Source organism: Myotis daubentonii, chromosome 4 (assembly GCF_963259705.1).
Source record: "Myotis daubentonii chromosome 4, mMyoDau2.1, whole genome shotgun sequence".
In the NCBI taxonomy this organism is placed as follows: Eukaryota; Metazoa; Chordata; class Mammalia; order Chiroptera; family Vespertilionidae; genus Myotis; species Myotis daubentonii.
Genome location: NC_081843.1, coordinates 68,258,590 through 68,330,678, shown reverse-complemented (window position 1 = coordinate 68,330,678; position 72,089 = coordinate 68,258,590). Strand labels below are relative to the sequence as shown.

The following is a 72,089-nucleotide window of genomic DNA, read 5'->3' as shown; positions in this document are numbered from 1 at the left end:
GTGTACATGCAATTCATTCTTTTCAATAGCTGCATAATATTTAAGAACATACTTTTATCATCATTAATTATATTAAACAATGGCCCTATCTGTGGAAAATCCTGTCATTTCCAGACAATTTATTTTGTGTTGTCCGCTGTTTCCATGACACCTATCTCAGGAGCAGACACCCCTGTTTGTGAATATCTCTATGCTGACATGCCCCAGCTAAGACTAAGATCCCAATGGACATGAAGAATCACAGGATATTTGCAATTTAAATTTAAAAGATGAAAACAAAAAGGCTAGTAGAAAAATGGACAACTAATGTAAATGGAGAATCCCTAGATCTGGGAAGAGAGAGATATATTAAAATAATTATCAATGCATGGCCAATTTCCTTCTACTCCTTGCCCCACCCCATTACTTTTAAATAACAATTTCTCTGCCACTTGATGGAGATGTTTCAAACAAACAACAAACACAAAACAAACAATTAATTTATACTTCCCAGAAGGTAATAGAAAAACTTAAAACTTGGAACCAAAGATATTACTGCGCAGCTTGTGTGGTTCAGTGGTTGAGCATCAACTTGTGAACCAGAAGGTCAAGGTTCGATTCTGGGTTTGCAGGCTCAGTCCCCAGTGGAGGGCATGCAGGAGGCAGCCAATTAATGATTCTCTCTCATCACTGATGTTTCTATCTCTCTCTCTCCTCTCCTTTTCTCTCTGATATTGAAAGGAGTTTTAGGGATAAAATAGGCAGGTTTAGGGAGTTTTAGGAATAAAGAGGATTCGTGGGGGAGGAATGCTTAGGTGAGGGCTTGAAGCAACCAGAAGGCATACAGTCACAGAGAATAAAAAAAGACACCACATGCCCCAGCCGGTTTGGCTCAGTGAATAGAGCGTCGGCCTGCTGACTGAAGAGTCCCAGGTTCAATTCCCATCAAGGGCACATGCCTGAGTTGTGGCCTCAATCCCCTGAAGGGGGAATGCAGGAGGCAGCCAATCAACAGTTCTATTTCATCACTGATGTTTCTCTCTCTCTCTCTCTTCCTTTTCCCATCCTCTCTGAAATCAATAAAAGTATTTTTTTTTTTAAAAAAAAAAAAAAGGTGCCACAGGATAAAGGGAGAGGAAGACATCTATTCATAGTAGGTAAGGAAAAGCCACAGAGTATGGGAAAAAAGGAAACAAACTTTCACAGAGGATAAATAAATGCCGACAAATGGCAAAAAGAGGAAAACAGATTTTTTCACAGGAGATAGAGAAATGTTACAAGATAAGGGGGAGCGAGGGAGGGGCCCCACATGGGGTTTATGCTTTGAAGCTGATATTCTGCAGAAAGAGTGACCAGTTAGAAGAGCATCGGGTCATAAAGTGGGGAAGGGTCCAATTAGAAGGGAGCATAAAGAAACCGAGAACTACAGCCTTTATAAACCCTAGAAAAGGGGGCCTTGTGGCTTACCCCCGAGGAGCCCCCTCCCTACGTGAGAGTTTGTATTTGCACCCTTTTCATCTACCACCTTTTGTCTGTGGCTTCATTCTTCGAATCCATCTGGACAAGAACCCAGGACAGAAATCACCCTTGCATCCTGCTCAAGAAAACAACCTGAATCAAAATCAATAAAAATATATTTTTTAAAAGTTATTACTAATTCATTAGGCACTATCCAGAAGTGAATGTTAACAGGAAAGATCACAGTGACTTACTTAAGTAAACACAATCTCATTTATTGTGCCACCTTTGTTAAACTGTGTGTAGTAGGTACTTTTAGATAAACTAAGTATTTTGCCTGCAGGCATTACCTCAAGGCCAAGGGTTGCCAGTCAGGGCTCAAGTGATGTAGAGCAGTTCTCATCTGTTGGTCACTGAAGAAAGGCTCTAGACTAGTGATGGCGAACCTATGACATGCGTGTCAGAGGTGACACGCGAACTCATTTTTTGGTTGATTTTTCTTTGTTAAATGGCATTTAAATATATAAAATAAATATCAAAAATATAAGTCTTCGTTTTACTATGGTTGCAAATATCAAAAAATTTCTATATGTGACACGGCACCAGAGTTAAGTTAGGGTTTTTCAAAATGCTGACACGCCGAGCTCAAAAGGTTCGCCATCACTGCTCTAGACTTACCCATGTGCTATGCCAAAGTTTCCCCTCTCTCTTGCTTTAGGATAACCTTCCCTCTTCAGGCTCTGCCCTAGTATCTTAATATTTTAGGGTAATAAAGATCAGAGGCCTTGATTTTAGGATTAAAGGAAGAGAAGGGAATAAGAAGGCTGACAGAGGGAATCAATAAATATGTGCGCAATTGGAATAATTTTGCACTCTAATAAGTGGTCTGATTTATAGTCCTTATTTCCCAAACACATTAGTATATTCCTAGTTTCTGATTTTAGTGCCACAAGAGAAAAGAAGGTGGTGGTGGTGGGCAGAATAAAACCATTATCTATGCTCACAAAACACACAATGTCTCTCCTGCTTTAAAATCTGACACAAAACTGTAACCCTTCAGTTTCTTTTCTTTTCTTTTTTAAAAAATTTATTAAGTTATTACATATGTGTCCTTATCCCCACATTACCACCCCCCCCCACTCATGCCTTTACCCCCCTGGTGTCTGTGTCCATTGGTTAGGCCTAATGCTTGCATATAAGTCCTTTGGTTGATCTCTCCCCCTTACCCCCACCCTCCCCTACCTTCCCAGCTTCTGACATGGGTTTCTGACATTCTAAATATACACCGAGTGGCCAGATTATTATGACCATCCCATCAGTAATTCGTTGGGCCACTTTTTGCCTTCAATACTGCGGCGATTCTTCTTGGCATTGACTCCACCAGATGTTGAAAGGTGATGCAAGGAATCTGACACCATGCCTGATGAATAGCACTGTCCAGTTCTGTGAGATTTGATGGTTGTGGAACCAGCTGCCTGATGGCTCTTTTAACTTCGTCCCACAAATTCTCAATTGGATTGAGATCTGGTGATTATGGGGGCCACCTAAGCAAGGTAAAGTCTCCCTCATGTTCTTGAAAGCACTCCTGCACAATATGAGCACCGTGGCATGGCGCATTGTCTTGTTGGAAGAAGCCATCTCCATTGGGATACGCCATCAACATGATAGGATGAACTTGATCAGCAATGATACTTAGGTATGTTGTGCTATTCAGACGTTGTTCCACATGAATTAAAGGGCCCAAATCATGCCAGGAAAACATGCCCCAAACCATAACACTGTCCCCACCAGTTGAAGGGTTGTGCTCATGCATGTGGGGTGCATGCTTTCATGCTATTTCTGCCGAATTCTCACTCTGCCATCTGTATGATGCAACTGGAAATGTGATTCATCAGACCACATGACCTTTATCCAATGCTCGACTGTCCAATCCTTGTGTTGCTATGCAAATTGGAGACATTTTTTAAAAATATATTTTATTTATTTTTTACAGAGAGGAAGGGAGAGAGATAGAGAGCTAGAAACATCGATGAGAGAGAAACATCGATCAGCTGCCCCCTACACATCCCCCACCGGGGACATGCCCGCAACCAAGGCACACGCCCCCGACCGGAACCGAACCCAGGACCCCTCAGCCCACAGGCCGACGCTCTATCCACTGAGCCAAACCGGTTTCGGCTGGAGACGTTTTATCTTGGTAACTGCAGACAGCAAAGGTGTTTGAACAGGCATTCAGCTGTTTTGCTGATACTGGCTCCATGGCTCCAAGCGCCAACAATCATCCCACGTTCAAAGGCTGTTAAATCGCATTGTTTACCCATATCTTCAGAAAAAAATCACTTCTACTATCGTGGTAAACAACCTGCTTCCTATTTATAATGCTCTGGCCCTGTAGCAACTTCAACATGAAATTATAGCTAATTTGCCTATAAACGTCAGGTGGTCATAATAATCTGGCCACTCAGTGTAGCTTTACAATGATGTTCAAAAACAATTAAGCCATTTGCAATTCTATTTGATATATATAATTAGCATTGGCTCTAAAATTCTTTTCTAGTTTTTATTTTCCCACTTGTCAAGTTGGACTAAGAGAAGAGGAATTGCCTATGGCAAATACCTGGTTGGATTATCCAAAACAGAGTGCTTCTAAAAGAATAGAAAAGAAATAAACATAACAAACAGCATTTTAAAATACCTGTGATCTAAATGTAACCTCCCTAAATTGAAACACTTTTTCTTTTGTTTTAGGACTACCTAAAATTAAGGTGTAAAGAGGCTTGACAATATATTGAGGAGAGAATTCTCTAAATTCATATCCATTTCTGCATATCTTACTAAATCACTGCTATACTCAAGTCCTGATACTAATTGTTAGGTAGCGGTGATGATGGTAATAGTGACATAAAAATGGCTCTTTTACAGTTCCTACTTCAGGGTCCTTAAAGTGTAATGGAACAATTATGCACAAACACAGCCCTCTGTCAATGACAGCAACCTTGGATAGGGCCCTATAGGGAGCAAGCTAATAAGTTTTCTTATCCCTGAATGCCAGTATCTGATACTAATGTAGATAAAACACCTATGTGGTTTAAATCCAATGGAAGACACAGAGCCTAGTTCCTTCATCCCCAACCAGTCACAGTTCAGTTAAAATGTTAGTGTCTCTTTCTGCTAGCCAGGGATAGGTGGTCCACTTGAAGGTCATGCCATGCATTTTTTTAAAATTACTGTTAATAACAATCCTATATAATAAAAAGCTAATATGCAAATCGACCAAACAGCGGAATGACGGGTCACCATGTCGTGCACTGACCACCAGGATGCAGAAGCTCAATGCAGGAGCTGCACCCTGGTGGTCAGTGTGCTCCCACCGGGGGGAGCGCTGCTCAGCCAGAAGCCAGGCTCAGTGCAGCAGCGGTGGCAGGAGCTTCTCCTGTCTCTGCTGCAGGCAGGTGGTAAGGAGCGAGGGGTCCCATACTGTGAGAGCCCCAGACTTCGAGAGGGATGTCTGGCTGCTGGCTTAGGCCCCAAGGGATCCTGGACTGCAAGAAGGCGCAGGCCGGGCTGAGGAACCCCCCGCTCCCCCAATGCACGAATCTCGTGCACCAGCCTCTAGTAATAATAATAATAATTAAAAAAACACCAAAGTTGTCCTTAGCGTTAGTACTATTACAATCATGATTGGGAGTGCTCTGTTACCACCTTTTCCTTTATTTTTTTTTAAATACCAATTAATCAAAAGTGAGTCATTTCCAACACAGTTCTGTAACAATTAACAGGGTGGAAATATTTTATTTGTGGCTCAGTAGATCTCATGTTTCAGAACTCAGGATCTAAAATCAGAATCCCACCTTGACTACTTGCTACTGAGTATTATTGGGAAAGCCACTTCAATCTATTTCCTCCCCAGTTTTATCCTTTGAACAATGAAGAACATAGTTATAGCTATCTCATAAAGTGGTTGTGAGGATTAAATTAGTCAATGCATGTGAAGATATATCAGAGTGAATGGCTTCTACAAATTGTTTAATAAATATCAGTTATTACTTAATGTACATATATAGAATAGGCTAATTGAGGATATAATATTTATGTCAGTGGTTCTCAACCTTCCTAATGCCGCGACCCTTTAATATAGTTCCTCATGTTGTGGTGACCCCCAACCATAAAATTATTTTTGTTGCTACTTCATAACTGTAATTTTGCTACTGTTATGAATCGTAATGTAAATATCTGATATATAGGATGTATTTTCATTGTTACAAATTGAACATAATTAAAGCATAGTGATTAATCACAAAAACAATATGTGATTATATATGTGTTTTCCGATGGTCTTAGGCGACCCCTGTGAAAGGGTCATTCGACCCCCTAAGGGGTCGCGACCCACAGGTTGAGAACCGCTGATTTATGTGAATTTGAATTGTTATTGATATTGAGGGAAGGAGCACTTTAGGTGGATGGGATATGCTTGGGCAAAGTAAATGGGCACAAAGTACAAGGTGCAAATCTAGAGGCCAGGAAAGAGCATAGCTTGGTTGGTTGGAGGACAAAGTGAATTAACAAAGAACTAGTAAGAAGATTAACAGTGGGTCTTGAATGTCAAGCTGAGTAATTTGTATGTAATAGAGTAAAATTTTTCGAGTTGAGAGTAAAATTATCAGCGTTGCATTACTTTAATTTGGAAAGTATTTGTGATTGTTTAGATAATGAGGACTTTATAAACTCCACATTAAAATAGAACAAGGAAGTCAATTCTCATGGTGAGGGCCCAATGTCTTCTCTTGGGAGTAACTACATCAAACTCAGGATTATGAAGGTGAATTCCCCACCATGCTCCCAGATAGGGAGGTAGGCAGTATATCATGTATATCATATAGCAGGTGCTATATGAGATGTAATACATTTACATAGTACCTTTTGGATATAATTCCAGAGCAGGGCCTGGGAATCTGTGTTTATAAAAATCTTAGGTTTTTCTGATGATTAGCATTAGGTTTGGAAGTTTTTGCAAATGTAAAATTTGTAGGACTTGGCAAAGTCCTATAGGTTGGATGAGGTGGTAGGATGAAAGAGAAGTAGCAACTCTAAAGTAATGGCTTTCAAATATGAATAAGCAGAACAGTTATCCATGAGCTTGTTAAAGTGCAAACCAGAGGTTTCCATTCAATAGGTCTGGAGTGGAGCCCTAGGAATCTGGATTCTGAAACAAGAGTTATCTTGAGTTCTGCGGTTTTCAAACATTAGTGTTCAACATTCCCACGTAAAGAGCTTGTAAAAACAAATATTACTGGGATGCAGGTCCAAGAATATGGATTTCTAACTGGTTCTGGATGATGCTGGGAACATGGATCACACTTTGAGAACTGCTATTTCAGTTGTGTCAATGCAGTTGAATTTTAAACCCAGATGATGGGGAAAATGACAATGCCCTTATCACAGTTGGTCTGGTATGTTAGGTGGATTACTGGAAGCTACACTTTTATTTCAAGTTACCTTTGTGAGATAAAATAATGAAAGTTGTTTAATCATTTGTTGGCCTTATGTTTCTACACACACAAATGAGCATGGTGAAATTCAATATCCATTTGAAAAAAGTTACTAATAACCACATTCTCACTGGCTGAAAAAGATGAAGAAAAAATTTATTCTTCCACAATTGGATTAAAATATCCTTTGGTAATAGAGTCATAAAAAATGCCAACCTCTTTCATTATTATACCTCTGTTGTTGTAGAGTCTAAAATTTAGATGCTAAAATTATCTGAAGGGCTAACTTGTTTTCAGGAAGTCTGTGCTCTGCTCAGTGTTCTAAGACAGACGTCAGCAAACTCTGGCCCACAGACCAAATCCAGCCCATGTCTGTCTCTGTATGGCCTACAAGCTAAGAATGGTTTTTAAATATTTTAAATGGTTGAGAAAAGAATAATATGTAACAACACATGAAAATTATATGAAATTCACATTTTGGCACCCAAAACTACATATCATATTTTATACATTAGGAGATTTTGTGTGTGTGTGTGTGTGTGTGTGTGTGTGTGTGTGTGTGTGTGATTTACTACAAGGAATTGGCTCATGCAGTTATGGAGGCTGAGAAGTCTCTTGATCGGCTTTCTGCAAACTGGAGATGTAGGGGAATTGCTGGTGTAAGTTCTAGTCTGAGCAGAGAAGAGCAATGTCCCAACTGGAAAGCAGGCAGAGTGTGAATTCACCTTTACGCCCTCCTTTCGTTCCATTCGGGTCTCCAGCAGACTGGATGAGGCCCGCTGACCTTGGGGAGGGCATTCTGCTTCACTTAGTCTACCAGGCAAATGCTGTCCAGGAACATGCTCACCCCAAACCATGTCCAACCAAATACCTGGGCACCCCTGTTTTAGTCAAGTTGACACATAAAATTAACCATCGCTATAATAAAGTGTTATTGCAACCCAGCCATGCTCGTTCATTTACATGGTGTCATTTATGGCTGCTTTCATGCTGAACAGCAGAACTGAATAGTTGAGACAGAGACCAAAAATATTTATAATCTGACTCGCTAAGAAAAAAGTTTGCAAACTGCCATTCTAAGAGAGTGCTTTAAAAATTTTAATATAAGTACACATCACCTAGGGTTCTTGTTAAAATGCAGACTTTGATTCAGTGGGTGGAGACCAAGAGTCTCCATTTCTGGCATGATCCCAGGTGAGACCAATACTGCTGGTCTGTAAACTGCATTCTATTTCTCGGTTTTTGTGCTTGTTACTGTTCCTGACGGCAGTGCTGGAAACTCCTATTTATACAAATTTCGTTTAGTTCCATCCAGTTTAAATCCTGTTACTTCTGTTACTTTTTCTAACTGTTCTAGCTTACTGTGATCTCTTCTTCATTGTACTTTACTTCACTTTTATGGCCTTTGAAAGTAATCTACATTGCCTTGTTGTTTGATTTTTTATTGTGTGACTATTTTAACTCCACCCTTCAAAGATTTAAATTCCCTCAAAATAGGGATCCTGTTATTTAGACACCTATCACCTATGATGCTCACATAATACCTTATATCTGGCAAATATTCTAAAATATATTTATTAAATTAATTACTGTTCCACACTTAGAAAAGACGATTATTGTCAACAGTGCCGTTACAATGATTGGGGTAATATTTTTATCCATTCACATATTTAGAATGAATTTATTTTTCTTTAATTGACTTTGATATATTTTAGTCGTGAAGATTATGTTTCTTCCAGAACAAAGACAGTTTTGAAGTAAAAATATAAATCTTTGTCATAATATATTAAATTAGATTATAGAGTTGAAATTTAAACTTGGTTTAAACCTTGAGATGAAAAGTGCCACTTAATTATGAACTGGCAAAGTGCTTATTGAGCAAGTTGTCTGGAGGCTGGAGAATTAGAAATGCAATGTTAATTTCACTAGTTTAATAATCTCATTTTCAGAATTTGCTTGAAGAGATATTGAGAAATTACAATAGCCAATCATGTATGAAAGTTTACAGACTATGAAGATGTCTTATTTTGCCACTAAGAATCACACCTTCTAAGCTTTTAAAGAGAATTAGGTGAATAGTTAAATAAGATGAGAAACTTCTGCAGTCATAAAACTAATCAGTTTATTTTGCTCTTCTAATCAATTTTAAATTTCTACCCGAATTATTTAAGTATATGCCAAGAATAATAATGGTATGAATATGAAGTGACTTTCAAAAATCCTGTTGAGATAAAAAATAATTATGTTTGGCATTTTAAGTCCTCAAAGCCACACTCTTTTTATATTTTACTTAAAAACAACTGTGATAATTTCACTATTTAATAGATTTTTAAGGTTAATAAATGCAAATAAACACCTTTTTAAAAATGTTGTGCCCAAGGAACAACTATAAAGAAATTTCATATGTAAAAAATTATATATCAGATTTGCATAAAATATCTGAGTTCTAAAACTCTTCAGGTGTCAATACATATTTTTCTTCTAAAAACACATTAATTTTGGCTTTAAAAATATATCTCTACTAATATTCTCATGTTAACGAGCAAACAGGATCAGAAGGAAAAAAGCCATCAAATGACTTGATGCATCACAATTTATCCACATGGTGGAGCCATGCGGCTAGATCCTGGAGACGCTGGCTTTATTATACTAACCATTTTAAAATAATTTATGGTAAATACAACCAACCAAATTTCCTGTTCTACATCCAGGTTTCTCCGGTACTATTAGCTTAGTGCCTTATTATCTCTCACTTAGCATTAGTGCAGCTTATTTCATTCCAAAGCTCCGGTTCGCCAACCTTGGCTGCACTTTAGAATCACCTGGGCAGTTTTAAGAAACCCTTTTGCTTGGGCCCTACCTGAGGCTAACTGAACAAGAATCTTTGCAGGGTGGGCTCTGAGTATCGGCAGGTTTCGAGGCTCCCCTTTAAAATCCAATCACTATATTTCTAGTGTCATCACCACCATCTCCCATCAAGTTCAACACACACAGAGACTCAGCATACACAATTACTTACAGGCTCCTAAACTCACCAGGTTTCTTCACACCACCAGGCGTGGGCTCATATCCCTATGAACACTAATTAATATTTATTGAATGGTTAAATGAATAATATAAAATGGCTCTTGACTTAACCACAAATGTTAGAGTTGAAAATTTTAGATAGAAAAGAAGTACAATATAGAAAAAGCTTTCAAATGTTTCTTTTGAATGGAATAAGTTGGCAGAACACAGTGTCTGCTTTAGAATATATTTAACATTTGTTGGTTAATCCTATGCCACATTCTGCACTCCAAGCCACCAAAAGGTAAGCAAACACTGGGAGTTGTTCCTTGCACAAGCTTTTTAGTTTGATATAGTCCCATTTATTCATTTTCCTTGCTTGGAAAATAAATGCAAAAATGAATGAATGGGACTATATCAAACTAACGGTCAAATTCATAGAATTTTCTCACTTTTCACTCATGTTAAATTTACCATTTAGAATTTTATAGCATGAACATAGAACAACATGTCTTCTAACCATGTCTTCTCTTGAACTCTTTATGCTACAACCATTGCATTCCTAGCATGTGATCTCATCCAGTGTTGACTGCCTGTCTTCCTTCCACACACTGCCATCAGCAGAGAGAATAGGTGAGGGGCTTGGGGAAGGGAAGGGCAAAAAACACTTCAATTTGTGTAGGAAATCATCTCAGGAGAGCATGGCATTACCACATTGATCAAAGGCAAGAGTAGTTTTAATCCAACCCCTGGATAAAAAGTACATCCACATTCAGAGGGCTGCAGTCACGTGGCATGGAACCTGTAGAAGGGAGGGGCAGTGGCACCAGGGGCCAGTAGTCAGGGGCACACAACGTAAAAAACACCCTTAGATACTAGACCAGAGGTGACACTGTGGTCAGAACAGATGTGAAGGAGAGCTCACTCACAAACCTAGACACATAGTTCAAGCCCAAGATTCAGCAATGGATTCTTGGTAACCCAGTCCTGAATTTGTCTTATATTTGATGATAATGTCAACCAACATCTGCTGCCTGTAAGTGCCATTGTGGCAGCCCAATCTCACTTGATCCCTTGAAAAGAAATGCTGTGTTGACATTGGGAGTTATCTACTCATCAGCTTGCCCTCCTGGAATAGGGACCAACTGTGGCATCCAGGACAACTCCATCAGCGCGAGTCCCAGAGTTCCTGGGAGTATTTGATTGACTTCAAACCCTGGGAAGAGAGTTGGAGTGTTCCCCAAAGTGAAGAAATGGGTACTGAAGCTCTTGTGGTTCATGATTTGAGCTCAGAGAACACTGTCTAGAGCAGTGGTTTTCAACCTTCCCAATGCCGCGACCCTTTAATACAGTTCCTCATGTTGTGTTGACCCCCGATTTCATTGTTACAAATTAAACATAATTAAAGCATACTGATTAATCACAAAACAATATGTAATTATATATGTGTTTTCCGATAGCCTTAGGCGACCCCTGTGAAAGGGTTGTTCGACCCCCAAAGGGGTCGCGACCCACAGGTTGAGAACCGCAGGTCTAGCGACACCACCAGCCATGGACCAGAGGATGCTTTAGGAAATTTATAGAAAGGCACTCCAAAGTGTGGAGCTCTTCTGGAGCTAGAAATATGCTGATTTTCGCATATGCTATAGTCTATTATTTTACTGTTTCAATTCTAACTTTATACAGTTTTAAGATTTTAGACTTGAAAATTAATTTATATTTGTTTATTGTTTAAACTAGTTCCCCTTTAAAATCCATGTACCACTTAGGACATAATGTTAATTGAAAACATTACTTTTAAAGTATCAATAATTTTTCAAGAGTTTGGTGTACTTTATCTGGAAAACAACAGATATGCCATGTCATTGGGATGAGAATTGATTCAGCTCCTGAAGCTACTCTCAATAAATAATGGTTCAATGTTTCTCTTACTCCTGTTTAAATACTCATATTTAATATTTGTATTTTCTAATTTTACATGAATGGCTCAGCTTATCTATAGTTTCTAATTAAAATAATATGTGGTTAATGAGTGTATTATCTCATTAAACTATTAGATTAACTTATATTTTGTAATAGTTTGCTATAATCATTCCCAATATTTTATTTGCTCCTAACAATAAATACAGGCCATATAATTAGCTGCCTTTGACAGATGACAAAATTAAGGTGAGTGACTTAAGGCTGTTCAAGGTTGTATAATTGGTGTTGCAGCCATGAATAGAAGTGGGCTTGCCGGACTCCTCATCTGATGCTCTCATGCTTGTAATAACTACCACGTGCTGTCCCCAGACACACCTGTCATGACTAAGTTCGTATTTATTCCAAGTCTTTTTCAATGTTCACTATGTCAAAAAAGATAACATGTCATTTTTCTTTTTTCTTGATGCCTCTATTGCTTCAAGGGAATATAGATTTAATATTCAATAGTGAATATTAAATACATCTATTAAACATGATATATGACAAGAAATCCTTCTCCTGCATTCAGGATTTTACTGTTACCCAACATTCTGAGTATGTGTCAAGGCAGTGGACACAGTGGATTCTCCTGCCAGTCACCTTTAACTACGTAAATATCTCAGCTTCTCAGGACTATAGACAAGAGAATCTTGCTCTATGTTTTCTTAATTCTGAATAAAGAACGGAAAGTATTGGTACCCTTACATGCTTAGTAACTGGTAAGTGAACTGGGCTTTATATTTTCAAATGATGTAGGCACAAGCTGCCCTCAGGGTTCTACCAGGGCTTCTTTTCACTCACTCCCTAAGTCCCAGAGAACTGATAGGCTCATTATGATCTCTTAGTTGTGCAGGCTGACTTCACACAGTTATGGGGTGGTATAGCATAATGGGGAACACAAGACTCTTGCTTCATTATTTACTAATTGCGGGTTTTGGTCAATCCACCTGTTTTATGCCCATGTGTACTCACATCAACATGTAGGTTTTTAAATACAGAATGTTTCAAATGAAATAAGTTCACACTCTTGTTTAGTGACTCGAAGACTTTGCTTCTTTGGTATTTTATTACCAAAATATCCAAGGTCCTTAACAATGGCTTTATGATAGTCCATGTTCATCTGTAGAAGGTTGAGGAAGAAGCAAATTCAGTGAGAACTGGGAACAGAAGTTCAATATTCTATACTATTGCTTTCTAGTCCTTTCTTCCTTCCCATTTTTTTATTATAAAAGTTCAGTTTTAAAAATATTGTCTCCCACAATATCCAATGTGTAAAGGAAGAAGAGACATGGAAGGTAATGGCATACATTAGAAAAATAGATGAAAGCTTTTACTATGACTTTTTTTATTTGTTCATGCACTTCAGATTCCCTCAGGAACATGGTGCTACTGGCTAAACCCTCTGCAGAACATGTGTGCAGTTAAAGTAGTGCAGCCCACTCTGTCTTTATGGCCCTGTTCCTCACGTCCACCTCACAACCACTACAATTATTAATTCATATCTGAATTTATTAAAGGTTTGAAGAATACTAAGAGCAATGGAGAAAGAATCATCAGTGAGTATGTTAGATATGGCTTTCCCAGAACCCAAAGGGAAAGCACCCAAGGATTTTCACCTTTCCTGAGGGGCCTCCTGGGAAGGTGTCTCCATTCTCAACCTCATTCTATCTCCAGATTTCTAAGAGTTTCTCCTTCGCAACCTCTCAAACTACTGTGAGAAACTTTCTACCTCATCCACAAGGATTAATTTTATTCCAGAATCTATTTTCTCTTCTCCTAAAATTCTGTTCTTTCAACGGGGACTCATGAAGGACAATTCAGATTAAACATTCACACTGCAAATCTCATAGAAAGATCTAGAATGGGAGTGGCCTTTCCAAACTTAGTCTCTAAAAGTCTCCCAAATGGTGTGAGTTGCAGATGGGTATCTTTACTCTTACTGTTCAGTGAGTACCTATTGAATCATACACACATGCACACACACACACACATACACACACATGCACACACACGCGCATACACACACACACACTCATATACACCCCCCTCTACCAGGGCAAATATTAAGGAGAGACTAAGCCCATAAAGAAAAGAATTTTCTTTCTTGTAATTTTCAAGGCCGCCATTATACAAAATTTTTCCTAGTATTGTCTTTTCATGTAACCCCCATCTCCAACTTGTGTTTCCTAAAGCTACTAGTGCAACCAAAGAACTTGCATGCATATATGCATAACTCATTGACACAGACAATGGAGTGGTGCAGGCCTGGGCAGGGGTTTGGAGTAGAGGGTGGGAATGGGAAGGGGACATAAGTAATACTTTCAAAAATAAAGATTTAAAAAAATAGGTATAACTAATTCATGTTTCTTATGGCTGCTTTCTTAGCTGTATATGACCAAACCAAAATATGAATATCATCACTTTTAATTAATGCAACATTATTCTTTTCTCAGGTTTTGAGGGTCAAATGGCAGTGGAGGCGAGAAATAAAAGAAAAGGCTTCATTTTTGATAGTTAACAACTGTAGGATGGAATTGTTTTGGTTAATGTACTTATGGAGATACTATTTGAAGTAATAGCCAAATAAAATTAGTGTTTTAAAACTATTGGAAGCTTGAAACTCTTTGTGTGCTTGACAGTGTAAGGTAAGCACTAAACTTGATATTAAATTATAGGTATGCAACTAAAACTTAACACAAATGTGGTAAAGGGGAAGGAGCAATTATTTGCATTTTGTTAAAGGATAAACTTGTTTAATGATAACTTTAATTGTTGAAATAACAGTAAAGAAGCAATATGTTGTTTGAAATAAAGTTAGATATTGCAAACCTGCTATATTGAAGAATATTTTCTATGAACTTCCTTTTTGTAAAAATGTTATAATTTTTTTTTTTTGTTAATCCTCACCTGAAGATATTTTCCACTGATTTTTAGAGAGAGTGGAAGGAAAGGGGAGAGACAGAGAGAGACACATCAATTGGTTGCCTCTTGCACCAGGCTAGGGATCAAACCTGCAACCAAGGTACGTGCCCTTGACCAGAATCAAACCTGGGACTCTTCAGTCCTTGGGCCAACACTCTATCCACTGAGCCAAACCAGCTAGGGCAAAATATTACTTTTACAGAATTTACCAGATGACCAAAAAAAATATGCAGGAGTACCGAGGGCACAGGAAAAACCCATTTATTTCCAGACATTTCACACGTACCGGTACAGTGACTCAGGGGAGTCTGTTTCTCTCCAAATCCTGAGCCTCCCAATACGGAGGAAGCTTTCCCTTTATACCCCTTTGGTTTCTTTGTCCCCCAAATATGGATCATACTTCTGGACCTTTCGCAGGCTTTGCAAAAAGCCCCATGTGCTGGGATGGGGGCAGTGGGACCACATCTCAAGGCCTGGCCTGACGCCAGCACTGATAACTCTGCCTGGGGATGGTTTATGGCCTCTCTAAAATGGGAGTAGTATTTTGGGTAAACAGGTCTTGCAGGACCAGAGAATTAAAGGGGCAGTGACTAGATTCAGATTGCTAGGTCCCCCTCCCCAAGTCTCATTTTTTCCATCATTACTATTTATTTAATTCTGACATATAAAAACATAAAAGGAGAAAGAATATTGACCAGGAAAATGCAAAAGAATTATGTAATTATAATGCCAGGTTATATCTAATTTTCCCATAGCAAGTAAGACAAATCCTTGAAATTTGGGCAAAATGAAACCTAAATTTTATACTTGGCCAGAGAGATATAAAGATCCTTTGATATCATATCATCTGTTAAACTTTTTTTTAAAGAAATGTAACATAAAATTATTGAACTTGAAATTTTCACCTTAAGTTTGTATTCTGGGTCAAGTTTAGCTATAGTTTGATTATTTACTAAGCTATTGACTTCATAAATTTATATTTGTCTCTCAGTGTTTGCAATAACTGTGTACATAAGCTATCTTCTCTTCTCTTGCATTAATACATTTTTGTGTGAAAATCTCTTGTCCTTTTATGGATATATATTAATTATGACTGAATCTAATTTAAGTGTTTTGCAGACAAAATTTTCAAATTTTAACTTTCTGGCCTGTAGTTTACATAGTCTAAGCAGATGCTCTTTTAAATGGTTTGGACTTATTCATAAGATGGAATAGCATGACTTTTGGTGCAAAGTAAAGCACCCAAAGATATATACATCTTGTAAAAATAAGTAACAGACTAAAATCCAATACCCTTTCAAGCCTATATCCTGCGCTATTTATTAATGTAGTTAATTAATACATGTTAAGCCGAAACCGGTTTGGCTCAGTGGATAGAGCGTCGGCCTGCGGACTGAAAGGTCCCAGGTTCGATTCCGGTCAAGGGCATGTACCTGGGTTAAGGGCACCTCCCCAGTAGGGGGTGTGCAGGAGGCAGCTGATCGATGTTTCTCTCTCATCGATGTTTCTGGCTCTCTGTCTCTCTCCCTTCCTCTCTGTAAAAAAATCAATAAAATATATTAAAAAAAATTAATACATGTTAAGCACTTATAAAAGTGTCTGGCATATAATCCAAACACAAGAACTGCAAGGCTCAAGGATTTGTGATTCCCCTTGGCCCATAGTCATAAAACGATAATTTTGAATGATTGCAGTGGTTTTCTATTTAAGCATTATTTGGAGAGCTTTAAAAAGTCTCTAAGTTTAGGCTTCACCCTCAGTGGTATACATAAAATTCTTTTGGAAGATTTCTCTGCTGGCAAGCTTAGGAAATTTTTTTTTTAATATATATTTTTATTGATTTCAGAGAGGAAGGGAGAGGGAGAGAGAGATAGAAACATCAATGATGATAGAGAATCACTGATTGGCTGCCTCCTGCACACACCCTACTGGGGATTGAGCCTGCAACCTGGGCATGTGCCCTTGGCCAGAATCGAACCCAGGACCCTTCAGTCAGCAGGCCAATGCTCTATCTATTGAGCTAACCCGGCTAGGGCAAGCTTAGACAATTCTTAAAAGCATACAGCCACTGCACATTTTGTAGCTATAAAGTAGATTTTATGACATTTGAGTTCAGAAAACCAACAAAAATTTATAGGTCAAATAAGTCGCCTATTCTTGATACTTAAAGTTAGATTCAAGAAATATATTACCTAACCAATATATTTAGTGGACCATCACATTTTTACTAGCCTCATCCACTCTTTCTAATATCACCACAGTTTCTCTAGTGCAGTGATTTTCAACCTTTTTCATCTCATGGCACACACAAACTAATTACTAAAATTCTGCAGCACACCAAAAAATATTATTGCCAATCTGACAAAAAATGTAGGTATAATTTTGATTCATTCACACCAGACAGCGGGTTCACTGACCAACCAGAGAAAATTTCTCTGATATTTTACATCTCTAACTGGAAAAATATTCAAAATGTATTGTTATATTATTTTCAAAGTTATTTATAAAGTTACAGAAATACATGTGGAAGGTATGAGTTGTAAGAGCAAGAATTTGTTGGAGGGAAAAATACAAACCCTGAATTTGCTAAATGACAATTGATCCAGAGTGACAAGAAAAATATTTTTGGCTATGCAGAACCGTACCATGTTTTCTAATTGCATTTAGTGTTTTTTTTTTTTTTTTTTTATCACATCCTTCTTTAACTTAGGAGAATGAGAATACAAATCTCTGCCTTGTTTGGATGTTACCCACTGAAGAACGAACATTAATTAATAGTTAATGGATTAACAATTCAAGTATCCTGTCTGGTTCCAAAAATACTCTTAAAGGTGGGAAAGCCATATTAACTGCAGTCAGCTGTAATAGCTAGCTGGTTCTGCTGATCCCATATCATAGGATTTTTGCTTTGCAAGGGGCTCTGTAAGTCATCTGGCCTGAACCTCCAATTGAGGCTACTTAAGGGAAGTTTCTGGAGACTTCAAAGGCTTCATACGACCGCATATTTGCCCGGACTACTTATTACAGCTAAACCCTCCAAGGCTTTTGAATGTACCCATGCACTGAAGAAATTATTCAGCTTGCTGAAGGTCACTTATTAAAATGTGGCTCTCGGCTACTAGGAGAGAAAGGAAAGTGCAGAAGGTGAGGAGAGGCTGGAGGAAGCTCGGGTGTTAAGGAAACGCAGCTCTGCCCAGGCTGTCGGCTTGGGTGTGCAGGGACGATTTTATACGCAATTGGCAGGCAGCCAATCTACCAAGAGATAAGGTACACATGGTTGTCACACATAAACATGATGTTACTATATTCTTCCAAGTTATGGAATTGTTTTGTGATTTTCTTTAGCCTTTTTTTTCCCCAGGAAATCTTTGGGTTTGAAGAATTTTGCCTTAAAAAAGAAAGTATAGCATGGCTGGTGTGGCTCAGTGGTTGAGCACTGACCTATGAATTAGGAGGTCACAGTCCAATTCCTTGTCAGGGCACATGCCCCGTTTGGGCTCTATCCTCAGTAGTGGGCATGCAGGAGGCAGCCAATCAATGATTTTCTCTCATCATTGATGTTTCTATCTCTCTCCCCCTTCCTCCTCTCTGAAATCAATAAAAATATTTTAAAAAATTTATGAACGGAATATCATAGCTATTTACTATTATGTGTGATGCTTATAAAACCGAGACCCAAAGGTTCTAGTTTTGCATTGGTGTAGCATTTCAAGAACACCCCAAAAGGGATTCCAATCTTCTCACATATCCTGTCTCTCCTGGAGCCCCTTAAGTTTCCTTGAATCCATGCTCCATCCTCCTGCGCTTCCCCACGTGGAGCATAGCAGACACTTCACCACCTCCTACCACATTCAGCCTCCTGCGAAAGGTAGTTAGTCTTTCATTGTTTTTATGGAGTGGATTTTGAACTCTCTGTCGGAGAGCAGGAGCAGCAGAAGCTAAATGGTACATATCCAAATGCACTTCCCCTGGGGGATTGGTGTGGGCCACGAGACAGTGAGGGAAAGGGTGCCCATTTCACTCATAAAGTCTTGTCCCACTGGAGGTTATGTAAATTGGCAAACATTACTTCCCTAGATATGCAGTCTCCTCAAATAGCTCTGTGGTTTTCATGCACCAATGACTAACATTTGAACCAAACAGACCATAAGTTAATTCAACAATTTTCAACTCATAAATGCTCTGATTGGTCAAGCACAGAGTTGATGCCTCATGATGTCTATTAGCACTGCTACTAACTTGCATTGTGATTTGTGTCCAACAATGAAGTAAGGCTATATTCATATGAGGAACATTATGGGTAGAAAGGAGACATCACAAAGGGCTGCACCCGTACATCAGATTATGGAGTAAATAAAAACAGACAACATTGGGGGAATGTGAGTTGTCTTGTGTGTGACTCTTCCTCTAGTACTCTGATGTGCTTTTTGGGGAGCAGAAACAGGACCCATTTAGACAGACAGTTTGGATGTTACCTGCCCCGTTCTCTCTACATTCTCTCCTCCTACGTTACATGGGGATTGGGTATTCATCACATTTACAGCTAAATTATCAAATTTTTAAAAAGTGATTCCTGTATTTATTTTGGGGTCACAGGAAAGATAGTCTTTATCTAGGAAAAAGGGGAATTAAAATTAGTATGGTTAATAGCAATTTACTATTTTCCTCTTTATAATCCTTTAAAAACAAGTTTGGATTTCTCTCTAGACCTTAGATATATCTGACATTGTCAAAGCTTATGGTATACACATATGAAAGGAGAGTTCCAGAGACAATTTGAATATGTCTACCGAAGGAAAATTTGAAGGCATCTGTTTGTTTTTGAGACTGCCTACAAAAGCTATTAAGAAACCAGTGGATGAATTTTGGTTCTGATTAGGCTAATAGAGATTTTGAGACAACTTGCTTCTATTTTTGTATATTTGATAGATTACTATTAAATTGGGGGGGGGTGGTGTTTTGGTATTGCAAAGAATGTCACATTATTATTATTATTATTTTATTTTATTTTTTAAAAAAATCCTAACCCAAGGATTTTTAGAGAGTGAAACAGAGGGCGGAGGGAAGGAGAGAAACATTGATGTGAGAGAGACACATCGATTGGTTGCCTCCCACATGCACCCGATGGAAACTGCAAACCAGGTATATGCCCCAGACCAGGAATCAAACCCAAGACCCTCGAGTGTTCAGGCTAATGCTCTAACCAGTTAGCTACACTGGCTAGGGCCAGAATGTCACTCTTTTTTTTTTTTTTAAATGTATTTTATTGATTTTTCACAGAGAGGAAGGGAGAGAGATAGAAAGTTAGAAACATCAATGAGAGAGAAACATCGATCAGCTGCCTCCTGCACATCTCCCGCTGGGGATGTGCCCGCAACCCAGGTACATGCCCTTGACCGGAATCGAACCTGGGACCTTTCAGTCCGCAGGCCGACGCTCTATCCACTGAGCCAAACCGGTTTCGGCGGAATGTCACTCTTGAGAGCCCAGGGAAACAACCTTTTAAATTAATATGGTTATCCGAGGAGGTCTTCCTAAGTGTTCTGTATAGTAGCTATGCTCAGGGACCATTCTTTATTATCACTCAAGAGGACACAGCCTATGTGTGTTATGGGGCAGTGAAGGCAGTATAAAAGAAAGTCGCAGTTTTATAAAAGAATAAAGGAAGCCGACTGACTGAATGGAATTTTAGAACAAGTTGTACCCATTGATACATCTGGTTCATAATTAGCAACTTTTGATCTATGGTTCTTTCAGATCAGTTTAATTTTTTTCTGGCAGTACTGTAGCTGAGTTAGTTGCATAATTATTTACTATGGCTATAGCTTTTTTATATCACCAACTGTCTTCAGAATTTGGTAGATATTGTTTACCCTTTGCCCTGTGTATTCAATTCAATTTAACACATGTTTACAGAACACACATGCAATAAATACTAGAAAACCAGAGTGAAACAAAAAATAGTAGAGGAACTGATTACTTGATGTCCTTTAAATGCATAAAAGATAGTAATTAGAACTGTACCTTTCCCTGTATTCATTCAAAGTAGTTAGTGTGTATTGTCAATTTTCAGAGTTTTTGTTTTTATAGAGTCAGTTTGGGTTTGTGAGTGGGCTGCTAAGATGTCCAGGAGGAAGCCCATATTGGATTTATAAGAAGAGTCGCATTGGTGGCTTATCGCTGTTTTACCGGCATGTCAGCTTTCTTTTTACTCAGAATGCTCTTATTTGGCTAGCAGGTCTGTTTGTGTACCTCAGCCTGGCCCCAGGACCTCAGGGGTCTCCGTCCTCTTGTGCTGGTTCTTAGAATTTGCTCCCACAGAGTCACTTGGATCGTGCTGCCTGCCAGTGACTCTGCCTCTCAGAAAGATCTCAAGGCTCCATACTGACCCAGGAAGCCCTGGGACTCTGAGCTGCCAAGCCTTGTCCTGTCCAGGCCTGACAAGTTATATTCTCTTCTGCAATCACAAGTGTGACTTGGAAATTGGTGTTTTTGCATACTTGTATGTGTGAATGCAGTGCCTTCTAGCCACTAGCACATGAGCATATAGCAGTTTTAGGGGGCTGGTTCTCTGCTTCATTTCCCAGAATGTAGTACCATATAGATTTTCTGAGAAATGTGTGTGTAGCAGGATAATATACCAATTTTTGTCCTTTTTGTTTTCTGTTCTTATGCTATGCTGTGATGTTGCCCTTCTTGAGAGACAATGATGCCAGATAGTGGGATGGGCAGGCTGAATACAAGGGATTAGCAGCAATAACCCTGCCAGGGAAGCCACCCTCTTTATCCACTACTCAGGTCTCTTTTGCTGAGCTTTAAGTAACACAGGGGATCTGAATGCTAAGTACCCGATTCTAAATTATTTCGGTAGCAAACCAGCACTGTCCAAAAAGAATTTGGAAATTTGATAAATGTGAAATACACTTTTATAAGTTAAGAGACACCTCCAAAAGTATCTCTTTCCTGTTAGTGTGCCATTGCTTTTGCACTTTTTGTGACTTGAACCTAAAAATAGTTTTCTCTTGCAAAGACAAAACAAGAAGTTGCAAAGCCAAATTTTTAAAAAATATTAGAAAACTGTCATTCTATCCTTAACATTTAAAAATGTTCCTTTCTAAACTGGTGGCCAAAAAGTAATCTCTAGATTAGTTGGTATAAGAAAGTCAAGAAAGTCACTCTAATAACTTCATTCTAATTCTTTCTAGGGCTTTTATTTTAAAGTCTTTAAATTATTCTTTTCTGAATTCTGCACTTATTTTATTGATGTTTTGACATTAGAGTATTAACATTTTGATGTGATTATTAGTTGTTTATTAAATATTTATTAAATGTGGAGTGATATGCTGAATATGGTTTTCCATATTTGCTGATAAGCATTTTACATATATCTATATTTATACATCTCATATTACACAAGCAGGCATAATTTTGGTATCTGAGATCGCACACAGCCTAAGTTAAAAAGCTGTTATGATATCTGAAAACAACTATTGATGAAAAGTCTTCACTTGTCTACCTATTACCTCTCAAACACTGACCTATTTTGAAAAATTAGTTGTTTTCTATTATTTTCTTAAATTTTCTAATAATTGATAAAATCTAGAGTAATGAATAGGTTGGTGTATAATCCTGAAAAAATATTTCTAATTTGAGTAAAACTGGTTAAATGCACAGAACAATGCTGTCTAATCTCTCTATATAAAAGCCTAAGCGACCGAATGACTGGTTGACCTGTTGCTATGATGTTCACTGACCACCAGGGGGCAGATGCTCAATGCAGGAGCCTCCCTTGGTGGTCAGTGTACTGCCACAGCCGGCCAACCTCCCGTGATCCCTCCTGCGCCCCCCGCCCCCCCCCCCCCCCCAGCCAGGCCTCTAGTCTATTATAAAATAGATGAAATTAATATAAGAACCAGATTTCTGCATATGTAGGAATGAAAGTGACTTGTAAGATGTTGAAGCAAGCAGCAACAAATAATTTATGGTACATTACATCATGTTTAACTTATTAAAGCAATAAATATTTTTAGAACTCCCATTGTATACAAATTGCTTGTCTTAGGTGCAGTAGGAACCAAAGACGAATCAGATGTAAATTCTACACTTAAGGATTTATAATTTAGTGGGGAAGAAAAGACCATAAGTAGCTATAATGGAGGCTCAAAAATCTTGAGATCTGAAGAGAGACTGATTTTCAGGGTAGCTGAAAGGAGACAGAGCAACTCTCCAGAGGAAGTCGATTTTAGCTGGTCCTTAATGAATGAGAAAGATTTTAGTCTCACAAAAAAGGATAGGGTATGTAGGTAGAAAAAATAATAGCAAGGACAAGGTTCTTGAGGGAACACAGGACAAATCTGATTTAGAAGTGGTACTAGATATATAAGCATTTCTCAAAGATTTTTTTCTGCATGGAAAGTTTTACCACATTAATAATGGTGATTCTATGTTGCTTTTCAGGATCAATTCAGACTTGATTCTTTAACTAAGGCATCTCTTTTGATTATAGCTCCCAGTGAAATTAATTCTATTTGCAATCACAAGCACATGCCAGTTTCTCAAGTATGGTGCTATGTCAGGGAGTCATTAATTCATTTATTCTTTTTGTCAATATTGATATTAGTGGCATTAAGCTTTAGGCAGCAAAAATAAAAATAACTTATTTATATCAAATGGGAGAGATTAGTTAAAACAATATGAGTTAATATTTTATGTTATCAATAAAATATATGAGCAATTATTTATTCAATATATTTTGGCTTTATGTTTTATATCTGGGATCCTACTTATACGCTGTCTATATCAGATCTATAGGCATTTTTTTAGTGATTTCTTATATTACTTATATATTTAGCTTGAATTCCCTCTACCTGTCTCCCCAAATTTGATAAGTATTCAATTTGTTTTATTCTAATTATTCTATGGCTTGATTATTCATAACATGTAACATTCTTGCACCTTTACTGCATCAAGGCTAAATAGCAGGCAGTTCAGTATTGATTTCTTGTTTATTCATCTTCCTTGCTGATATCATGGTGCTAATATTTGGGACTCCTTTTTTCTCCTCCAATGCTGTAATTCCCCCACAGTAGGGTAAGACACTTTCTGCCACTGTGAGCAGTGCAGACACTGGTTTTAGATCGGCGAACTATATATTGGTAGCAGGTGCCTTATGTGCCCCATGTCACATGCCCTCAGCCTGCCTCAGGCTTGAGCAAAAATCTACGTGGACAGTTTCTATGCACAGCTCTACTTCTAGTGCCTCTCAGCTTTTCTACTTTAAGCCTTTTGCAAGCATAGAACTATTGAGCCAGGAACAGGGCGGTATGGAACTGCCAGGGAGTTAATGCCTGGAGCAACCTTCAACTAGTGGAGGACAGGAGTTGCTGGATCAGCCTCATCCTCCTGTCTGTCAAGGGACAACTCTAAAGTCAGGTTTATCAGGGCTCCAGGTTTATGGAGCCCCCGTTGTCCATGATGTTAACCAGCCCCCTAGCATAACCTTTACTGACTATCTCCCCCCCCCCCAACCCAACCCGTCTCACCTTCCACTCCCTCATTCCTGTTTCAGGGGACTCACCTCCCAAATAAACCACCTGCATCCAAGCCAAGGTCTCAGGCTTTGCTTTGTGAAGGAACAACAACAACAAAAAAATCACCATTCCTAAAAAGAATTGGGTACTTTAAAATATCAAGGTTAGGTAATGAGGTGACTAGAGAACTTACATCTGGGCCCCTCGATAGAAAGCTGAGATGGGAAAACCTGAGCCCTGAGTATGTGAATGGACTGTCATCAAAATGCTAATTTGTAAATCAGTTGTTTTAAATGTGGAATGTATTTCCTCATGGAAAAACACAATGGCGGCTATGTTTCCAAATAACAGAAATGAATTAAGTGCACAAATAACTAAAAAAAAGTAATAAATGTAATTTATCTTGTTTTATGGAATCGCATTGTATTAGTTTGCATGAGCTGCCATAATGAAATACCACAGACTGGTGGCTCAAACAACAGAAATGTATTTTCTCACACTCTTGGGGGCTAGAAGTCTGAAACCAAGGTCTTAGCATGGTTGGTGTCTTCTGAGGTCTCTCTCCTTGGCTTGTACCTAATGGCTGTCTCCTCTCTATGTGGTCACCTGTTCTTCCCTCTATACATGTCTGTGTCCAAATCTCCTCTTCTTATAAGAACAGTCATATTGGAATATGTCCCTCCCTAACGACCTCATTTTGGCTTAATTGCCTCATTAAAGACCCTGTCTCCAAATACTAGTAAATTTACATTGTGAATTACTTGGAGCTAGGAATTCAAATACAAATTTGGGGGTAAAGACACAGCTCACCCTATAACAAAAAGTATATAGTTACAAAGTATTTGAGACATGTAAATAAATAATGAAATCCCAATGAAATCCCAATTCAACATAAGAATTAGGACATTGTAAAGATCTTTGCAACCACTGTGTGCTCCTTCCTCTCTCATCCCCCTTCTTCCCTCTAAGGAGTAAAGACCACCCTGAATTTTGTTTACCAATTACTTGCCTTTTAATAGATAAACCACATATGCATATGTACTTAATACACTGAGGTTCTGGGGGTTTTATAAAAATAACATCATTTTGTATATAGTTTTATGTGATTTTATTTTCCCTCTCAATCTTGTGTCTAAGATTCATCCATAGTGAATATGAAGATATGGTTCGTTCATTTCACTCTTGTATAATATTCTATTAGGTGACTATATACGTATGTAGCTATTCATTCTTTGTTTGATAGGATTTAGCTTGTTCTCAGGTGTTACAGTTACTAACCATGCTACTCTTGTATATATTTCTTTCACACATGTAAGACAGATGCTCTATACCCAGGAGTGGAATTACTGGGTTGTAGGAGATGATTATTCACCTTAACAGGACAAAATCGTTTGACAAAGTGATAGTGCCAGTGTATCTTCTCACCAACAGTGTCTAAGATTTCTCAATGATTTGTACTGTGACTAATACATAATATTAACAGGTTTGTAAATTTTGCCAAAGTAGTAGATGTCAAATAATACAAAGTTCTGTTTTTAATTTATGTTTTCCTGACAATTAATAATTGTTATGAGTCTTTTTTTCTTTTCTTTAAAAAATATATTTATTGATTTCAGAGAGGAAGGGAGAGGGAGAGAGAGATAGAAACATCAATGATGAGAGAGAATCATTGATCAGCTGCCTCCTGCATGCCCCACACTGGGGATCTAGCCCTCAACCCAGGCATGTGCCCGGACAGGGAATAGAACCGTGACTTCCAGGTTCTAGGTTGATGCTCAACTACTGAGGCACCCCTGTTGGGGGCTGAGTCTGTTTTTTTTATGTTTATGAGCTATTGATGTTTTCTAAAAATATGCTTTCATTTCTTTTTATATTTTGGATAATTTTTTCTAGTGCATCTTCTTGTTATTTATGAGTTTTCCTCTGTACCTGGATGCTAACTTTTTTTGCCCATATTGTTAAAAATATCTTCTTGTAGTTTGTAGTCTACTTTTATTTTCTTTATGTGTATTTTGATGATCAGAAAAACAAATTTAATCCTCACCCAAGGAAATGTTTTCATTAATTTTAAATGGTTTTTCAAAAATTGATTTCAGAGAGAGAGAGGAATGGAGAGAGAGAAAGAGATAGAAACATCAATGAGAAACATCAAACGTCTTCCTCCTGCACGCCCCCTACTTGGAATCGAGCTTGCATCCTGGGCCTGTGGCCTGACCAGGAATAGAATCTGCAATTGTAGGTCTATGGGAATGCAGGATGATGCTCCCACCTGACCAGGGCATAATTTATTTAGTTTAATGTAGTTAAATTTAACAATCTCTTCCTTTATAATTATTTTTGTGTATTGCTCAAAAATTCTTCCCTATTATGAAGTTATAATTTTCTCCTAAACCTTTCTGGTATGGATACTGCTTTTAATGTCTTGTTTAAGAAATCCTTTCCTGTCCTGATGTCATAAATATATTTTATCTAAAATTTTTATGGTTTACCCTTCACATTTATATTTTTATTCCTTCGGTAATGGATTTTGGGGTATGGTATGAAGTAGAAACCTAATTCATTTTCCTTCTACATGGATAAATAAATTATTCTATCAATGTTAGAATAAAGCTACTCACTGTGCTTTTGTGTCTACTGATAAGTATTCCAATTGGAACTAAAACTTTAGAAAAAGGAGGAAGTCTATAAGCAGTTATAAGAATATTAGTATATAAATGCTCTGTAGCCTGCTGGCTATGACGAAGAAGGAAGTGATAAGTCTTTTTCAATGTTATAGTGAAAGGAAGATGATAGAAGAAATAAAACAAACAAAAACTAAATGCATGTCCAGTTAGGGCAAAGACATATAGGACATTCACAAGCATGAATGTGGGGCCAGGAACCAGCAGACCTTAACTTAAAATCTGTGTGCTTTTATGAAGTCCTTCATGTATTGTCCAGTCTAATACTTTCATTTTGTCAGACATACATGTAAGACAGAGAATGAGTGACTCCCCAAAGATACATGGTGAGTTTGGGGCAAAGCTATAATTATAGTCAGGTTAGACTTGCGAGGGTAGTAGACCTTTTACTAAGTAAAAATGACAGGGACATACATGTTTTTTGTTTTTATCCATCAACACAGTTGAAGACTTTTTTTGACTATTTTTTTTCTAAATGTATATAAATGTAAATTGCTAGCCTGATGCAAAATAATGCATTTTGAAGATTGTATTTGTTATGCCTATGCCAAAAGGTAAGTTTAAGCCTAAAAATAATTTCTTTTATCATATTCCTAGCATGAGCAGATTTCCTCTTTAAAGCATATCAGTTTGCTTCACTGTGGAAGACATAAGCAATAAAATACTTCTCTCTTGATAAACAAGTTGAACTTTCTCACCTCCAGTTAGCATTAAGAGTTTTGTTTGACTACTGACAGATAATAGTTTGAGGATAGCATACAAGAGTAACCAAAATGCACATGTTTAGCTTCACTAGATTTCTTTAATAGTGATAAAATGTTACAAAACTCACAAGCTATGATCCATATATTTATGACTTGAGCTTCTATAACTTTATTTTCCCTTGTGGGAAAAGAGACAATAGCTTTAGTAATATGTTTTATAGATAGAATTTTCATTCTTTTACAAAGATGTTCTGTCTAGCTTGTGGCTTACAGCACTTGGCTGCCTGGAAATTATTTCTCAGACTATTTGCAAAAGTGACTTTTCCTTTATTGATATACATCAGAAGTTAAGAAATCTGGAGAGAAGTTCTTCCTTTCTTCTTAAAAACAAAATTATTTTGCAAATGGCTAGTGAGCCATCCACTTCTTAGGTTTATAAATTGTATATAAATTGTTTCTTAATTTTTTTGCATCCCTAAAACTGGGCCATATCTTTTTTTTTTTTAATCCTCACCCAAACATCCATTTTTAGAGAGAGTGGAAGAGAGAGGGAAAGACAGAGAGAAATATTGATGTGAGAGAAACACATCAATTGGTTCCCTCCTGCACGAGCCCTGGAGCCTGTAACCAAGATACATTCCCTTGACTAGAATCGAACTCGGGACCCTTTGGTCCACAAGACGATACTCTATCCACTGAACCATACCAGGAAGTGACTATATCTTAACATTGTTGCTGTATTGGAAGGCATACCAAAACCATAAAATGAGAACAGATATTTTATGGGGAAGTAAAGAACAGGGTGAAGTAAAAAAAAAAAAAAAAAAAAAAAAAGGAATGTTACTGGTAAGAATTTACCTTTAAAGACTTTAAAAAATATATATATTTTATTGATTTTTTACAGAGAGGAAGGGAGAGGGATAGAGGGTTAGAAACATTGATCAGCTGCCTCCTGCACACTCCCTACTGGGGATGTGCCCGCAACCAAGTTACATGGCCTTGACCGGAATCGAACCTGGGACCCTTGAGTCCACAGGCCGACGCTCTATCCACTGAGCCAAATCAGCCAGGGCTACCTTTAAAGATTTAAAATAGTCTTGTATCCCACTTAAAAATTTCTTTTGTTCTCACCAATTAAAAATGTCCCCAACTGTATTGAAGTGCAATTTACATAAAAATAAATGCATTCATTTTAAGTGAATATTTTGATGAGTTTTGACAAATATACACCCTGATATAACCATTGCAATCAAGATGTAGAAAATTTCCAACACCCCAAAAGATTCCCTTCTGTTTTTCCCTCACTAGTCCTGCCCCTGCTCTCTGGTCCAGGCAACCTTGACCTATCACTATTGATTAAATTTGCCTTTTTTAGAGCTTCACATATCAAAAGGTATATATATACTCTTGCATCTAAAGTCTTTCACTCAGCACAATGTTTTTGATATTTACTCAGGTTGTTGACGGTATCAGAAATTCATTCCTGCCTTTACTGCACAAAATGGAACAAAAAGAAAGAAATTCACTCCTTTTTATTGCTATTACATTTTGTTGAATAGATATTATAATTTGTTTATATATTTACCTGTTGATGGACAGTCGGTTGTTCTGATTTAAGGCTATTATGAAATAATCTATAAAGTTTCATAAACAAATCTTTGTGTGGACCTGCTTTCCTTGCTCTTGGGTGAATTCCAAAGGGTCAACTTGCTGGATTGGATGGTAAGGAGATATTTGACTTTATAAGAAACTATGCAACTGTTTCCCACAGTAGTTGTCCCATTGTATATCCCTACCAACAATGTATGACAATTCTCACTCCATATTCTTGCTTATACTTAGGATTATCAATTTTTAAATATTTTACCTATTCTAATAAGTTTGTGGTTGTATCTCATTGTGGCTTTAATTTGCATTTCACTAATGATTAAGAGCATCTTTTTCATCTTTTTATTTCCTTATCTACCATTCCTTATAATATCATCCCCTTGGGTTCAACATATAAATTTGGAGGGAACACAAAAATTCAGACCATAGTACAATCCAAGCCAAAAATATGAGGCACATACATTAAGTTTTTCTGGTAGCTTTACTAAAAAATAAAAATATATCACCTGTGAAATTAATTTAACATTTTATTTAACTCATAAACATTTTAACATGTAATCAACATAAAAGTCTTGATGTGACATTTTAACATATTTTTTTGGGTGCTACATCCTTGAAATCTGGTGTTTTTATACTTATAGAACATCTTAATTCAGGCTAGCCATATATCAACTGTTCAATAGTTTCATGTGGCTAATGGCTATCATACTAGGCAATGTAACTACAGACCAATTTGGGGAGAATTGATACACTAACAGATGTTAACATTTATCATAACATATTTTAATATATTAAGTTTTAATTTTAATTAAGTTCAAACATTTTATTTCTAATAATTTATATTTCTATTCATTTCTTCTTTAGTGTATGAGTTATATCAAAGTGTGTTAACTTCCAAATATTTGGGGATTTTTCAGATATCTTTCTGTTATTGGCTTCTATTTCAACTCCATTATAGTCACAGAACACACTCTGTCAGACTTCAGTCTCCTTAATCTGGTCCAAATATGTCCTACCTCAATGACCATTCCATGTGTACTTGATAAGAAAGCTTCCAGGCTTTCTAAAAAATAGTAAGACTGCCAAGTATTTCAGGGTCCAGAACTTTTATTTAGTCATTCAGAACCCTATAGTTGCAAGTGACAAAAAATTAACTAACAAACAAATATGGAGAATTTCTCATCTCATGTAACCAATCAACAGCAAGTGCAAGGGTGAATTTGGACACAGATGACAGGATTCATAGACCTAACACAGTCAGGTTTCCTCTCACTGACTCCTGTGTCTGATTCTTCTGAATGTCAGACTCCCCCCCCCTCCCGACACACACACCCCGTTTCATGTGAATTTTCTTCATTGTTGGGAATATGGCTCTAGGCTACCTCAGACTAAGAATCTTCCTAAGAATCTTCCATCTATAGCATTCAAAAGGCAATAGAACAGCATGGATGAACCTGGAGAGCATTATGCTAAGTGAAATAAGCCAGTCAGAGAAAGATAAATATCACATGATCTCAGTCATTTGTGGAATATAATGAACAACATAAACTGATGAACAAAAACAGATCCAGAGACAGAGAAGCATCGATCAGACCATCAAACCACAGAGGGAAGGTAGGGGAGGGTGGGAGTAAAGGGGAGAGATCAACCAAAGGACTTGTATGCATGCATATGAGCCTAACCAATGGACACAGAGAGTAGGGGGGTGAGGGCATGAGTGTGTGTGTGTGTGGGGGGGGGGGGGAACGGGGGGATAAGGACACATATATAATACCTTAACCAATAATGAAAAAAAAAAAACCACAATAGGAAAATCCTGACAATCTCTAATTAGATCCTACTAAGAAGTCCTCTGGTCTAGCTTGAGTCACCCATTTGGTTTTAGATTAATTACTAGAGCTTCAGGGATGGAGCAATAAGTTGGGCTCAGTATGAGTCCCACTCAACTTTTAGCTAGGGAAGTAATATACTAATGGTAGTCCACACTAGAAATACATGGCTAGATGGGTGAAGGAGAAATTCCACAAAACAAGGGGATATTTTTATTACAGTAATGTAATGGGGCAGCATGCTGGTTTAACAAAACAGCTGCAAACATTTCTAGAAACTAGGATTTTGTTTGGCTTCTCTTTCTTTAAGAAAGAAAATTTTAGAGACAAGGGGGTAGTGAATAGAATGGTTATCCACTTTCACTTTAGACTTAGAGATTTAGCTTCATTGCAATGCAGAATGTGGAATTAGAAGCACTTTCAAATCTATAGTCAAACTCCACTATTCCCTTAGAAGTAGAAGATCTGATTCAATCCCAATAAACAAATACTTGAGAGAGTCTACTTAAATAACAACAATTATATTTCACATAAACTGCATGAATCATTATGTGCTACTCCTAAACTACCCCTTTTTAGAAATAATTCTCAATTGGATGTCAAAAATTTGTATTTAAAAAATGTCACCAGATCTTAAAATGCTATAATAGGGTTTAGTTCTTCATAGAATCTCATATCAATCAAAGAATGCCAGGCTGCAGGTTAAAGAATACATGACTTTGAAGACTGAACCCTCAATGTAAAATTCCTCTTTAATTCATGTTAGATTACACCATAACACAAGAAAAGAAAGAGGTTGCATATGTTGTCAACCTTAATGGCAAATGTTACATAGAATTGGCTAATTAAATAATAAGTGGGTTCTGACATATTGAGGTGAATGTCAGAATTCATCAGTGCCAGTGCTATTTGACAGGAGTGATAAATCTTGTTCTCTAGGGTTGATATTTCTCAATACCCTAGTGCATCCTAGGGCATTTCAAATATACTGGGAGGGCTAGATTAGCAGCAGCCCAACTTAGAAATAACTTTTTTGGGGGTGGCATTTTAATTAGCACATATCTGGGAATTCATGCAAAGTGAAAAAACGAGAAGATAATAGTATGTGGTTATATGCACAAAGACACTTCTTATAGAAGGAGATGCTCATGGAAGAGTAGGGTAGAAAACAAAACAGTTTTATTGAGAGAGTTTCCAAGAATGAGGAAAATGGAGACAAACTATTTTCACAGCTTACAATTCACTGTCAAAACTTCAGTGAAGTGAATCTCAACTAGTCAACATTTTACAGTACATCATTGATTTGGATCTTAAATGGTTCAAGGAAATGAATATACAGAGTTATTTCATATTCATGGAGTTTTTCTAATCACTGTTTTAACTCCCCTTTTCCCCATTCTATGATATCTTCTTTCTGTCATAACCTCCAGTTTCTGATAGACCCCACTGCCTGAATCTGTTGTAAAAAGTTTATATATCTCACATTAGCCTGCAGGAAATGTTATAAGCTAATTTATTCTTAATAGGAAAATATAGACATCTAAGAAATACCGTGTTATTAGTGTTACCCTGCACCCTTGTAGCCTAAGCCTCTATGAAATCACAAGGATAATCTAGTGAAGACTACTAACCAGTCTGATTTACAGAATCCAAGAAAACCTACTGAACTCCTGGTGTACAATGAAATCATGGTAAATAGAACATAATATCTAAAGCCGACCTCTCCAAAGTTTTGCAAAACTTTATTTATGTTCTTCTCTCATTGAAACAGTTTTCATGTTGCCATCTCAGTTTAGTCTTCTCATTATTAGCAAGGATGGAGGAGGAAGCCAGAAAATGAGAGTTTCACTTCCAATTTGGCAGTGATTGTCTTCAGTAGCCCCATCCTTTGAGGATTTGCAGGTGGTGACCTCTGATAGTTCCAACCAATGCACACTTAAAGGCTGAAGGACTCTGGTGCCTAGGGTCCAGGGATACCACTCAGGTCATATGTTTTTTTCTCTAACAGCCAGCAACAACAAATAAGTTGACCATAAGAATATATTGGTATTTTGTAGCAGATATACTGACTCATAAAGAATATAGATTATTAATGAGATTGCAGCATGTTTAAAGATCAGTAATAATTGCCATAAATAACATTATCTGTAGAGTAAGAGGTCAAGGATGGAGGACATTATTTAGAGTGTAAGAATGGAGAGAAAATCAACTCAGAGTAATAAGGGAATGTGAATCATCCACTGTAAGATCTTTGCCTGTAGCCTGGGCACACAAGATTGCTCAACTCAATTCAGTATGAATGCCCCACTTTAAAAGTCTTTTCAATAATCTCACTAAGAGCTAAGACTTATATTTTTTGCTTTATTATTCCATACTTGTTGAATTCTATTTCAGAGATCACTCAAATATTCATTAGCTTCCCTGAATTATGAGGAGCAATAAAGTGAAGAAGAAAGCAAGATGACTTTCTTACCAGTTTTACCCACAGTGGAAACAGCAGTGGCAACAGCCAACAAAAATGTGTTAGTCACTGAGACTGAAGGGAAGCATATAGTTCAGTCCCATAATGGCCTTATGGTTAATTTATAAATATCCTTTATATAAAGGAAATGTTTAAGTAAATTTGATGCAAAACAAAAAAAAATTACTATCTACTTATGAATGGTATTTTTTAATATGTATATATTACTGAGGCCTTAAATACTTTTTATCACTTAGATTTATGTTCCTAAGTGTGCCTTTAAAAGATAAAAACAAAACTAGCTTCCATATGTAGTAGCTCAACCCAGCTTGTTCATGTCCTCTTAACTTTCTTAAAATTGGAGTTCAATATTTATAAAACAACAACTAAGAGACCTTTCACCTTTTAAAAGCCACATCTAGTGTGAAGTTAAGACACCAGTGTACTGATTTCTTATCAATTACTTAAAAGAAGGAATTGATACTTTAAAATATCTAAGCAAAATTCAAGGATATCTTGAAATTCAAAAATATCCAATCAAGTTGGATATCTGTAAGAAACAGATTTATTCTGGGCATAGAATGTTACTATAGTTACTATTATACCAATGTAGAAGTATGATTTAAAGATATGCAAAGCACGAGTATGTTTAAAATTTTTGTAAGACGTATGTAGTATGGAAAATGGCCTTCAAAATAAGACATATAATATGATCTCAATTTTTGTGGGTTGTATGTATTCTACACTGATAATAGACAAATATGTAAATCAACCATACCTTCACAACACCCCACAGCCAATCAGGATGGAATATGCAAATTAGTGGGAAAAAGATGGCGGCGGCCATGGAGCTGGCCTGAGCGTGGGAGGCTTGAGTCACTCGGGCCGGCCACTGAGGGAGGGCCCTGAAAATGGCCCTCAGCCCCTCTCCCAGGCTGGCCACACCACCATCAGGGTGAGGGTCCTGGCTGGGGAGCGTGGCCAGCCTGCAAACAGCCATCAGCTCCTCACCCAGGCTGGCCAGGTACCCCAGCGGGGACCCCCACCCTTAAGGGGGTGTGGCCAGCCTGAAAACGGCCCTCAGCCCCTCACCAAGGCTGGCCAGGGCCCCCCAGCAGGGACCCTCACCCCATGGGGGTGTGGCTGGCCTGCAAACTGCCCCAACCCCTCGCCCAGGCAGGCACCATCCCCAGTGGGGACCCCCCACCCCAATGGGAGCATGGCCAGCCTGCAAACCACCACAGGCCCCTTGCCCAGGCTGCCCCGCCCCCCAAGGGAACCCCTACCCTGATCCAGGACACCCTTCAGGGCAAACCAGCCGGCCCCCACCCGTGCACCAGGCCTCTATTTATACTAATAAAAGGGTAATATGCTAATTAGACTGGGAGACCTTCCAGATGTTTTGGACAGAGCCATGGTGGCAGGGCCGAGGTAGAGGCAGTTAGGGGCCAAAGGGGGAGGGCAGTTGTGGTTGATCAGGCCAGGATGGGACGGCAGTTGTGGGTGATCAGGCTGGTGGTGGTGGGGGGGCGTTGGGGGTGAGCAGGCAATCAGTGGGGGTAAATTGGGGGCGATCAGGCTGGTGGGGGGGCAGTTGGAGGTGAGCAGGCCAGCAGGGGGGAAGTTGGGGTGAGCAGGCCAGTGTGTGTGGGGGGGGAGTTGGGCTGAGCAGGCCGGCAGGCAGAGTGGTTAGGGGCAATCAGGCAGGCAGTCAGGTGAGCGGTTAGGAGCCAGCAGTCCCAGATTGTGAGAGGGGTGTCTGACTGCTGGTTTAGGCCCCATCCCTATGGGGGATCCCAGATTGGAGAGGGTGAAGGCTGGGTTGAAGAACACCCCCACCCATGCACGAATTTCATGCACCAGGCCACTAGTATATTTATAAAGTTGGTGTATGTATATGTGTATGTATGATATATATTTATGTAGATGTATATATATTTATATATGTATGTATATATTAATATGACAGTAGTAGGCTTACAGATAAACATTATAAATTCTTTACAGTTTTCCCCCAAATTCTCATAACAAACACATATTATCTTGATGTTAAAAGTTATTGAAAATTGCTCATGTGTTATCAGTACATGTGGGCTAATTAGCTGATACACGATTTAGGGAAACTGTAGGTGGATTCTGAATCTATGCTGCAGGCTATCCTGTGTTCATTGTGAACTGAAGCACTAGTTAAGACACTGGAATTTTCAGCCACAGTTGTACTTCCAATCATAATATTTTACCTATAGTGTCATAAGTGAAGAACAGCAGCAAGTAGATTTATAGAGAAATATCATTAGTATTATAAGCATTTGCAAGCAATTCTATAGGAATTAAAACTAACATATACTTTTAAAAACTAATATATACTTTTAAAAGACAGAATGGTTATAACTGATAGTGTCTTTTCATTTTAAAATGTAGAATCAGATAATTTTAGCATCAAATTAATTATATGCTTATAATAAGTATATAAGCAAAATTTCCCACTTATTTTTTTTTATCATGGGTTACCTTATTTCTCATCTTTATCAAAAGGTGAACATTCTAAGAAAATAAAAACAAGTATTTGAAAACTCTAAGACATATCAACAAAGTACAAATAAAAGTGTAATGCTATCTGTAGCAACTTTCTAAATTGTTATTTACACATCTATCTTTAGCTGGTGAAAAGTTTTGCTAGATGAATGGTAACAAAGAGTGGCTTCTGAGACTACTATAAACAAAAGGGTGAAATTGGTATGGGTTTAACACATATTTGTAAGCATGACTTGAGATCATTCCAAAATTATTGCTCTTATGAAGTACATGAGTTATGAGGAATATGGTCTTTATTATTTCTATGTGGTTGGGTGACCAATAAAAGGTTGTAGGCTGCAAGTCAGAGAGTTGGAACATTAATTCATTGTTCATAATTTCAAAAACTAGAGAAAATATTTTTAGAGAACAATATCCTTTGCAATAGATATTTTTTAAAGTGTGTGTAGAAACTTTTCTAACAGCTTTAATATAGCTCTGGGGTCTTACAACAAACCATTTATTGTTACTCACTGAAAAGTAAATGTCATTACTAACCACTGACTTCTAAAGGTTATTCAGATTGCAGTACAGTACATGTTCAAATTATAGTAACTGGTTGTGATGACTTTGGATAGATTTTTCTGACTAATAACTTTATTCTGAAGTTTCACTTGAATTATTTTCTGTGACTTTTTTATTTTTAGAAAATAAATAACTGAAGCTTTGCATTTGGTGTGGAGAAAATACACTTATGATACTTTGTATTTCCTAATTCTGTGTTTGGAATTGGTCTTCCAAGGTACAGTATGCTTGTTTACTCATTGGTTTAAAGAAATAAATTTGACTGTAAGACTCAATTCATTGTTTTTCTGGAGAAAATAATATAAATATTTGTTTATGGAATGTGATGACTATATTAGTTTATAAGGTATAGATGAACAATTAAAAACTATCCACATATGAAATTTCTGTATACTGATCAAATTTACCTTTTAAATCTCTAAGATGCATTACAAAGTAAAAAGGATGGCTACATAACAGACAAGTAAATTCAAAATTGCTAACAAATAAATGAACATATACCCAACTACTTTTATGAAAGGAAATGCAAAATAATGTAAAATTAGGTTATTACTTTATATCTGCATAGCAAAATTTAGGGAAAAAGGTAACACCTACTGTTAACTGGGATTTAGAGGAACGGGTATTCTGAAACACTGCAAATAGAAATATAAATTATTTTGAGGAAAACTCTGTCAATATCTATTTAAATTGGAAATAGTCCATGCCCGTTGACCTTCAAATTTCATTCCTGTCATTGTATGACAGATAAAAAACACTGAAATGAAACTATGCACATACAAGAAAATATATACAGTGGCCAAAATATATACAAATATATCATATATAATGGCCAAAAAAGTACATAAAACAAATATATATCAATAGGAGAATGAATGAATAATTTCTGAGCATCTTTATTATGAAACATTATATAGCTACTAGAGGCCCAGTGCACAAGATTCATGCACTTGGGGGAGGGGGGTCCCTCAGCCCAGCCTATGCCCTCTAGCAGTCCAGGAGCCCTGCGGGGAGTGGGCCTAAGCTATCAGTCAGACATACTTAGCACTGCTGCAGAGGCGGGAGAGGCTCCTGCCACTGTTGCTGTGCTTGCCAGCTGTGAGCCAGCTTCTGGCTGAGGGGTGCTCCCTCTGTGGGAGCGCACTGACCACCAGGAGGCAGCTCCTGCTTTGAGCGTCTGCCCCCTGGTGGTCAGTGCACATCACAGCGACTGGTCGTTCTGCTGTTTGGTTGATTTGCGTATTAGCCTTTTATTATATAGGATTACAAATACTGACTTAGGACTACACCAGTTGACTTAGAGAATTTTTGTGATGTATATAAAAAGCAGATGCAGAGAAATGTGTATATACCACTCCCTCAACATTACAATGCACATACACATTATATATATACTAGAGGCCCGATGCATGAAACTAATGCAAGAGTAGGCCTTCCTTCTCCCGGCTGCCGGCACCAGCTTCCCTCTGGCCCCCAGGACCCGGGCTTCCCTCGCAGCCCTGGCTTTGTCTGGAAGGTCGTCCGGAAGGATGTTGGAAGGATGTCCGGTCTAATTAGGATATTATGCTATATATAAATATATATATATATATATATATATATATATATATATATATATATATATGCATTTATTGACAAGCCAATTTTTTAAAAATTACAAAATGACAAAACCTTGTCAAAATTAAAACACTATAGATGTATATAAGTTGAAATATGAAAATATCCTTTTTACCCCTTCCCAATGCCACTCTTAAGAGTTTGATGTGCCTTCTTCTTCCAGAACACACAGGCTTGTTTTTCTTTAAACATAATCTAGTATCCTATTCTTTGTAATTTTATTTCACTTGCTTGCCCTCTCCGCCCCTATAGCAGCAAGTCTTAGAGATCCCTCCTTCCCATTCCAATAGCCATGCATCTAACTTACTCTTCAAAGGCTATTTCATAAAATAGATGTATCATAAGTTCTAGAATCTTTTCCATGTTTTTGAACAAATATGTCATCCTCAATTTCTGTTATTATAAATATTGCTATAAACAACATTCTTTCTCTAAGAACTGTTCATGCCCTCCCACCAAAGACCACCAGAAAGTAAGTTGCGCTATTGCTTGTCACAGTTAAGAGAGACCACCATCATGGAGGACCATGGAGGATCTCTGTAAGAGAGGGTTCGAAAGCACTTAGAAAATTTGGGTATGGTTAGGCAATTATGGGAAAGAGTCTAGGAAGCTGTCTTTTGTTTTGTTTGTTTTTCTTTGGTCTCACTTCATCAAGGTCACAAGGTGACCTTGTCTGATGTTGGTGTTCCACCAGATTGTTCATGTCCAGCAGAAGAACACCTCTGTCCTGCTGTAGGTGCCAGGCAAGTAATTAACACCATCAAGGTCTAGCTGTAAGTGTTAGCCCAGTTTCTGCATGTCAGGGGCTGCTTTTCTCTTTCTCAAAATCAATCCTACAGAAATATTTATGCAAGTGCCAGGATCAAGGAGCATGTGTATTTTAAAATTTAAAGATATTCCCCAAAGGCTGTACCAACATACATCCCCCCAACAAGGGAGGGCGATGAAAGGAGAGATGGGAAGCCCCAGTGGGGACTTTCTTCTAATGAATAACTGCTCAGAGCTGATGCATATAGCCACGATGCTTTCATTTGTTATTGCTCTGAAGGGAAGCCAAGTAGGAGGAAAACCAGGGAAAGTCTCTATTACCAAGAACCGTAATCAAAACTTTTTATCTCTGTCTTTGGACTTGGGTCAGCATGTCACTAAAATGCCAAACAAAAGCAAAGGCTCATGATGTTTTTGTATCTTTGTCTTTAATTTTCTACAAAACGGAGAAGAAACTATTTTGTTATAAATAATTCTTTAGAAATACATCAGCCTATTAGAAGTGAAGCCTCTGTCTGCCATTTATTTTCCCCTGAGGAAGCAGACCTGTGCGTTTACAACTATCTGCCAGTGGGTAGTTTGTTATCATGTTTGGTTTTTAACTCATCTATCTCTTGCTTGGTTTTGACAGTGACCAAGGAAGCAGGAGGAAAGAGTTGTTTCTGGCAGAGAACAATGAATGGGAAAAGAAGGAGCATGAGAATAGCATCACAGAGCAGCATAGAGAAGTATCACAGGCCCATTAAATAGTCCATAAGTGGGAATTAAGCTAAGTTAATTCCCTACGGCATACATTTTTTTTTTTTGATAGAGAAATTTAACTTATTGGCTTGCACTGCATAAAGAATACCTGAGTTCTCTCAGCTTTAGGAATTCAAAAGGGGAAAACAGAGAAAATATTTTATTAAATATGATTCTGATGGTCTTTTGAAAAATGCAATCTCTACAGGGGTAACATCTGGTTATATGCCTTTAACATATAGCAGGTATTACTTTGCTTAATTCTTTGGTGTTTCAACTATTTTTCTTTTTTCTAGACAAATTAATAGTCCTCATATCACTGCAGTTGTAGCAAAGCAATCACTGTTCTCAAGGACTTCTCAATGTTTAAAAATTAATTTTTTCCGCTCTTAATTACCACCTGTCTCCTCTTCTTTTTCCTTGGTCATTTGTTTTAATTCTCCCCACAATGGCAATAAAAACCTCAAAAATAAAGATGGCTGAGGACTAAACTTGTTTTATTCCAAATGCATTCCTGAGATAACAGTCTCAAGGCCTGCCTTATTCTGGCCCAATCCTACCGATTTCTTCTTCTTTCTCCATTCAAGTCCTAATTAGTTATTTTTTCCCCTACAGTTCGTGGCTCTAAAGCTCAGCAGTTGAAAAGGCAGAAAGAAGTCAAAGGATTTTTCTTTTTTTAAACAAAGCCTTTTTTTTGTTGTTATTTTTTGAAACAAATCAGGTATTTAATTAGGTTCTTCGTACGAGATTTAGAACACCAGTTTGCGAGGATAAAGCCCACTGGTGAGAGCCAACAGAGAGCGGAGGCTCTGTAGCCCTGGAGCTGAGAGACAGCTTTGATTTTCGGAAGGATGTGAGAGCCCATGGCTTTCTGATCAACCTTGCGCTGCTCTGTGATCTTATATTTCTTTGTCGAAGATCTCACCTCCTGGTGCCTGGGCTTGCACAGTGTCTTGAAGTGGGGATTTTCATTCCACTGATAGCGATTTTGGTGGCGATGACAAATTTCTGGTGTGTTCTATGCAGAGGCACTAGATTGAGAATCAGAGGACTAGTGACAAGTAGCAAGCTCTGCTCAGCTGCTTCAGGAAACCACCCTCTTGCCTCTGTGGTGCCCAGTGAGGATGATCAGGATGGTCCCGGGAGTGAAGCTGGCTGCAGTTTTCTCACATGCTGACCGAAGGGTTTCTTGCCACGGCTCAACAGCTTTCAAAGCACGTCTTCAGCTGGATAATACCTAAGCATTTTGCAAACTTTAACAACTCGGATATCACCATTCTCGTCACCACCAATTGGTTTTGTGACAGTAGGAAGAACCCTCTCCTATTATTTCTTTTCAAGCCTGGATTTAGCCTCTTGTACATGGCCTTTGGGGAATGCACAGCCAATGTGGAATAACGGCCAATTCCTCTGAATAGGACGAAGTTTCAGCTGCAGTGGGTCTTCCCCTTCTTAGGCGCCTTGGCCTGAGGTTACCCTTAACCTTGCCACCAGCAGCAGCCTTCTTGGCTCAGGTTTCTTCTTCTTAGTCTCCCTTTTCACCTGCCATCTTGCAAGATGGGAAAGAAAAAGCCTTTTTTTAAAATTTTAACTTGAGCTAATTTTTTAAGTTGTTGTATATAAAATTTATCATTGTAACTACTATAAGTGTATGATTTGGTGGCATTAAGTACTAATAAGTTAATTTTAAGTAATAGATAGTATGTGTATTGCATCTTGTTTCTTTGCTGTTTCTCTCTTTGTTGTTTCAAAATTCCAGTAAGTTAAGATTTATCATCAGTGCTTAAGGGGCTACCAAAAATAACTTTTTGTCTACGGCCCAAACTCCAGGGAAATTATCTGCTGACTACTTTCAAAGAAGGATGGGTGATGGGATTACCATTTTTAATAAATATGATGAAAGAAAGCGATACCATCCAAATTTAGGACACTGAGAAGTGATTTTACTATCTAATAGAAATATTATAAAATAGAAAGTAGACATTATTTCCCCAAACAGAAATCATGACATGCAGAATATGCCTTGTTCCTGTTTCTTGCCATTGTTATGTCTGGTATAAATTATCTTGTGGGAGAAAAGGTCAAGACCTTGTGGTCCCCTACTCTAAACTTAGTGAAAATTTTCCAAATCAAGCATAGATAATTTTTTTCATGATAAATGGTCTTGAAGCTAGGTTTTCCAAGTCTCTCAGCATACCATTTAACCCATTTATCATTAATTTCAACACACAGCCTCTACTCTGAACTCAAAGCAATTACTTCTCAGTCCCACACTTTACTTATTCATAAATTTAATTCTTCACTTTTTTTTCTAAATAGATTTTTTAGTTGAAAAACAAAACAAAACAGAGAGCTGTAAGGTATACTAATTAAAGTGGGTTGATGGTTAGAGTGAATGTGTGGGGCTGGTCTCGAAACTTATCTAAAGCCTGGTCAGTCTCTTGGGCTGATGTTAAACCTCTCCTTTGCTCTGTATTTTTATATCATTCTCCACTATATAGATTGGAATCCTTTATTTAAAACTCAATGTTCTCTCACAAGTTTGCTTGACCCTTAGCCTAATTCATGGCACCTTTTCATGGCCTGTAGACTGCCATGTTGTTAGGTTTTTAATTTCAGTTCCCCAAAAATGAGTTGCTGATTGGACGTCTTTGCACAGGCACAATGAATTGAAAAAAAATTATAGTACAAACTTAAAAGTATGCATTATATTCATAATCTCCTGGCAGACTGACATACCCTGAATGACCCTGAGATAATTTCTGCTTGGGATGAGACTATAATGGAGGTAAACCTATACTCCAACTTTTGTGGTTTAAATTCTTCTTCATAAGGCTTGTTTGGGGTTGTGACTAACTTTAGAGTTCCTTTCATTGATTTAGGTGCTTTCTGTAACTCTAACAGATGGTAGGAAACCCACCCCATACTCGAGGCTTTATCTCCTACCAACTTGTTCCAGAATGTCCTTAAGTATTGAATGATGTTAAGAGTTAATAAACAGTTAATGTTATTTTAAAAGGGTTAAAAGTTGTTAAAATGTTTTCAACAATCATTAGAGCAAGATATTTTCTTCTTTATACATAAAAAATAAAAAGATTGGCTTTTACTAAATAAGAAGAGGAAGGCTTTAAGTGGTGTGGTCTGACAGTAATTTGTATTAGAGTCTAGAAGAGCACATTTGTAATGTCTTGTGGTAGTACATTTATCTCTTGGTGACAGAAGAAATAATTGCTTTAGAGAGCATATCAGTTACTGTTTAAAAATTTAACTCTTTATTTCCTCACACCCAATGTTACAAAATTGAGAGGAGAAAAACATTATGAGAAACCTAATCCAAGTAAGAACAGTTATGAAATAATTTTATCAGAAAAAATATATACATTGTCCATTTTCAAGGAATGCTGAAAAGGCTGAAAGAGTAGCGAAGTATTTTTCATTATATATAGGCATATATTTATTTATGAATATTGCCATTATATACTATTATCTTTTTTGCCTGTTTTATCTCTGGAACATTGTTTTCAAGCTCAACATACCTATCTAAAGTGGTTTTTGCTCAGAGATGAACTGTGTCTGATAAGTTGACAATTAGGCTTTGCTGTCCTATTTTTTTCCCCCCAATTTGACAGCTTTAATGGCTTTTTGAGTACCAGCCCCCTTTAATCGGTACCTTTGTGTGGAGTCTGTTCATCCTTCAGGTCCTTGATTTCCCCTGAAAAGATCTGTTGACATTTATATCTCCAGGGTCCAGCCAACACCCCAGGGGCAGGAATGGCATCTTATTGGACATCATCAAAATGTGCAGTTCTTGGTTACAAGGGACAAGGAACCTCAAACTAGGGATCACAAAATTTACTGTTTAAACTGATTACTTCTGAGAGTGAAAGATATTAATAATTATGCTGGGAAAGCAGATGTAAACTGTCCAAATTAAATCAGAATGCACTATTACTCTTCTTCAAGGCAGCCTGACTGGAAACCAAGGTAGGACACTACTGGATCAAATTTGTAGATGTGAATTGAGTACAGTAGTCCCTCTATACTGTGGGAGACATGATCCAATACCCCAGTGGGTGACTGAATCCATGAATAGCACTGAACCCCATATATGCTATGATATAGATCTATCTAAGTTTAACTTATATGTTGGGCACAGAAAAAGATCATAAATAATAATAGAACAATTATAACAATATACTGTAATAAAAGTTATATAAAGGTGCTCTTTCCCTTAAAAAATCTTATTGCACTGTATTTACCTTTTCACTGAAAGGAAGCACTTTATAGCTTCTCTTTGGCATATCCTAATTGCCAGCATCACAACTCTTGTATTTTGGGGTCATTATTAAATAAAATAAGAGTTACTTAAACACAGTACTGCAATACTAGGACAGTCAATCTGATAACTGAGGTGGGACACTAAGCGACTAATGGGTAAGGGGTGTACACATAGTGGAAACACTGAGCAAAAGGACGAAGTCACATCCATGGAGGGTGAGTGTGAGATTTCATCATGATACTCAGAACACAATTTAAAACTTCTGAATTTTTTATTTGTGGAATTTTCTACTTAATATTTTCAGACCTCAGTTTACCACAGATAACTGAAACCACAGAAAGCAAAACCAAGAATAAAGGGGGACACTGTTTCTGAGTTGAACCAGGAAAATATTTTTAATTACTTTTATTATTTACTAGGCGCCTGGTGCATGAAATTTGTGCACTGGGGGGGGGGGGCGGGGGGCGGTCCCTCAGCCTGGCCTGCACCCTCTCCAATCCGGAACCCTGCAGGAATCGGGCCTAAATCGGCAGTCAGACATCTCTCTCACAATCCGAGATCGCTGGCTCCTAACCATTCGCCTGCCTGCCTGCCTGATCACATTACCCCTAATCCCTCTGCCTTCCTGCCTGATCACCCCTAACCACCTCTGCCTGCTGGCCTGATCGCCCCTAACTGCCTCTGCCTCAGCCCCTGCAAGTGGGACTCAGGCTCTCCTCCCTCTGGCCGGCCACAGGCACCTGGGACCCAGGCTGGTTTCACTAGGGCCAGCCGCAGCCGCAGGTACCTGGGACCACACAAGCGGCTTCACTGGGCAGGCTGCAGGCACCCGGGACCCCAGACGGCTTTGCCTGGGCCTGGCTTTGTCAGGAAGGACGTCCAGTCTAATTAGCATATTACCCTTTTATTAGTATAGATAACTTAATGATAATTAAAAGTCAAACATTAAATATAACTTATTTTGTCTGCCAAAGTGACTCACCTTTAAAAGAATGAAGGTTGTGTGTGTGTGTGTGTGTATGTGTGTGTGTATATATATATATATATATATATATATATATATATATATATATATTTATATATCTATATATCAGTATGATGCTGGTATTTATTGATCTGCTTGTATTTTTTTTCTGCTTAAGTCTATTGGTTTTGCACTAAGTAGAAACATACAATTTTGAAAGGGATTGATTTTCTAAAAAAGGCCAAGCATGCATTGAAGGAAGGGACTGAATCCCATTCTACAATGCATTTGTATTAAATAACATTTAACTTTTGGCTGGCACATAGTAGGCATTCAATAAATGTGATGAATAAAAAAAATAAATGAGTGATAAATTCTAGCTTATGTATTTTCCCCCTCTAGGACCTTTGGCTAGCCAGTATTTCCATCTGGTTCATGCTATTTCTTCAATTTATCAAGGTCACTTTGAATACTGATCTTGTCTTCTGAAGTGTTAGCAACCTCTTGTAACTTGGTATCATCTGAAAAACACAACCTGAAATGTGTGACTGAGTTAAGCTAGGAGTGTCATATTGAGCATTTTCTTAAACTAGAACACAGTTGGAAATTATTACATAACCAAAAGCATAATTCATTTCAGTTTTATCAAGCCGTCCTTATCCACTTTTGACTGATTTTTTCTCTTATCATCAATAACCAATTATTCAGCTTCTTCACTAAATAAAAATTAAGATGCACAATAGAGCCTCATGAAGATTAGAGGACAAGAAAGGTAATAGGCAATAGGTGAGAGCATTAGAGAAATCTCTTGAAAGCATACTTTATAAATTATACTCTAGGGTATACCTGTTGTATATTTCTCAATATGTAAGTCTTGACATATAATGTACAGATACAATCTACATAGATAATCGCATAGGGCAGATGTAAATTCTCTATTACATTCACATGGCCTCTTTAAAAAATTCGGTAAAAAATTTTCTTTCCACAAAGAGCTAATTCCTTTCAAGTTCTATAACCAATTCAAAATTTTGTTATCAAGAAAGATTTTTTATTTACATAAAGAAATTATATAATCTCTCATTAAATTATTTTCAAAATACTTAGTCTTCAAAAATGCACCAGGAAATTTTTTTTAAAAAAAAGATGTGTAGTAGGAGATAAACTAATCAGTGACTGTATGTATAACATGAAGGAAATTCTGAAATAATTATCTAGATAATTTTAAGTAAAATTCTCTATTGCCTTCTTATTTATTTATTTATGATAAGTGAGGTCAAAATTGCCTCACTTGAGTGTATATCAACATGGAAACTACCAAACCATTGCTCAAATATTAGTGGATTGTATCTGCATTTTGATCTTTCCCTTTCTTATTTTTAAATTTAAAGAAGACTTTTTAGTTTTCTTCCTGTTAAAGAAAAAATGCAAAGTGCCATTTACTAATATGTCAAATAATTTTTTGTGTGTGTCAAATACCTTTTTCATTTTGAGAAAATATAACTATGCAGGTAAAAGATCATTATTTTCATAGAATAAGTTTATAAGAAATTTCCTTTTGTTTATATAACAAGAGAAAAACAGCTTTCTGATGATAAAGACCCCCTTTCTTAAACATGTTTAAAATTCCAGTAGCATGATGTGTTTTAATAGCTCAGGACTGCAGTCGCAACACCCCCTTTGATCCATAAGTGGCAGTATGTATTTGTAGGAGGAGGTACAGTTGGCAGTGTGAATTCCCAATGTTGATGATGATCTGTATGTCAGAGGCTTCATTTCCAACAATGCTATATGCAAATTAGTTATAGCTGCATGCCAGGGTAGAACACCATTCACAGAGTAATTGCCAGCATTTTTCCTGGTTATTCCATACATGGAATGAAAATAATAACCATTTAGGGACCTATTTCTATAAATTAGCAGAATAAAAGCATTATATTGCACACATTTTCCCCATTACTTTTATCACAATTAGAGGTGTTCATTTTTTGTTACATATTTAATTTATATAAAAATGGAATTTTAATACACCTTCAATATTTAATCTACTCTGCATTTTTAAACACTTAAGTATTTTACATAGTTTAGTGTATGAGGACTGTTTAAAATTTATAAAATAAATTTCTTGCAAATTATTTGAAAGTCTTTAAGTGCTGTAAATAAAACACATGATGATTAGATACTAAGAAATTATTCTCAGTTACTATGGTAGTACATGTGACACAAATGTTTAAATTAATTTTTGCTTCACCTAAAAGCAAAAATTGTTTGCTATTTCTGACTTCTTCTTTTCTTTTTTTTCTTTCTTGGTTGCTAAGAATAGTACACTTGGACCTAACCACAAATAATGGAACGGGTAATTATTTCTAGTGACAAGACCTTAAAATTCTTAAGGAAGAAAATCCAGCACCAGATTTTGAAAGTCTATGAAGTGAGAAAAAGATACTAATGTATGAATCAGTAACAGAAAATTTCTATTATAGCATCTGTGTGCTTTCCTCATTCCATTTAAATTTCCTCTCATTTTAGAAATGCAGTGATATGTACTCCTCCCTTTTCAGTTTCACATGCAAAAATGAAGGAACTGCTTTCCTCCATACGCAAAATGATTTGTAAATGCATTCTGTGAATAAAACACATTAAATGTCATTTGCATATAGTACGTTAACACATGTGAAAAATGGTCCACACAGTACATTAGGAATGGAATAAACAGAAATGATTTTAAAATGCCTGCTATATTTATAACAATTTAAAAAGATAACAAAGCAATGAATTTCAGGTGCATTGGACTTAATTCAGTGACAGTGTTTTCTTTGGAAGGACTTATTTATTTATTTTTGAAACAGTGCTAAGCTGCCAAGATTTTCAGAGCTGACCAGGAGGTGGAGAGCTCATGCAAATGAGCTCTTCTCCTTGCAGGCAGCCCACAATGACTGGTTCAAAAGAACACTTTAACCCAAGATGAGTCTGAACTGACTATCACCAGCCAGAAGGCACCCGGTGTCCCATGTTAGGTGAGAGGTTGCCTTCCAACTAATATTCTACTTTCCAAAATTCACTGGCTCTGTTACCATTAAAGGAAGACATCATTTTTTTAAAAAAGTGGAATCCTAATACATTAAAAAAACTTTCTATCTTTAAATTAAATTTCTAGGCAATGTTTCTATTTCTCTCAACTTTTATAACATCCATTAACAGAATACATCTTTATTCCCAGGCTGTCTGAATTATAGATGGCTAAGTTTCAGTGTTTAATAATATATTGAATGTGAAAGAAATGTTGAAAAATATAGAACGTGTGTAAGACTCAAAGTTTTATTAGGTTTCCCAGTGTGGGCTGGCACATGATGTAATTTTCAAGAATAGTAAAACGGGGGAATGTTGAATTGGCGAGATGCAAGTCCAGCAGTATATTATAATATCGTCATTTTACCTCAGATTCTGGTTTCGTGTACACTTCCGCCTTCGGTAATTTACATAAACATGCATAGTCTATGAATTATGCATAAACCTATTTTAAATGCAGGGCTTTCAACTCTCACAGTGCACGAGTATACACACCCATTTGATTGGCTCTGCCCTGTTTTCATTACTCGCAATTTCTTGGAACACAAAAGAAGGTGAAAAGGCTGACAGGAATGGACAGTATTTTTCTTGTGTGTGTGGGAAATATTTGTTTCCTTTTCAAGGCAATTGGTGTTGCAAAGTTTTGCCCGTGATTGTTGTTCCTAGTTGTTATTTTTTCCAAGGAAGAATACATTAAAATGTCTGAACCTACAAAACAGCAGTCACGATCAGATACTTTATTTATTTATTTATTTATTTATTTATTTATTTATTTAATATTTAAAGGATGCTGTGGAAATTGTTCTCTATTTGAATAAATGTGAGCACATGTGAGCACATGGCTGTAATGAGGAAGCAACCATTAGATTTTTGGGGCTATCCCAATTGTGCTTGAAATAAATGGGCAATCTTAAAACATTGATGGAATAAATAGTTAGGCATGCTGAAAAGATAAACATTTTTAGTATTATTATTGTGGTTATTCAAGTAGAATTGAATTTTTGATTAATGTACATATAAGTTCTCTGCATTTGAGATATTGTGTGATTTTTCTGTTTTCATGTGAACTTATCTATATAAAATAATTCATCCAACAATATAGGGGAAAAGATATAGATAGTTTTACAAAAGTGGCAGTACGTTAAGTAAAAATAATACAGCCCAGCATGTAAACAGAATTTTAATAAGAAAATATTTTAATCTCTGTTTACTAATCACCCTGTGATTTAATATTTTAATAATATTATTAAAATAATAAAACTATACTTTAAAATGGTGGGGTATTTTCATTATTTCTGTTTTTAAATGTACTTTTCATTGTTTTCTTTCATTTCTTTATTTTCTTCTTATGTACCTCTGGGACTTTGTTCCTTTTTCTATTCTCAGCTCTTTTTTCACTTTTTGCCTAACTTTTCTCTTATTCTCTATTTTAACAGATTGGTGGACATTATTCATCCAATTATGCCTGAAATTATCTTCCCTTTTTGTTAATCCTTTCTTTTAGCTTGTTTCTCTTAACATCAAATTAAGGTTTTATGAGAATTTCTTTCTCCAGATAAATTCTGTACTAATGCTACACGAAAATGGATATTTGGTCTAAGTGAAAAAGGAGAAGTTTGTGCTGCCAGATTTACTTTTACCTTTGAGGACCATAAAATTTTGATTTCAATCTGTTGCAGTGAGAGTTACCAAGTTCTTCCTTTGTGGGTTTACATTAGAGAGAGACACTTGAAGATTAATGGCCAGAGAAAAGCCAAGTTTAGGGTCATTTTATCATAAGTCTGTGCATAGGTTTAATGTACTGAGCATGCATACATCCCACAGCAGACAGACTTTAATAAACAGTAGTTAAAGAGGTGTGAAGCCGAAAACTCAGGTTTACACTCAGCTACTGAAACTTAAGGAGGCCAGCAGCAAACTCAAAGTAACGCATTTCACCAAGAGAAGGTGAGGCAATTTGTTTCAGCATTCACTCTGAAAAACAGAATTATCCCGGGTAGACCTTGCATTCTCATTTTGAAAAAAAGACAGAAAAGTTGGAGAAGCATAAGCAGAGCTAGTCAACTATTTTACCTAGTCTATGAATTATGCATAAGCCTTATTTTAAATGCAGGGCTTTCAACTCTCACAGTGCACTAGTACACACACCCATTTGATTGGCTCTGCCCTGTTTCTATTACTCACAATTGTTCAACTTCAAGGGAGTTATTCAACTTCAGTTTAAAATTAGAATTAAGGTTATCTATCTAATTTTTGTGGTTATATTTGGTAGTAAAAAATATATTCATTCCTTAAATATATATATATTTATTGATTTCAGAGAGGAAGAGACAGGGAGAGATAGAAACACCAATAATGAGAGAGAGAATAAGGAATCGAACCATGACCTCCCAGTTCATAGGTTGACACTCAACCACTGAGCACCCTGGCCAGGCAATACATTCTTATTTAAGTAATATGTCTTTGCTTCCTTATATCTGATTTTATTTGGTTTTACTAAATTAGTGTGAGTACTTTTAACCCAGACTATTTAACAGAAAAAAAAATAATAGAAGAATTGATTGATCAGTCAAAACTTCTTTCATAATATTTAGACTCTCGAGAACTATGTTGTAAACTTGAGGAAAGTCTCATATCCACTCTGAAATGTCATGTGAAAAGAGAATTCTGTAAGCTAGGGCAGCTTTCCTACAATGGGAGCCTCAGTTTCCCTATCGTGGTCAGTTGACATATACTAGAATAGATATCTCTGATTAAAAACACTTGGCAGAGAATTTTTTTTAAATTGCTGAAATTGTTTGGTGACATTGGCTAATAAAATGTTATAGCTTTCAAGTATATATTTTTATAATACATCATCTGTATATTTTGTTATGTAAATGTAGCACAAAAATATAGCATTTCACCACCCAAAGTCAAGTCTTCTTCCTTCACCATTTCTGCCCCTCCCCCTTTATGCTCTTCTACATCCCCCACATTCCTTTCCCTCCAGTAATCGCCATACTGTTGTTTGTGTCTATGAGTTTTGGTTTTTGCTTAAAACTTTCACCTTTTCACCCAGCCCCCTAATCCTCCTCCCCTCTGATAGCTGTCAGACAGACAGCTCTTATCTGTATCTATTTTCTTTATTTTGTTCATTAGATTCCAACCACATATAAGTGAAATCATGTGGCCTTTGTCTTTCTCTGACTGGCTTATTTCACCTAGCATAATACTCTCCAGATCTATCCATGCTATCCCAAATGGTAAGCTTTTCTTCTTTTTTACAGCTGAGTAATATTTCATTACGTAAATGTAGCACAGCTTTTTTATCTACTCATCTACTGATGGGTACTTGGGCTGCTTCCAAATCTTAGCTATCCTATCTAATAATAGACAAACATGGTAATTGACTGTACATTTGCTATGCCTCCCATTGGCTAATCAGCATGATATGCAAATTATCCGCCAACAAAGATGGCGGTTAATTTGCATATGTAGGCTCCAAGCAGAGGAGGGAAGACTGAAGGCGAGCCAGAGCAGCGAAAACAGAAGACTGAAGGCGACTCTGGCTGGAGCGAAGGCCTGAGTCCCCGGTGCTGGAGGAAAACCTGTGCTGGCAGCCAGGAGAAGGGAAGGCCTATTGCACGAATCTCTTCGTGCAACCGTCCCCTCGTTGTAAATAATGCTGCAATGAACATATGGGTGTGTATATTCTTTCAAATTTGTGTTTTGGGTTTCTTTGATTATACTCCAAGAAGTCGAATTACTGGCAATCTCTCTCTATATATGTAAAAAGAAATAATATGCAAATGAGGTCAGGACTCCGTAACCGTTATGACCAGCTCAGGAGGAGGGGCCAGGCATGGCCCTGAGCCTGAGAGAACAACATGCAGGTGTGGCCCAGAGCCTGAGAGATCAACACAGAGGAACGCTTGCTCTGAGCCTCTGCGGTGTGGCTGGAGGCAGGCCTCCAGTAGACACACACACACACACACACACACACACACACACACACTCACACATGGGGCACCTGCTCCTAGCCTACATGGTGCAGCTAGGGGCAGGCCCCAAGTGGACACACACACACACACACACACACACACACACACACACACGGGGGTACCTGCTCTGAACCTCCACGGCCAGACTGTGACTTGTGACATCTCCTGAGGGCTCCCAAACTGTGAGAGGGGACAGGCTGAGGGATCTCCATCCTGCAGTGCACAAATTTTGTGCACTGGACCTCTAGTATATAATAACATTTTTAGAGGAAACTCCATACTGTTATCCACAGTAGCTGCACCAATCTGCATTCCCACCAACATTGCACCAGGGTTCCCTTTTCTCCACATCCATGATACACTATATGGAGAACCCTAAAGATTTTACCAAAACACTTCCGGAACTGATAAATGAAGTCAGTAAAGTAGCAAGATACAAAATAAATATCCACAAATCAGTTGCATTTTTATACATCATTAGTGAAGTATCAGAAAGAGAAACTCAGAAAACAATCCCACTTACAAATGCATTAAAAAAAGAAACAAAATACCTAGGAATAAATTTAACCAAGGATGCAAAAACAAACAAACCTGTATTTGGAAAATTGTAAGACAAAGAAATTGAAGAGGATACAAATAAGTGGAAATATATATTGTGTTCACAGGGAGAATTAACATCATTAAAATTCCATACTATCCAAAGTAATCTGTAGATTCAATGCAATTCCTATCAAAATACCAATGGCATATTTCACAGAGCTAGAACCAATATTCCAAAAATAGATGTGGAACCAAAAGACCCCGAATAGTCATGAAATCTTGAGAAGGAAGAACAAAGTTGGAAGAATTATGCTACAAGGCCATATCAAAGCAGCATGGTACTGGCATAAAAACAGATATGTATATAAAAAGAGACAGATCTTTTTTTAAAAAAAGTATATTGATTTTTTTACAGCGGGAAGGGAGAGGGATAGAAAGCTAGAAACATCAATGAGAGAGAAACTTCGATCAGCTGCCTCCTGCACTTCCCCCACTGGGGATGTGCCCACAACCAAGGCACATGCCCTTGACCAGAACCAAACCTGGGACCCTTCAGTCTGCAGGCCAATGCTCTATCCACTGAGCCAAACCGGTTAGGGCAAAACAGATCTTATTAACCAATGTCACCCCAATAAATTTAATAAAAAAACAGAGAGCTCAGAAGTAAACCCATGCCTTTATAGTCAATTAATATTTGACAAAGGGGGCGAGAACATGCAATGAGGTAAAGACAGTCTACTCAATAAATGGTGTTGGGAAAATTGGACAGATATATGCAAAAAATGGAAGAGAATTATTTAACTTGGGGTTTTATGACAACAAAAATGGCAATGGAAATGATTAAATTTATATCATAAACTGAAACTGTCTATAACCTAAGATACATTAGACATTGACTTTTAATTAAGTTTAATATCATTATGTTTTGCTATATTATATTCCACATTAAAAACCTTAAACAACCTTAAGCAACTTCTAACAACCCTTTCCTACTCTCACTCTCAACTTCATTTCTAATAAATCTGCTCTTCAAACTCATACAGATCACACTTCTTGAATCTTATCTTCCCTCATTATTTATCCTATTTTTGATTTATTTACTTTCCCCTGCCTGGGAACCACATGGGTGAACATCGTATTCACTGTCCCTTATCAATATCTGTTATTTGATGTTCCTATTGTTTATTGTACCTGCTCAGCAAGACCACAACTCTGAATCAAATTTTTAATCAAGCTTCTATGCTATTGTTGGCATAGAGTACTCCTAAGTGTATGAAACAACCATATGTCAGCCCAAATTTAGGTCAGTTCAAACTCATGATGCCTAAGTTCACCTGGATTCTTAGTGAAGCTCAACTGTCTTTACTGTGCATGCTTTCTATTTGTTTGTTTGTTTCTTTTCATACTGACAGGAGTTAGAAACAGAATTAGGCAGACAGGGTAAGGGGTGAAAGGAAGGAGGAAATATGGATGTGATCCTTAGAGCCAGCTAAAACTGTTACAGGATTCCAGGGCAGGAGAAATAGGAAAACGGAGACAGGAAAGTTAAAACAAGGCAAAACAGAGTGGGCAATTTGCAGCCAGTTTGTAATTAACAAACTATTATCTTCCCCAGCCAAGGACATAGAGCAAATGGTAAAAAAAAAACCAACAACAACCTCTCTGATAAGAGAATGCAGAAAGGGAAGCGGGGGGTGGGGGGGGGGGGTGGTGGTGGGGGGTGGTCGGAGGACGCAAGGAAGGCAGTTTTACTACCAGAGAAGCCAGCAATCCCAAGGCTTGGCAAGATAAAGTTGCCAGGTGCTTTTCATGAATTCTGGGAAAGCCACAAAAAAGTAAAAAAAAAAAAAAAAAATAAAGGACCTTGAGAATGAATCTGTACCAAAATAGTCAGCAGAGGAATTTTGAAGCCAATTGACAGGAGGGTATATAACGCCTTGGACCGCCACCCAACTTGCTCTTCAGATTAGCTGAGAGCCTGTCTGTGCTTCATAAACCAGATGTATAGGTTTGCTTGCTTTGCTTTTACTTTTTTTCAATAAAGATGAATGATTTAATTACTTTAAGTCAATGGCTTTTCACAATGCAGTCAAGTTTTCTCATATAAATTCCCTTATATGAGAAGACAAGGATCGAGGTTGGGGACAGCCCCTCCCACTGGCTCAGGGGGCTGTCCTGCCCAATAACACTTCTCTGGTGTCAGTGAGAGGTGCCTCTAACAATACTTTTCTGACCAGTTCTTTCTTATATTCCTTAAATTCATTCATCTCTTTCCATCCCTTACACACCGAGAGGGTTAATTGAAATGCAGGCAGACAGGGCAGGGGTGCAGTGGGAAAAATGGCAGGTGAAACACAGGCAGGGGCAGACACGGCAGTTTGAGCAGCCTAACCACAGGAACCAACCAAGCAGAAATAATAAAATGTTTCTGGACTAAAAGCGGGAGGCATGGGAAACCAAGGGAGGGCCTGCAGTCACAAGGTGTACGAACGCATAGAAACAGAGAAAGTTCAGCATAGGAACAGAGAAAGAACACACAGAAACAGGGCAAGTTCAGGTCCACTGATGGGCAAGAACAATTGAGGAAATCAATCAGGCAACGACACAGATGGATATAGAAGCAGGCTCATAGCAAATATATACCCCTGGACTACAAGGCTTTAACGGGAGCCCATTCTTTGGGCCCCCTCCACATTGGGGAGTCTGAATCTGCTTGTAATACATTTTCCACACTTTTGCTTCAATCTTCTGGTCCAAGGAGCTAATTCTTCGGAGTTGTGAGACACCACCCCGGGAAAACACCTCAGCTCACTGTTCCGGTTTTCAATATCAGCATCCAGCAGGCTTTCATCATTGCCCCTATTCTATTGTTCGTCTCATGTTTTCTTTGGAAGTCCCCATCAACCCTCATGGTTTTGACTTCTGCATCTGTACTAAAGAATTTCAATTCTACATCTTCCACCCTAAGTTTACCTACACAGACCTTCAGATTCTTTTACTCTCAATACGAAACAAGAATGATCCATTAACCTACAAGTCAGATCATGACACAACTCTGTCACTAGCCCCCAAAGACTCCCTGTCTCTATCAAAATTGCATCCAGAATCATTATCTGACTCTGAGGATTTGCATTGAGCACTTATACCAGGGACTTACTCTTTTATTAACACATTGCATAATGTTCAACTGATGCTTTTTGGTAAGGCTTTTCCTTACCACTCTAAAACTTCAAAATTTTCTCAACCTCCACAAACACACTCTCTACTCATATTTCCTGCATTGTTTTACTCCACAGCATGTATTACTATCTCTATATTTTATTTTTTTCTTTATTATACACCTCTCTCCCATGTTTTCCCTCCCTATGTACAGTGTAAGCTCCATGAGGGCAGGGATTTTTGTCTGTTTTGTTGACATTTCTTTAGAGGCTAGTATAGTATAACTAGAGGCCTGGTGCACAAAAATTTGTGCACTCGGGGGTAAGGGGGGGCCCTCAGCCCGGCCTGTGCCCTCTCACAGTCTGGGACCCCTCGGGAGATAACGACCTGCTGGCTTAGGCCTGCTCCTGGGTGGCAGAGGGCAGGCCCAATCCCTAGGTGCAGCCCCTGGTTGGGCTCAGAGCAGGGCCGACTGGGGAGTTGGGGCGCCGCCCCCTGTCATACACAGAGCAGGGTGGATCAGGAGGTTGCCATGCCACCCTCAGTCACGCTCAGGGTAGGGCTGATTGGGAGGTTGGGGCGCCACCCCCTGTCACTCACAGAGCAGGGCCAATCAGGGGGTTGGGGTGCTGCCCCCTGTCACGCACAAAGCAGGGCCCATCAGGGGGGTTGGGGCACCGCCCCCTGTCACACCCAGAACAGGGTGGATCAGGGGGTTGGGGCTCCCCCCTGTCACCCACAGAGCAGGGCCGATCAGGGGGTTGGGGTGCTGCCACTCTCCCACTCAGGGCAGGGCCGATGGGGAGGTTATAGCTCTACCCCGTCACACACAGAGCAGGGCCCGTGGGCGGGGGGCGGGGTTTGGGGCGCCGCACCCTGTCACACACAGAGCAGGGCCGATCAGGGGGTTGGGGCACCGCATCTGTCACACACAGAGCTGCAGGGTGATCAGGGGTTTGGGGAGCTCCCCCCTATCAGACACAGAGCAGGGCTGATCAGGGGATTGGGGCGCCTTCCCCTGTCACGAACAGAGCAGGGCGTATAGGGAGGTTGTGCCCTGCCCCCTGTCACACACAGAGCCGCAGGGCTATCAGGGGGTTTGGACGCTGCCCCCTGTCACGCTGATCCTGGTGCCGGGAGGCCTCTCGGCTCTGCTGATCCCGGTGCTGGGAGGCATATTACCCTTTTACTATATAGGGTAGAGGCCTGGTACATGGGTGGGGGCCAGCTGGTTTGCCCTGAAGGGTGTCCTGGATCAGGGTGGGGGTCCCCACTGGGGTGCCTGGCCAGCCTGGATGAGGGGATGATGGCTGTTTGCAGCTGGTCACACACCCTTCAGGGTGGGGGTCCCCACTGGGGTGCCTGGCCAGTCTGGGAGAGGGGCTGAGGGCTGTTTTCAGGCTGGCGGGTGACTGAAGCTCCCAACCGCTTCTTTTTTTCTTTTTTCTTTTTTTATTCTGGGCCAGCTTTAGCTCTGGCTCCAGTTCTGAGGCCTCTGCTGCTGAAAGCAGGTATCTGGTTTGTTTGGGTTCTATAATCGAAACACTGTATCAACTCCAGCTCTGAGATCCCGGCTCGCTGAAAGCAGGTTTCTGGGGTTTTGTTTAGCTTCTATATTTGTAACAATGTTTCAAACTTCAAGCTCAGAGGCTGGCAAGGGAGGCAGGGATGGTTGGTTTCCTCTGTCACTGAAGCAAGCAAGCCTCATGTTAGTTTCAAGCTGCCTGGCTGCTGGCCGCCATCTTGGCTGGCAGTTAATTTGCATATTGCCCTGATTAGCCAATGGGAAGGGTAGCGGACGTATGGCTAATTACCATGTTTCTCTTTTATTAGATAGGATGCCTGGGAGAGAACAGATTGTTAATTAAGTGGTTGAATAAATGGAAGGATCATAGGCTTGGAATTGTGCTGAGTTCATAAAGACATAAGAAGATTGGGTTCATAGAAGGAACAACTGGCTTTCTAAAACCTCAGAAAGATTGTAAGAAACATATCTGGATAAAGGGAAGCTTACATGAACCTCTCTTCTTTGGTAACTAGAGGCCCAATGCATGAAATTTGTGCAAGGAGCTGGGCCTTCACAGCCCTGGCTGCCTCTCAGCCCCAAGGCCCCATCCACTGGTCATTCTGGAAGGTCATTCCAACATCATGTCTCATTAGCCTATTAGCTCTTTATTTTGTAGGATTGCTGGCATGGGAGCCGAGATAAAAAGGAAAACATTGGGATTTACATTAAATGGAAGGCTATTCATTAAAAACATTAATAATAATAATAAGGAGGGAAAATAAAGGTTTTTGCTATTTGGTTAGCAAAGCTTGACTTCTTATTTCTGTTTTTGTTCAGAACTAGTCTGTGGCTCCAGCCATGCTATCACCTCTAGTCCTTGTCTTTTTCCGTCTCTCTCCCCTCCAGCTCTCATTCACTCCCTTATCCCTCTTTATCATTTTCTCTTCTTTTCCTTCTACTAATATTGTTATGCAAATATACGTGTGTTACAGTAATATATAATATTCTTATATATTTGTGTTACAATCTTCTGTTCAGAGGTTGATTTGATTATGCTAATGATCTACTGGTGTAATCAATTAAAAATCATTTTGGTATATCTGTACCACTAGTGCTGTTTAAAATAAATGCAGCAGTCAAATAAAAGAATTAAGTAAACGAAGACTCTAGAGATATTTTCACTTTAGCACACTACCTAATTATCAAGGAATTTTTACTAATCTAGAAAGTTGGCTGGAGTCTTATGACTAAAGAACAAAGTGTGTAATTTGGTAGTCCATGTAGCCTTATAGCCACAAATATTTTTTTCCCTATGCTATGAATATGTAATTCTCTTTTGAAAGTTGCTGAGGTATTTGGCTCACTAAAATCCCGTGAAAATGACTGCTTTAGATTTATTAGGCACTCCATAGAAACGTATTTCCTTTGTGTTTTAAATCAGTTGCATTTTAATGTCATTGAACATGCCCTTGCTCTTGTTTCCATTTGTGGTCTTGTATCCAGTGGGAATTTATAGGGCGCAGATTTATTTAAATTATGCTGATGTATTTGATCTTTCAACATACATAGTCCATGGTAAAAATGGGTGTCTGTCCATATCCAAAGATGAAATATGAGGAAAAAGGCATGCTGATAAATTTTCCACTAAATCAGGTTTAATTAGATATCAAAAAGAGATAAAGCCTGGCAAAGTTTCCACTCTAAGTGTTATAGAGATCTAAGACCAGAAAAAATAGAAGATATTCAAGTGTATATTATAAAAACAATTTCTTGATTTTTTTTATACACAGCAAAGCAAAAAAAAAAATACTTCTCACTTAACCAAGCCACTTGTTGAACAGCAACTTCCTCCTCATTAATTCTTCCAATTTCATTTTAGAAGTAGTTTAGGAAAACCTCTCTATCCAACAAAAGTGTTATTAGGCTTGTTCTATAGTCATTCTTGCCTAGATTACTCCCTAAGAACTGTATTACTGAGCCATATTTGACATAGCTATGTTTCTGCTTTTGGGATTTGGGCAAAAGTTGATACATTTCTAAAGCATTGTGCATAAGTCAAGTCCTATGTTTAGTTTCCTGGGGTTGCTTGTTAATTTTAAAAACAAACAAACCAAACCAAAACAAAAAAACTCAAGAGAAAACATTCATGAAAAGAAATAGTCTTCTGTAAAGTAAATATTACAGTAAAGTAAATGAGTTTACTTAAAGTGAGATACAGTCTTATAAGTTTCAAGGATTCGTGTACATATGCACAAAAGTACATTTCCTTGACACAAAGGCATATATTGTCCCCCTGTCTACTCTTTTTATCTATCTTCTTCCAAAACATCTGCCAAAGAAAAGAGGACTCCCACTAGAATAGTTGTAGCACCAGAAAGTCATGTCAGAATTTGTGGAGGAATAAATGTCATATGTCCTCATTCCATTTATGCCCCATGCTCACTCTTCATCCTTGTCTCACTTCCCCTCAGACATTTTTTTTTTGCCTAGGGATTTAGAACATGGCAGACATGAGAGGAGCTAGTTGTAACTAAAGTGGTTGAAAGTATGCTTGAGGTTCTTTTCCACCTCTCTTTTCTAATTATATAAACAAACATACACTGAAATTTAGGTGTCACTAAATATGTTGAATGTCTTCACTTAATTTAAAAGTATAGTAGCAAACACAGTATGTCATGATTGAAGGCACTGTAATACAGTTAAATACACGGTATTCAAAATGCTAAAAGAAAAGATCACACCAAAAATGTAATGTCTACATCCCTTAGAGATTTATGTAGATAGCTCATTTCACCAATTCCATTATTTCCTGTGCTAGAGAAGAGTTTCAAAATCTCACTAAAACTTCAGAGTTTCTTATAACTGATTGATTTAATACAGTCTTTCTTAAGATTCCACACCTAGATTTAACTTTCCCTCATATTTCCACAATTCTTTTAAATTCTCATCTATAGTTCTGAGGCACTGCAATTTCTTCCTGTCCTTCTAATACCCTAATTTGTCTTTCAGTCTGATAGCCACACTCAGCCACCATGGAAACTGCTCCTTTCCTCTATATAAACTATGTAAGTATTCTCAGTACAAAGTAGATTTCAAACTCAGGATTTATAATTGTGTTACTTTTACTATTTTGGGTCCATGGTTTAAATCCTTTCTGAAAATAGTAATTCCCTACCATCTCTTTCTGTGCTACTGATTCCATCTCCTTCTGTCCCCTCTGGGATCATTTTCTATCAGTCACCCTCCGCTCCCAACACCCCTTCAGTCTCTTGTACAGTGATTCTCTTTCTCCATTACTACAAACAAACTGAACACTTTTATTCTAATAGTGTTTACTTCAAACCTGCCCCCACAAATTAATCTACATTGTCATCACTCATTTTTTCTTATATGTTTAAAGTATTAGTATTTTTCCTAAATAACTACACTTTGCTTCTTATTATCATGAGGATTCAACACAACTACTCTTTTGATTCAGTCCTTGCAACTGTCAAAATAACATTTCAGTGTTTCTCTTCATTTCTCATCCATTCCCAACTTGGGCATATCAAACATGATTTCTGGGAAAATGCTCCTCTGACTTTATTAAGAATTGCTAACCCTATTTTTCTATATGCTTTGAGTGCTTTGTATATGCTACACACTGGCCTAAGGACTTTACACATATTCACTTGGATAATGCTCCATTAACTACCCCTTTTTCACAGATGAAGAAACTGAGACAAAGAGGTTAATGATCTCTCCAAGGACACACTGTGGCAGGACTCGAACTCCGGCAGCCTGGTTCCAGAGACCACTCTACATCTGTTTTTGATGTTAGCTTCTGAGCTGTCTTCCATTGACCACTCTTTTGCTATCTTTATATGTATATTAGAGGATATGTAATAGACATTATACAATTAGAAATTATTCATCAATGCATCATTGTAAGAATTTCAGTTACTATACAAATATATAGAATGAAAAATGAAAGTCTTCTATTATCTCTCCACCCCAATTCTAATTCCATCCCTACAGGAAACAGTTTGTTGTGTGTTCTTCCAGATTTCGATCCATGCATTTACTTATAAAGATAGACATGAATATTAACTAGTTTTAAAAAATTATTTGCAAAAATGAGACTATACTATATGTTTTCCCATAAGTTAGCATTTTTCACTTAATAATGTGCTTGGGAATTAGGGAGACTGAGTTTTTTATTTCAGAAAATACAGATCTGCATCATTCTATTTAATAACAACATAACATTCCATAAGGTGGAAATATGATATTGACTGACTTTTAGGTTGTTTCCTATTTTTATTATTATAGAACATGATACAATTAGTATTCCTGTATGAATATCTTTGTAAACATGTAAACAAGTCTTCCTATAAAACAAATTTCTATAGGTTGAATTGTCAGGTCAAAGGATATGGTCACTTGAAATGTTAAGTACTGACAATTTTTTTTTCCAAAAAGACTGCATTATTCAAATTCCCTCAATCATGTATCAGAAATCTCATTTTTTTTATTGCTTTCCTATCACTTGATGTTATCGGAAATAAATTTTGCCCATCAAATGGGAAAGTTGTTTTATTTCCTTATTTTATTGTGTAATTCCTTAATTTAAGCATATCTGTGCCTTTTCATATCATTAGTCCATTAAATAATTATATCTTTTGTAATTTCCTTACAAATTTATAGGAGGTAGTTAAAATGATTAATTCTTATTGTTTTTGTTATATTTAGTATAACTATCTTATCCTATTTTGTTAGTTTTTATTTTCTTTTTCTCTTTTTTATAGAGTTAATATTCCCACTAGCTCCTTGATTTAAAGGTTAATTATTTTGTTATTAAAATACTTTGTTTGCTAATAAAGACATTAAAGCTTCTGAATTTTCCTTTCAATTCTGTTGTCCAGATTTGGTATATAACCCCTTCTCATTGCTACTTACTTCTGAATGTTATATATTTTCCATTTTAATTTCCTCTTTCACCTCAGAGTTACTTAGAAGGGTGTTTACATATTTTTCCAAGAGGGTATATAAAACAATTGCATATAAACTATATATACTTGTTTTACATACATGAACACATGTTTATTTATAGCTTACTCATGACTTGGTTATAATTCTTTGGGGGGGCTTTCTAAAATTAGTTTTATGCTGCTTAAGTTACACGTTAATTTGATTTTTTGTTTTTGTAACAGTAATCAGATTCTGAATGTGTCTTCTCAGAATATTTACTAATCAAAGTCAGCAGTATGTGCGACAAACTGATTGAGAGAGGCTTAGCAGGGAGGGCAGTGGGCCGTGGTATACCTCCTTATTTGACTCCAAAGAAGATCACTTAAAAATACCTTCCCCCCCTTAAGAAAACCATTCTTACTAATAATCATAAAATAAAAAGAATATATTTCATGCATAGTCACATGTATTTTTCACATTGGTAAAATTTGCACTTACAAAAAATGCTACACATCTGTGCACACTTCTTCCATTTTAAGCAAAATTAAAAACTCCATGTGTTCACACAGAATGACAGGTTGAGGTAACTCTATTTGTTTCTTTGTCTTTATGACCATTGCACTATCACTGTTTATTTTGAGTCTACTCTTTGAAGGCAGGGATATGTGGTACCTTAGGGGATGAAGATACCAACAGCACTGGAAACAAGACAAAAATCTGCAACCTTTTGGAAATTACTCTCCAAACAAATGCATGTAGCTGAATCCACATCTACATAGGAGGTAACTATTAACTTTTAAGGAGAATATAGCATTTCTTTAGAGGATAAGTAATAAAATTCTACTAATTTGAAGCTTATATATAAATTATAAATCTCAGCCATAATTGTTTAGAACATACACGTCATTTTGGGGAAGCAAATGTTATCACTAACACTGTTTAGAATTGCAGTAGCATGGTAATAATAAAAAGCAGACCCACTCTAAATGGATTTTATTACTGTTTTGAATTCTCTACAGACACCATACCCCTTATTTCCCACATCTGTAGAGATCCACTTACTCCCCCTGCCAGCCTTTGCTATACTACTCAGGGGAAGGAGAGACACAAACACAAAAACAATAAAATAACAACAAGGAACTGAAGATTGATGAAGGCTTTTCAATACAGGCTCCTGTACCAGTCTGCTTTGAAAGAAGGTAAAAGGTGCAAAAATCTATTCTGTACTCTTTACAATATTATAGTACATTTCAGAAAAATTTGACAGCATAAAAATTACAAAAATACCATAAACCACACCTACTTGAAAGTTCTACTAAACAACCAGTTAATTATAAATACCAATCTATAATTCAGCTTAAGAAATTATATTTGAAAGGAAATATGTTAGCATGTAATTTTATAGAAATAAAATTTTCTCCTAGACTCATTACTAGTATGTTTAATGTGTTTTGAATAGAATATCTATTTCTAATATTCCCCTTTGGTGAGGAGATAATATAGAAACCTTGAAAAAGCCTGTGCCTTAAAGACCTTAAAATAAGGACTGGTAAAATTCATCTAAGTTTATTCTTTGCCTCCAAGGTTCTTGGAAATTTTTTTTTAATAAGAGAAAGAAATATCTCCTGAACAGAACCTGCATTCTGCACCCAAAAGTAAAAATAAGAATTGAGTATTCTTAGAGGGTGTGGGGATTTTGAAGGGGTAGAAATAAGCAGGAATCGGGGAGTCAGAGGTGATGCCCCTTTGGCTTTGATGACTAACTGGTTTCCATCTTCCACATCCTGTAATACTTATTCACTCTGGTCTTTATTGTATAGGTGCCTGAAGTTCATAATATGAGGTTTTCATGTGACAATTGCATGATGATTGGAAAGCCATTATATCTTTCTTTACTCATTATTTTCAATTCTGCAATTGAATCGTTCAAAGGTCTTAGTCAGTCTGCGGCCTCCATTAGGGGCTTTTAATATGTTATACAGTAAAATGTGGAACACTTATAAGACCTCAGTTAGGAGAGAAGAACATTTCTGTCACTGCACTATCACTGGCAACATTACAAGCCATGATGAGTTCTATAAAGTCACTATCATGGCTTCCCGTGGCAAATTTAGTTAGATGCCTATGGTAAGGTCCTTACCATACCTTGTGTATCAAAGACTTATCTCTCTCTCATAATATACCTGTACTCTGAAAACTATAAGTCACTGATGAAAGAAATTGAAGACAACACAAATAAATGAAAGAACATACTGTGCTCATGGATCAAAAGGATTAATATTGTTAAAATGTCCATACTACCCAAAGTAATCTACAGATTTAATGTAATCCAAATCAAAATACCAATGACATTTTTTACAAAACTAGAATAAATAATACTAAAATTTATATGGAACCACAAAATAACCCAAATTGACAAAACATTATAGGTGTTATTCTCCCTAATTTCAAACTAAGCTCTAGTAATAAAAACAGCATGGTACCGGCACAAAAACAGACACATAGATCAATGGAACAGAATAGAGAGCCTGGGAATAAACCCACATGTATATGGTCAATTAATCTACAAGGAAGATAAGTGTATACAATGGTAAACGACAGTCTCTTCAGAAGATGGTGTTGGGAAAACTGGATAGATACATGCAAAACTGAAACTGTAGCACTTTCTTATGCTATATATAAAAATAAACTCAAAATGGATTAACGTTTAAAATGTAAGACCTGAAACCATAAAACTTCTAGGTAGTAAACTCTTTGACATTGGTCTTAGTAATTTTTCTTTTGGACATGTCTCCCTGAGCAATGGCAACAAAAGAAAAAATAAACAAATTTGATTACATGCAACTAAAAAGCTTTTGCACAGCAAAGAAAACCATCAACAAAATGATTACTATTATTTTTTTTGTTGGATCCTTGGTGGGATCATTTGATTTAGAGACTCATGGCTTTTAGTTCTGGGAAATTTTCTTCTATTATTTTTTGACTAGAGGCCCGGTGCACAAAAATTTGTGCACTCGGGGGTAAAGGGGGGCCCTCAGCCCGGCCTGTGCCCTCTCAGTCTGGGACCCCTCGGGAGATAACGACCTGCTGGCTTAGGCCTGCTCCCGGGTGGCAGAGGGCAGGCCCAATCCCTTGGTGCAGCCCCTGGTTGGGCTCAGAGCAGGGCCAATTGGGGAGTTGGGGTGCCGCCCCCTGTCATACACAGAGCGGGGCGATCGGGAGCTTGTGATTCCACCCTCAGTCACGCTCAGGGTAGGGCCGATTGGGGGTTGGGGCACCATCCCCTGTCACACTTAAGGCAGGGTCGATGGGGAGGTTGCGGCGCCACCCCCTGTCATGCACAGAGCAGGGCCCATCAGGGGGTTGGGGCACCGCCCTCTATTACCCACAGAGCAGGGCCGATCAGGGTGTTGGGGTGCCGCCACTCTCACACTCAGGGCAGGGCCGATGGGGAGGTCATGGCTCTACCCCGTCACACACAGAGCAGGGCCGATCAGGGGGTTGGGGCGCCGCACCCTGTCACACACAGAGCCACAGGGCTACCAGGGGGTTTGAGCGCTGCCCCCTGTCACGCTGATCCCGGTGCCGGGAGGCCTCGCGGCTCCACTGATCCTGGTGCTGGGAGGCATATTACCCTTTTACTATATAGGGTAGAGGCCTGGTACATGGGTGGGTGCCGGCTGGTTTTCCCTGAAGTGTGTCCTGGATCAGGGTGGGGGTCCCCACTGGGGTGCCTGGCCAGCCTGGGTGAGGGAATGATAGCTGTTTGCAGCTGGTCACACACCCTTCAGGGTGGGTATCCCCACTGGGGTGCCTGGCCAGTCTGGGTGAGGGGCTGAGGGCTGTTTTCAGGCTGGGGGTGACTGAAGCTCCCAACCGCTCCTTTTTTTCTTTTTTCTTTTTTTTTTTTTTTATTCTGGGCCAGCTTTAGCTTTGAGGCTTAGCTCCAGCTCTTAGGCCTCCGCTGCTTAAAGTAGGTTTCTGGCCTTTGCTTACAATGTTGCGATCCTGCTGGCTGAAGCCCGGCAGGTTTCTGGGGTTTTGTTTAGCTTCTATGTTTGTTACATAGTTGCTTGCAGCTCAGAGGCCTGCAGCGGCAGGCGGGGAACGTTGGAGTCTTCCGTCACTGAAGCAAGCAAGCCTCATGTTAGTTTTAAGCTGCCTGGCTGCCGGCCGCCATCTTGGCTGACAGTTAATTTGCATATTGCCCTGATTAGCCAATGAGAAGGGTAGCGGTCGTATGCCAATTACCATGTTTCTCTTTTATTAGATAGGATTACTTCTTTACCTCCCTTTCCCCTATTTCTTCTGGAACTTGTATTACTTAGATTGATTTTATTTTTAAATCTATTTTATTTTCTTTATTTTTGTATTCTGGTTCTACTTTCTGGATCATTTTAAATATTTATTTCCTAATACCTCTATTGATTTTTTTCATATTTTAATTAGCAAATTTAAATTTTTTAGAGTCTTTTTGTTCTTTAATTGTTCCTTTTTCAGAGAAACCCAATTTTCTATTATGGATGCAATAACATTTCTTACTACTCTTGGCAATATTGTGTATATTCAGTAATTCCTTTTGTAACGGTAGCCTCGCATAAACTCCCACCCTTTTTTAAAATAACAACTACCCTGAGTTATAATCAAAAATCACAAAATTCACCACTCTAAAGCATACAATTCAACAATTTTTAGGATGTTCATAGAGTTGTGAAACCAATTCCACTATCTAATTTTAGGACATTTCATCACCCCAAAAGAAACTCCATACCCATTAGCAGAAAAATCCCTATTTCCTTCTGCCTTCAGCCCCTGAAAACCACTTATTTACTTTTTATGTATGAAATTGCTTATTCTGGATAGTTTGGTTAATGGACTCATACAATATGTGGCCTCTTGTGACTGGCTTCTTTCACTTAGCATAATGTTTTCAATGTCTCTCTTCATTGTTGTATGTGTCCGTACTTCATTTACTTTTATGGCTGAATAATATTCCATTCTATAAATGTACCACAATTTGTTTATATATTCACCAGTCGATATACATGTGGGTTGTTTTCACTTTTTAGCTATTATGAGACATGCAGCTATGAACAAACATGCACACATTTTGGATGGACATATATTTTCAAGTCTCCAGGGTACATATCTAGGAGTGGGATTTCTGGGTCATATGGTAACTCTAAGTTTAACATGTTTAGGAATGACAAAATGTTTTCTGTAGTGGCTGAAAAACCATTTTACATTCAAACCAGTAATATACACCATATTAAAATTGGGTTGTTTACATTTTAATGGTTGATTTATACAAACTCCCCATAGGTTGTGAATACTAAACTCTTATTAGGTACATGGCTCCCAATATTTTCTACCATTCTGTAAATTGTCTTTTCACATTCTTGGTAGTGTTCTCTGAGGTACAATTTTTGTTGTTGTTGTTGTTTTGATGAAATCCAATTTATCTAGTTTTTATTTGATTACTTTATATGTGTTTTGCATTTCATATCCAAGAAACAATTGCCTAATCTAAGATCACTAAGGTATATATCTGTTTTCTTCTAAGAGTTCTATTGTTTTAGCTTATATATTTATGTCCTTGATCTATTTTGAGTTAATTTTTGTATATGATGAGAGGTAGGGGTCCTAATTCATTATTTTTCATGTATATACAGTTTCCCCAACAAATTCATTGAAAATACTATTCTTCCCCCCTTTGAATTGTCTTGGCACTCTTGTCTAATATCAATTGGCCATAAATACATGATTTTATTTCTGGAATCTTATTCTATTCCACTGATCTGTGATTATTCTTATGCCAGAATGACACAATATTATAGTGAGTTTTGAATTGGGAAGTGTGAGCACTCCGATTTTGTTCTTTTGTAAATATTGTTTTGGCTATTATGGGCCCCCTGCATTTTCATATGAATTTTAAGACCAGCTTGTCAATTTCTACAAAATATGGCTACAAGAATTTAGCTGGAGATTGCACTGACTCTGTAGATCAATTTATAAATGGGAAAACTTAATATTGTTAAGGTGGCAACAATCAATAAAGATGAGTGGTCTTTCCAATTAAGTCTTTCTTAATTTCTTTCCACAATATTTTGTAGTTTACAGTGTATGTCTTGAACTTATTCTGTCAAATTGATTCCTAAGTATTTTATTCTTTGTGTTGCTGTGGTAAATAGAATTGCTTAATTTCAATTTTAGAACTTTTATTGAAAGTGTATGAATAAGCAACACAATGTCAAACATCATTTTGCAAATATTAATTTCTAAATTTCTGATTTTCTTAATAGAAACAACTAGAACAGGAGTTACTTAGTCAATGAGTTCACATCTTCTCCAGTAGTTCTTGAAATTGGATGTATGCTAGCCAACATACACTTAGCATAAGTTATATTTGGTGATGCAGTAATTGGCTAAAGAATGTTATCTTGGGTTTTTTTTTTTCCGGACCTCTATTAATATAGTTTTTAATGTTTTAATTAGCAAAAGTTTAAATTATGAGGGAATTCATGGGGCTGAAGTTGGATCTCAAAGAATCAAGTAAATAAAGAATTATGTGCTTAGCAGTAAAACTCACTTATGTCCAGGAGCAGAATGTACATTTTATTGTATTTCCACTTTTGTTTTGAGTTAATTTCCTAATAGACAATAAAGTCACCAGTGTTTTAGGTCCAGTTCTCTGGAAGTGGATCCTGAGGGGCATTCTTATGTAGGTGAGTTATTAGGAAGAGCTTGCAGGAAAAGGAGAGTGAGAGAAGTAGGACAGAGTGCTCTGGACTGGGTCTGGCTCCAGTCTTATCCCACACGATCTCAGGAACACGAACTACAGTGAGTTCATCCCACCATGTGAGGCAAGGAGGCAGCTTTCTGGGTCTCTGTCAGCCTCCCATCACAGATGGTCTCCACGTGGAGAGTATCAAGAATAGTACATGTTCTGCTATTTTAAGTTTCAATATCCTTTTCAGTTTTTCTTTTTACATTTAAACTTGTGACCCAACTGATATTTATTTCCATGTATGTAGTTTCCCTAACATTTCCCCTAATATTGCTTATTGAATTACAAATATTTGACATACTGATTTATAATTCAACATTTACCGCACATTAAATTCTCATATGAAGTTGAGTATATTTCTGGACTTTTAAAATGTCTTCTACTCATGAGTCAGTACTGTACTGTTTCCACTTACATACTTCACAATACAATTTAATATTTAGGAGGACTATTCACCCTTTACCACTATTTTTCTGTTTATAATTTCTCTGGTTATTCTCCTTTATTTTTCCACATTAAAAAAAAATTAAAAGTCAGTCTAAAAAAATCTCCTTTTTATTTTTATTGGAATTGTGATATGTTTATAAATTAACTTAGAGTTGAAAATATTGTGATATTGAATCTTCCTATCAAGAATCTTCCCATTCTTTGTCTGCATGTTATTTTATTGACTGTAGTAGCCTTTTAAGATGTTCTTTATATAGCTCATGCTCATTTCAAATTGTAGCCTTCAACCTATAAAATATGCTGATGATTTCTGTTTATTAATTATGTATCTATCCATCTCTCTTAAATCTCTTGTAATAGTACAAGTAGTCCTATTACCTTTTCCAAGATGCAATTATGCTATCTACAATGACACTCTAGCATTTTCCATTTTAAAGTGAAAATTTCTTCCTTTTTAATACACACATCGACTAGTTTCTGCAGAGAAATGCTAAGTACTTGTTATCCTAGTGGCCATCTTTGCCTTGATCTTGACTTTTATAGGCATGCTTTAGTGTTTTTCATCAAGCATGATGTGCTGAGACATTTAATTAGCTGCCCCTTTAAATTCAGCCCGCAGAACCAAGTCCTTCTCGCTGGACTTGCCCAAGGCTGTTCATCAGAAGCACCTGCCTTAACTATCTCCCTTTGACTTGTTTACTTTAACAGATACAAGGCTCACTGGGCCCCTCAGATGGTCCTTTTCTGATGGAAAAAGAGGCTTATTTTCCTTCTGAAGAGGCAGCACTATCCCTCTCAGGCTAAAAGGTCTTGGGCCCAGGGAGTGGCGCTCCCTCAGCCCTGGCTTCCCTGATACAGCTGCACACAGGGTAGGGTGGGCTCTGGCGTCTGAAGGGGACCAATACTGAAACCTGAAAGTGTGAGGGGGTTAGCAGGCTCTGTGTTGAACTTTGATCATTGAGACGCAGGAGATGGGAGGGGCCCGGCAGGTACATTTCCCTTTACCCCCTCCCAAGAGGACTCCAGGCAGCCTCTCTTGGCAGCCTCTCTAGAGACGTCCCCTGCATGCAGCTAATGCATCTGCCACATGGCTGGCGACTTCCCTTGTCACTCTTGTGAAGCAGAATTTAGCACTGTCACGCTCCACTTTAGAGTGCTTCTCATTTTTTCTTACTGCAGTCCCTTTTTCTCACCCCTTTCTCAGGACTTCCCAAATAATATATTAACCCTTGTCTCAGGGTTTGCTTTCTCAAGAATCCAAGATAAAACGCTTCTTTTAATGCATATCTATTCCTAAACCACTTTTAACGATATAATAAGTTTTTGTCTGTTATTGTCTCAAATTCTCTCTTTTACCTAGGGAGGCATCTATACTAATAAAAGGGTAATATGCTAATTAGACTGGACATCTTCCGGACATCCTTCAGGACAAAGCCATGGTGGCAGGGGCAAGGCAGAGGCGGTTAGGGGCAATCTGGCCGGCAGTGGAGGGCAGTGAGGGGCAGCATAAACAATTAGAAACCAGGAGGAACAAGCTGAAAACTGCATTGGTCACTCACGGGCTCCCACGCCAAGCCTTCAACCTCGCTTCTATGGATAACCTGCTGAAGAAGCTGTTGGTTTGCTTAGGAGCCACATTTGTACCAGGCCCAGAACTTTGAGAAACTGAAAGAAAATATTTGGCAGGAGCTGGCTGCTCTGCTAATGCCATTAAAGTGAGGTGCTAGGTTAGTGAAAACATGTGGGCTCCGAACAGGGCCTGAAGGGCACTGACTTCAGACAGGAAACCCTGGATATTCCTGTTTCTGCCCTCTTGATCTCGTGCAAGTTTCTGTTGTGGCAAGTCTAGCTGGAAACATTCAGGGAATTGAATCATGGCCAATGTAATTGAACTTAGCAAACTAACTCAATGAAACACCAATCTCAGGTATAAATTAAACATGGTAACCCTCTCCCCACAAAAGGATACAATGTCCCACTTTCCATCTTTGGGCGATGTTCATTCTTTATCTGTCTGAATCACACACTCCCTTTTCTATCCTTTAACGTAAATATGGCAGTATGAAGTTTACTATGAAAATACCTTATATTAAATGATTGGAGGATAAGAAGAGGGAAGGAAAAAATGGGCAATGCACTCACCAATTTATTCATTATCACAATTAGAAAGGTGCCGGAAGCCGGTCCATCCTTGCTGCTTGACACAGTCACTGCAGGAAAGAAACATCTGCACAGCATATGTTTCAAGGGACCTGGCGTATATAGCATACTGTTCTTAATATGTTTGCTCCCCTTAGCACTGTGTGTTTTAACCAAGGTCACCTCTCCTAGAAAGGTTGTTTCCCCAGGTAGGAATTTTTCCCTGAAGTCAGGGAGGGGATGAAACTCCTTAACTAAGTGCCAGGTGGGTAGTTAATCACTACAAACAATCATGCTTAAGCTACATAATCTTTACTCCCTGGAATGGAGATAAGAAACGCCCTAACCTTTGTAATAGAAATTGACAGGATTAAAATCAACTGGTATAAATATGGATGTAACAAGACAATA

At 37.9% G+C, this 72,089-nt stretch overlaps 1 pseudogene; it reads right to left on the bottom strand.

Annotated features, from left to right (window-relative positions):
* Positions 1-40,603: 40,603 nt before the first annotated feature.
* Positions 40,604-41,403, bottom strand: LOC132232418 (large ribosomal subunit protein eL6-like; annotated as a pseudogene).
* Between the last annotated feature and the right edge of the window lie 30,686 nt (positions 41,404-72,089).